Source organism: Salvelinus fontinalis, chromosome 2, assembly GCF_029448725.1.
Source record: "Salvelinus fontinalis isolate EN_2023a chromosome 2, ASM2944872v1, whole genome shotgun sequence".
In the NCBI taxonomy this organism is placed as follows: Eukaryota; Metazoa; Chordata; class Actinopteri; order Salmoniformes; family Salmonidae; genus Salvelinus; species Salvelinus fontinalis.
The window spans coordinates 24,414,070-24,475,017 of NC_074666.1; the positions used below are offsets into that span (position 1 = coordinate 24,414,070).

A 60,948-nucleotide genomic window follows, 5' to 3' on the forward strand; every position below is an offset into this window, starting at 1 on the left:
GTTACTCAGTCAGTAAGGGGTCATAGTTACTCAGTCAGTAAAGGGTCATAGTTACTCAGTCAGTAAAGGGTCATAGTTACTCAGTCAGTAAGGGGTCATAGTTACTCAGTCAGTAAGGGGTCATAGTTACTCAGTCAGTAAAGGGTCATAGTTAGTCAGTAAAGGGTCATAGTTACTCAGTCAGTAAGGGGTCATAGTTACTCAGTCAGTAAGGCGTCATAGTTACTCAGTAAAGGGTCATAGTTACTCAGTAAAGGGTCGTAGTTACTCAGTCAGTAAAGGGTTGTAGTTACTCAGTCAGTAAGGGGTCATAGTTACTCAGTCAGTAAAGGGTCATAGTTACTCAGTCAGTAAAGGGTTGTAGTTACTCAGTCAGTAAGGGGTCATAGTTATTCAGTCAGTAAGGGGTCATAGTTACTCAGTCAGTAAGGGTTCATAGTTACTCAGTCAGTAAGGGGTCATAGTTACTCAGTCAGTAAAGGGTCATAGTTACTCAGTCAGTAAGGGGTCATAGTTACACAGTCAGTAAAGGGTCATAGTTACTCAGTCAGTAAGAGGTCATAGTTACTCAGTCAGTAAAGGGTCATAGTTACTCAGTCAGTAAAGGGTCATAGTTACTCAGTCAGTAAGGGGTTGTAGTTACTCAGTCAGTAAGGCGTCATAGTTACTCAGTCAGTAAAGGGGTCATAGTTACTCAGTCAGTAAGGGGTCATAGTTACTCAGTCAGTAAGGGGTCATAGTTACTCAGTCAGTAAGGGGTCATAGTTACTCAGTCAGTAAGGGGTCATAGTTACTCAGTCAGTAAGGGGTCATAGTTACTCAGTCAGTAAGGGGTCATAGTTACTCAGTCGTCATAGTTACTCAGTCAGTAAGCGGTCATAGTTACTCAGTCAGTAAGGGGTCATAGTTACTCAGTCAGTAAGGGGTCATAGTTACTCAGTCAGTAAAGGGTCATAGTTACTCAGTCAGTAAAGGGTCATAGTTACTCAGTCAGTAAGGGGTCATAGTTACTCAGTCAGTAAGGGGTCATAGTTACTCAGTCGTCATAGTTACTCAGTCAGTAAGGGGTCATAGTTACACAGTCAGTAAGGGGTCATAGTTACTCAGTCAGTAAAGGGTCATAGTTACTCAGTCAGTAAGGGGTCATAGTTACACAGTCAGTAAAGGGTCATAGTTACTCAGTCAGTAAGAGGTCATAGTTACTCAGTCAGTAAAGGGTCATAGTTACTCAGTCAGTAAAGGGTCATAGTTACTCAGTCAGTAAGGGGTTGTAGTTACTCAGTCAGTAAGGCGTCATAGTTACTCAGTCAGTAAAGGGGTCATAGTTACTCAGTCAGTAAGGGGTCATAGTTACTCAGTCAGTAAGGGGTCATAGTTACTCAGTCAGTAAGGGGTCATAGTTACTCAGTCAGTAAGGGGTCATAGTTACTCAGTCAGTAAGGGGTCATAGTTACTCAGTCAGTAAGGGGTCATAGTTACTCAGTCGTCATAGTTACTCAGTCAGTAAGCGGTCATAGTTACTCAGTCAGTAAGGGGTCATAGTTACTCAGTCAGTAAGGGGTCATAGTTACTCAGTCAGTAAAGGGTCATAGTTACTCAGTCAGTAAAGGGTCATAGTTACTCAGTCAGTAAGGGGTCATAGTTACTCAGTCAGTAAGGGGTCATAGTTACTCAGTCAGTAAAGGGTCATAGTTAGTCAGTAAAGGGTCATAGTTACTCAGTCAGTAAGGGGTCATAGTTACTCAGTCAGTAAGGCGTCATAGTTACTCAGTAAAGGGTCATAGTTACTCAGTAAAGGGTCGTAGTTACTCAGTCAGTAAAGGGTTGTAGTTACTCAGTCAGTAAGGGGTCATAGTTACTCAGTCAGTAAAGGGTCATAGTTACTCAGTCAGTAAAGGGTTGTAGTTACTCAGTCAGTAAGGGGTCATAGTTATTCAGTCAGTAAGGGGTCATAGTTACTCAGTCAGTAAGGGTTCATAGTTACTCAGTCAGTAAGGGGTCATAGTTACTCAGTCAGTAAAGGGTCATAGTTACTCAGTCAGTAAAGGGTCGTAGTTACTCAGTCAGTAAGGGGTCGTAGTTACTCAGTCAGTAAAGGGTCATAGTTACTCAGTCAGTAAGGGGTCGTAGTTACTCAGTCAGTAAGGGGTCATAGTTACTCAGTCAGTAAGGGGTCATAGTTACTCAGTCAGTAAGGGGTCATAGTTACTCAGTCAGTAAGGGGTCATTGTTACTCAGTCAGTAAAGGGTCATATTGTCTCTTTTCCCCACTTTATTCCGCATTTCCAAGCTGTGATTCTCTTTTGCTATCCTCCTTTTCTCATTTTGTTTGTATATTTTCATCTGCATGGGCGTGAGTCTGTGTTTGTCTGGTGAAGTCTCTAAATCAATGTAGGACAGTTGACTCTCAGCTAAAGTCAGGTTGGCCTTGGCTGTGTGGGTGTGTAATAGATGTTGTGTATATTTATTTTTTTATTTCACCTTTATTTATCCAGGTAGGCCAGTTGAGAACAAGTTCTCATTTACAACTGTGACCTGGCCAAGATAAAGCAAAGCAGTGCGACACAAACAACACGTAGAGTCAACACGGATTAACAAACGTACGACACAAGAGAAAAATCAACATACAGGTTTTTTAACCTTTATTTAACTAGGCAAGTCAGTTAAGAACAAATTCAATTTTCAATGACAGCTTAGGAACAGTGGGTTAAGTGCCTTGTTCAGGAGCAGAATAACAGATTTTTACCTTGGGGATTTGATCTTGCAAACTTTCAGGTACAAGTCCAATGCTCTAACCACTAGGCTACCTGCCATGTGTACAAACGTAGTAAGATTAGGGAGGTAAGGCAATAAATAGGCCATAGTGGCGAAATAATTACAATTTAGCATGAACACTGGAGTGATAGATGTGCAGAAGATGAATGTGCAAGTAGAGATACAGGGGTGCAAAGGAGCAAAAAATAAATAACAATATTGGGATGCTGTAGTTGGGTGGGCTAGTTACAGATGGGCTATGTACAGGTGCAGTGATTGGTAAGCTGCTCTAACAGCTGATGCTTAAAGTTAGTGAGGGAGATTTCAGCTTCAGTGATTTTTGCAATTCGTTCTAGTCATTGGCAGCAGAGAACTGGAAGGAAAGGCGAACAAATGAGCAGTTGGCTTTGGGGGTGAATAGTGAAATATACCTGCTGGAGCGCGTGCTACTATGGTGACCAGTGAGCAGAGATAAGGCGGGGCTTTACCTAGCAAAGACTTATAGATCACCTGGAGCCAGTGGGTTTGGCGATGAATATGAAGCGAGGGCCAGCCAACGAGAGCATACAGGTCGCAGTGGTGGGTAGTATATGGGGCTTTGGTGACAAAACGGATGGCACTGTGATAGACTGCATCCAATTTGCTGAGTAGAGTGTTGGAGGCTATTTTGTAAATGACATCGCCGAAGTCAAGGATCGGTAGGAAAGTCAGTTTTACGAGGGTATGTTTGGCAGCATGAGTGAAGGACGCTTTGTTGTGAAATAGGAAGCCGATTCTAGATTTAATTTTGGATTGGAGATGCTTAATGTGAGTCTGGCAGGAGAGTTTACAGTCTAACCAGACACCTAGGTATTTGTAGTTGTCCACATATTCTAAGTCAGAACCGTCCAGAGTAGTGATGCTAGTCGGTCAGGCGGGTGCAGGCAGCGATCGGTTGAAGAGCATGCATTTAGTTTTGCTTGCATTTAAGAGCAGTTGGAGGCCATGGAAGGAGTGTTGCATGGCATTGAAGCTCGTCTGGATGTTTGTTAACACAGTGTCCAAACAAGGGCCAGATGTATATGGAATGGTGTTCTCTGCGTCGAGGTGGATCAGAGAATCACCAGCAGCAAGAGCGACATCATTGATATTGTAGTATCCTTAAAAGGTTCTTAGAGTTACGACTCATGAGACTTAAGTACGGTTTAGTATTTAATTGTAACTTAGAATTACATTCTCTTATGCACCTGGCTTAAACTAGCTGAAGCTTTCTTAATCATAGTTATATAGGCAGACATAGGAAATAGCTACTGATAGCGGGAAGCAAACCCCCGTCTTGAGTCAATACTGCCATCTATTGGTAAACATAAATATACCAGGTTACTACAGATATATACAGAGAAGAGAGTCGGCCCGAGAATTGAACCCTGTGGTACCCCCATAGAAACTGCCAGAGGTCCGGACAACATGCCCTCCGATTTGACACACTGAACTCTGTCTGCAAAGTAGTTGGTGAACCAGGCGAGGCAGTCATTAAAAAACCAAGGCTATTGAGTCTGCCGATAAGAATACGGTGATTGACAGAGTCAAAAGCCTTGGCCAGGTCGATGAAGACGGCTGCACAGTAATGTCTTTTATCGATGGCGGTTATGATATCGTTTAGTACCTTGAGCGTGGCTGAGGTGCACCCGTGACCGGCTCGCAAGCCGGATTGCACAGCGGAGAAGGTACGGTGGGATTTGAAATGGTAGGACTTCACCAGACAATAGCATGCCTGGAACTGAAACAGGGTCAGTGGCCACATTCCCTCTTTATGACATCCTGAGGTCAGTAGGAGCATGGTGCCTGCCTGTCCCTGATCCAAGACACAGGGAAGATGTTCTATTAAATACATAGCTGCATCTATATTTAAGCATCATTCAGTTATGGCTGAATAAAGCTCTCTGATGGACCCATCTGTTCCAACAGGAATGGAGAGATGAGTAACAGAGCCCAGTGAAAGAATGGAGAGGGAGAAGGAGCTATAATGGTTCCTTGTTCACAGAAGGGATAGAGAGAATATTTTTTTTGCTAAGTACCGTATTTTAATTATTGAATAGATATTATTTAAACTTCTCTGATAGTATTTTTTGTCTGTGACTGTCTATGTGCAGGTGTTCGTGAGTGTGTCTGACCCTGTGCCTGGTAGATGAGAGGCAGGGCCAGTTCTAGCCTTTTGGGGGCCTTAAGTGAGATTTGGTTGGGGGGCCCCCCACAATGGGGAAAAACATTTTAGTGGCCCTCCTCTTGACCGCGTAGAGAAAATGTTACGGAGAGAACATTTTGCAATTAGATTTTATTTATTTATTTTATTTAACCGTTATTTAACCAGGTAGGCAAATTGAGAACACGTTCTCATTTACAATTGCGACCTGGCCAAGATAAAGCAAAGCAGTTCGACACATACAACAACACATAGTTACACATGGAGTAAAAACAAACATATAGTCAATAATACAGTGAAAAAAATAAAAAAATAAGTCTACAGTATATACAATGTGAGCAAGTGAGGTGAGATAAGGGAGGTGAAGGCAAACAGATATATGTATAAATAAATAAAAATATAAAAAGGCCATGGAGGCGAAGTGAGTACAACACAGCAAGTAAAATAAAAACTAAAAAAAACACTGGAATGGTTGGTTTGCATTGGAAGAAAGTGCAAAGTAGAGACAGAAATAATGGGGTGCAAAGGAGAAAAATAAATTAATAAATAAATACAGTAGGTAAAGAGGTAGTTGTTTGGGCTAAATTGTAGATGGGTTATGTACAGGTGCAGTAATCTATGAGCTGCTCTGACAGCTGGTGCTTAAAGCTAGTGAGGGAGATAGGTGTTTCCAGTTTCAGAGATTTTTGTAGTTCGTTCCAGTCATTGGCAGCAGAGAACTGGAAGGAGAGGCGTCCAAAGGAAGAATTGGTTTTGGGGGTGACTAGAGAGATATACCTGCTGGAGCGCGTGCTACGGGTAGGTGCTGCTATGGTGACCAGCGAGCTGAGATAAGATGATATCTGTGGAAGAATGGAAGAAAGATTAACAAAATCAATGGGGTCACCTGGAGGTTAGGGCCCTTGGGCACGTGCCCTGCGTGCCCTGCCGGTATTTGGCCATGATTCCTACAAGTTTAGATAGCTGGCTAACTACCAATCTAAAAATTGACATGGCTAATTGTCAGCTAATTCAGTGACTGACATAGCAAGAGAAAAACTGCTGATGCACAACCAAATTTTGAAATTGCCCCTGATGTATTCTATGATTCTTGCTCTTAATAGTAGACTGCTTATGTTGCTTAGGCCTGGGAGCTGACCCTGCTGGAAGGTCACTGAGGTGTGACATTGTGTCAGTGTGATTTGGAAGATGTCGCTGCCTCTCTGAGATAAACATGATTTACTCCGACAGGGGGAGCGCTACACTCCGTTCTGCTTTGTACCTGGGTTCCGTTGGACACCCTGGGGGGATGAGGCGGGGTGGGTCCCAGGTGTCAGGTGCATGCATAAAGCCCATGATGTGGAATTAAATGGTAAAACTCTGAAAATGTTGAATCGGATAACTCACATCCCTGGCCGGGCAGTGAGAGAGACGGCTGATTGAAAATCACTGAGACAAACAGACAGAGAGAATTGTGTTGACTCTATCATATTCAACAAAAACGTTTTCACAGACGTAAAATAAAACCTGTTTTATTGAGTCAGTCATATACTGTAAGCTGCTCAAGTGTCTGCAGAGGAGGCAATATGCCTGAAATGGTTTGTAGCCCTCTCTGAATACAGACCAGACCCAGAACCAGGCAATGCTGGAGGCTATTGTCTAGCTATTGTATCAGTAAATAACAAGATAATTGGTTCTTATTACTAAAAGACAGGTCAGATTTGAATCAGACAGACAGCTACCCACCTCCCCCCACCCTCTGTCCCCCAAACAGACACACACAAACACGCTCCTTCCCTCAGCCCCTGCCCCATCGCTAACCCCCCAATCAATACTGTAATGAGCCAGGGGGCTGTGTGGACCTATCGGGGAAGGGCTGCATTCCACTGTCCTCTGATTGGAGGAGGGTGTGTTATGTCTCCAGGTAGAACAAGTTACCCCTGAAGGAGTCATAATCTACATTTTACCCCTCTGTCTGTAAGATAGCCTCCATTAAAGGAAGTCAATAGAAAGGATGCTGTGCTAATATGGAGGACAACACCTACCAGTTAACATTCATCCCCGTTTCCCGAAATAAAACATTATAATAATCATAACGATCTTCTTCAAATATAATCTTGTAACTATTGTACAAGATATTTTAGCATGTTTTTAATATTGATAGGAGCACAGTAACCTTTCAGATAGCACAGCCTCTCTCCTCAGCTATCCCTGAGTATAGTTCTGATGTTCTGAGGGTGATCTCACCTCAAACCCAGACAACTGTCAGTCTCTGTCTCCTGCTCGTTAGTGGCGGAGACTGTAATCGTGTACATATGCCAGTGATGAGAGATTTCACAGTAGCATGTAAAACACACTGCGTGGAATCACAGGGCCATGCTTATTAACACTGAGACTTACCAGGGTGCCAGATAATCTTAGCAAGCTGTCACTCGCCTGTCAGCATGACACCTCAATTACACCATGGGCTGATCCTGAGAACACACCGTACATCACCATCAGAACCCTCAACACCTCACAGACACATCTCCAGATAAGCAACATATCTTAATTTTATTTATTTAACCTTTATTTAAGTTGGCAAGTCAGTTGAGAACAAATTCTTATGTACAATGACAGCCTACCAAAAGGCAAAAGGCCTCCTGCGGGGACATGGCCCTGGAATTACATTTTTTACATAAAGAGAAAATAAATATAGGACAAAACACACATCACAACAAGAGAGACAACACAACACTACATGAAGAGAGACCTAAGACAACAACATAGCAAGCCAGCAACACATGACAACACAGCATGGTAGCAACACAACATGATAGCAGCACAAAACATGGTACAAACATTTTTGGGGCACCGCCAACAGCACAAAGGGCAAGAAGGTAGAAACAACATCACACAAAGCAGCCACAACTGTCAGTAAGAGTACTTTGTTGATACAGTAGTTGATCTGGTCCTGGATATGTCTGCATATGTGTCTGTCTGTCTGTATTTAGTATTTACTAATTGTGTCTCTTTTTGTCTGCATGTGTGTTTAACAAGAATGTGTCTACTTATCTGTTTTCTGTTTCTCACGTGTTCTGTCCCCTCATTCCTCCCTCCTTCCATCCCTCATCCCTCCCTACCCCCTTATCTCTAGCTCTAGGAATCCAGCTCTGTCAACACTATATGCATGTGCGTATTTGGGGCATTCTCATGTCTCTCTGATGCCCTGGTTGATGTTATTGATCTGACAGACACTGGCATGGGTCACAGTGCTGCCTGGACTAGAGTCTCCCCTCAGCCCTCCAGGCAGTGAGTCTCCATGCCTCACTGGAAATGTGTGTCTGTATGTTTACTACACTGTACTGTGTCTGCATGCACGTATGTGAGAGCCTAGGGCAGTGATCATGTCTTCCCCTGCATCACTCTGTCTGCCCTGGCTGAGTCCCTACCAGACAGCCCACCCTGATGAGTGGAGATGGATCTGGAGCTTTAAAGACGTGGAGATAAACAGGATTGGAGCCTGGGACAAACAACAGCTCATTTCTCCTGGGACTGAATGATTATCTAGTAAATTACTGACTACTCATCCTCTTACTGACCCCCACCCCGCCAACCTACATCTGTTCAGTTCAGAGAAAACACTGCACAACCTATATATAACAAACTCACAAATTGCTCATGCACATTGACCTAAAACACAGCTCACAGAATTGACTACTGCAAAATTACTAGAGAAACAAACAACAAAATGCTCACAATATAAACAACACTACATAAGATAGAATAGTGAAAAAATATATCAAAAATTGAAAAAGAAACAGCATAATTTACTCTAAAGCTTAAGGACGTGTGGTCTGCATTGTTAATGGGAGATGACCTTAACCTGCGTTACAATCTGCTCATTGAACCCCTAGAAATAAAACAGCCTGTTTGTAATTAATTGTAATTAATTGTAATTATTCGATTTATTGCCTACCTCATGCCTTTTGCACACATTGTATATAGATTCTCTTTTTTCTACCATGTTATTGACTTGTTTATTGTTTACTCCATGTGTAACTCTGTGTTGTTGTCTGTTCACACTGCTATGCTTTATCTTGGCCAGGTCACAGTTGCAAATGAGAACTTGTTCTCAACTAGCCTACCTGGTTAAATAAAGGTGAACTAAAATAAAAAAATAAAAAATGTATTACTTCAAAGGATTTTATTAATCTTGAGGCTTAACCCCAATAAAATATCTCTGGTTGATTGAGATGCAGAGGGAAGGCATGGTGGACATATTGTGTTTCAACGTGGTTCCATCAAAGAGCAAAACAAAATGTACGTTTGTAAAATACCAACACTATTTGCACAGTGAATTAGCAGAAACCCCCTTCCCCCATTTACCCTGCAAATGGTTTAATAGGCCATCAGAAAGCATGACATCTCCTCACTGTGTCTGTTGCTATAGTTACCTGGCTCTGACTACCGGTAGTCTAGCCTCCTCCCCAGCCCACTGTGCTTCAGGGCGTGTGCTTGTGTTCACGTCCATGACTATGAATACAAACACAATGAGTGATTCATGGCTCTCAATGTGAGTTGTATGTGTCTGTGTGTCTGTGTGTTCATGTAAGTGTGAATGTATGCTTGTGTGTGGAGTCCACTGATTCAAATAAAATGACGGAATCATGGGACAAAGACAGCGGGGAGAAGACAGAGGCAGAGTGGACCTAGACAGTAGAGCAGGGTCATGAAGAAAGGTGAAGAAGCCAAGTGAGGCAGTAATCTTCATGTGTGAGACGTTGCACTGTTTTGATGTATTCGTTCCTGGGGAACAGGGAAAAGAATGCTAGACAGCAGGGTTAAAGAAGAGGGAGAGACGGGGAGAAAGAAAACCCAATTCACTGTCACGGATGGAATTTGACAATCTTTGTTCATTTAGGTGAAGAGGGAGGTGGTAGGTGATCAGGATGATAGTGGAGGGTTCTTAAGATACATGGAGGCATGTTGTTTCACAGGTGGAGCTTACACAACAGGTCAACCCTTCTTTCCTCCCTCTCTCCTCCGTAGCTGTATCGTTCAGAACAAAGGCAGCACACAGTCTAGGTCATTGATAACAAATCCAAATGTAGGTTGAGGAATGATGGGGTTGCCGTAGCAACAGTGGAGAGGGAGTGGGGGGATGCAGATGTTGGATGTTGGATGAACTACATCTTTCCCACTCCTTTCTGCAGAACCACCATGCTTCATAAATATTAGAGGGGGATGAAGACTCAGACCAGGGAGAAGGAGAAAGGGGGAGGAAATGAAGAGAGAGAATGGTAGAGGAGAGGTAGTAACGGATACGTATAAAGGAATGACACAGTGAGCAGGAGGAGGTGGTAACGATAGAAAAGGGTTAAATAGAGGTATAGAGAGTGGGAGGCTGGTTGGTTTACTTAGGCCAAGAGAGCTGGTGGTACTGGTAGGCAACAGCAGAGTGATTCTTTTCTCAGATCTCTCAATGCCTAATAATGATTTCAGCTTCTCTCTGCTAGGCATTCTAGTGTGAAGCAGAGCTGATGTAACACTGACACAATTATTACACTTTCTGTGTACACTCACACAAACACAGCCTCAGTGTAGGATTTTGTTGGTCTGTGTTTAAATTCTCACCCGGATTCTGCAGGATGATCAATCCTCCTATCCTCAGCTGGTGGGAGACCTAAGTCGACAGCCCTCTGTTTCCATGACAACTGCATCTGCAGTGGGGTTTTTCACATCCTTGCAGGGAAGGCTGTGCTTCTGTGTTTACTGTGTGACTGGGGCTAGAATGGAAGTGTGTGGGGGGGGGGGGGGGGGGGGGGTCATACACGCCCTTCACCAGATGGAGTCCTTTATTCCAGCAGAATAACTCTCCCACCCCATTCACCATAATTGACTTCCGAACTGCCTCGCAGAACAAGGAGCCACAGCAACGCTGTGTGTGTCAGCAAACACTGCTTCTATTCCAGCGCCAGGAGTTTACACAAGCCCATGCCCCAGTCTGTCTAATGAGATAGACCTCAGGCGTTCTAGGTGTCAACCTGTGTTTGTGCATTACGATGCTTTTTGTCCCATGCTTTCACGGACGTCTCCTTCTAATATTATAGTCATTGAGACTGGATGCAAAACAACAGTATATGACGCTTGATATATAACGTATATACCATTGAATAATTGTTTGGTGAAAGTGGAGGTATATAAATGCGTTGTCTATTAAGACAGAAATAAAACTAGTCCATAGTTTGTTGGGGACAGATGGAGATTGTATTGTGGATATGGCAGGACTGTCCTCAGGAGCGTGGTCATTCTAAATTAATGACCACACCAAGTGTTATTGGTCAGCTGGCCTTTCCTCACCATAATGACCAGAGGAAACAGAATAGTTTGCCATTTCTAAGGAGGGTGACCAATGGCACGAGACTGTGGTCTGAACAGGACATCTGCCCTGTGAAATTGTTAAGGGTGTTGCCGGGTTGGGGAAGACATTACTAAGCTGTTGCCAAGGACACCAGGCAATGACCAATGAAGTCACACGACTTTGTTGACAAAAAAAGTGTAAGTCTGCCTGGTAACAGACAGATTACTGGGCACACTCCTAAATGAGGGGTGGAAGAGGGGGGAGCCCCATGATTGAAAGGAAGGGTAAAATGAAGGGCATTGGGAGTGGCACTTCCTCTCAATGTTTGTCAGTGACTGATGTAACCACCACATGGAAACTCTTTAGAAGCAAGCACCAGAATATCCACGAGGGGGTTGTTCAGTGAGGAATTAGACTACACATACTAAATTACAGTTGTTGTGGAGATGGGTGGAGGGTGTTGTAGTGTGCACTATAGACAACCCCCCATCTAAACCACTCAACAGAAAGATGTCTTTCATTATCCATACATTTTATCAGAGCATCAGCATATCTGATTGGCCGATTAATGGCCCTGACAGTGTGTAAATGGAAGGCTTAGCACTGCAGCAGCTGCTGGCTGTGATAATTATCTGTCTGCCCTGATCCTTTAATGCAGTCCCAGTATCAGTCTCAGTCTTACTCTCTGTAAGGTGCTTAGGAAGAGCAGTGAATGGGATTTGCCCTGGGAGAGGGTGACCTCCCAGCAGCAGCACCAGTAGTCCGCATTCAGGCCTTAACACACTCCCCTCCATCTCCTCACTGACCACTCATGTTAAAGCTGCTTAAGGGATGTACTCTTGAATGCTGCTGCTGAAAGACCTGCTGGAAACAGGAACAACTTAGGGATAGTTCAACTTCTTTGTTTAATTTACTTAGACATATGTAGAGTACTGCAATCAAAATAATTGCTACAGTGTTTTTTCACATCCTAGTTATTATCATACCAAAGCCTTGCAATGATTAACTTTTCTCTTTTGTACTTTCCCTTGATATTTTTAACAGTCACTACAGTATCTTCAATATACTTATGCAACTTTCCATCTGTCTCTCTCTTGTTAACTCAACCATATCATTACCACGTCATTTCACTCATAAGCCCTTTGTAGTCCACAAGAGTAGCTCCTAACTCTCATCTATGCATAGTCACTTTAACCATATCTACATGTATATACTACCTCAATCAGCCTGACTAACCGGTGTCTGTATGTAGCCTCACTACCTTTATAGCCTCACTACTGTTTTTCACTGTCTTTTTACTGTTTTTTTTTTTTTTTTTTTTTTACATACCTATTGTTCACCAAATACCGTTTTTGCACTATTGGTTAGAGCCTGTAAGTAAGCATTTCACTGTAAGGTCTACACCTGTTGTATTCGGCGCACGTGACAAATAAACTTTGATTTGATTAACTTCACCCCACTGTGTTTGTGGGGCTGGTTCACTCAGCCCCTACAACAACAACCCCTCCAGTCCTCTGATGAGGGGAATGTTTCTTCATTGGGTAACACGAGGACCAGGATTTAGGGGCTTCTGGGGAAAGAACACCGTCCTGCTGTTTGACGTTGCTTTCCTGTGGTGTTTATGGTGAGACTGTGGAGGAGGAAGAGAGAGAGAGGAACAGAGATGACTACAAACTCTATTCTATTAGTCTATAACTGTAGTTCAGTTTGGTTCTGAGTTGATAGAGATAGATTTTCCCTCATCTATGGTACATATAGGTGCAAGGAACTTAACATTAGTTTTGCCTACTAAACAGTCTTACATTCATATACATTTTCTCCATTTACCTTACTGTGTTCTTCTCTCCATTTACCTTACTGTGTTCTTCTCTCCATTTACCTTACTGTGTTCTTCTCTCCATTTACCTTACTGTGTTCTTCTCTCCATTTACCTTACTGTGTTCTTCTCTCCATTTACCTTACTGTGTTCTTCTCTCCATTTACCTTACTGTGTTCTTCTCTCCATTTACCTTACTGTGTTCTTCTCTCCATTTACCTTACTGTGTTCTTCTCTCCATTTACCTTACTGTGTTCTTCTCTCCATTTACCTTACTGTGTTCTTCTCTCCATTTACCTTACTGTGTTCTTCTCTCCATTTACCTTACTGTGTTCTTCTCTCCATTTACCTTACTGTGTTCTTCTCTCCATTTACCTTACTGTGTTCTTCTCTCCATTTACCTTACTGTGTTCTTCTCTCCATTTACCTTACTGTGTTCTTCTCTCCATTTACCTTACTGTGTTCTTCTCTCCATTTACCTTACTGTGTTCTTCTCTCCATTAAACCATTCAATCGCTTTACTTTCCATAGAACCTCTGATTTAACATCTGTGCATGTATTTAGGCCTGATGTCAACACAGTCTTTCATGTGCTCTACCCCCTCTCTATTCCCAGCCTCGTGAGCAGCTGAGGAAATTGTGATCTGCATCATCAAATTCCAGTCTTTCTCTCATTACCTTGGCAACCACTGCAGCACTGAAGTAATTCTAGTGTGTCAGGTGGAAGACATTTTGTGTCTGCAGCAGGAGAGTCGGGAACATCTGATTTAAGAAAATGGAGGCATTATTTTCTTCAAGGTATAGAATATTCAAATATCGTTTTTTGGAGGATTTTTGCTAATTTTATGTCGTACAACTGTAATAAAGATGTTGTTGAAATATCACGTGGTATTCATCCTTGTTGTTGTATTAAGATAGATGTGCTCTGCTTACTTCATCAGCCAGATCAAGTGGAATAGTATGGGAATTGATGACTTGCATGAAAGCAATGTTCTGAAATGAATGTTACTGCTTTACTAAAGACAGGGGTCTATTGCATTGTTTTCTAAATAATATTTCACAATAGTTGAAACTAATATAATAATAATAATAATAATAATAATAATAATAATAATAATAAAAATTGCTTTTATAAGACATATTTGTATCTAATTGTGTATCACCAACCTGTGTTAAATAATTGTTAACACCTTCCCCTACCATATATCGTTGGGAGAGTGGGTTCTGTTATGTCACTCCCAGTGACTCAGTGAGTGTGTGCCTGCCACTGCAGCAGTTCCTGTAGCTATATATAGACAGGGCAGTGTTAATGTGGGACCTACAGTGAGATGCCTGCGTCCTCTGTGTCCACTGATGTAGAATTCATTACACAATGAAAGTTTATAGGTTGTGCTGTAAAGGAGGCTGTCATTGTCATAAAATGTGACCTTAAGAAGTCCTTAATCTCACATCTTTATGATGGAATCAAACTACCTGATTGGATTAGCTTGCTGGCTGAACGCCCAAAACAAGGTCACTGTATTTGATCCTAAATCAAGCAACATATTATTGTATATATCAAGGCATTATGTATGTATCTCATATTTTAAAAGCATATGTAAGTTGTTGAAATATGTCATTAGGATATAATTCATTATAATGGCATTATAAAGTGTTCACAGTTTAGGGTATCGCCTTCCCCTGCAGGTCTTCTGAAGACAAAATAACTATAAATGGCTTTGAGTTTATATCCTACTTCCGAACTCTCTGTAGAGCCCTGTTCTGTTCCATGTCTCTCTGACGTTTTTCTGCCTTCACATTCCCCAGTTGACTAAATGTGGGCTGAAAATGGGTCAGGTCTGATTCAGAGCGCTATGGATTTAAAGAGCCCACAGAACTGCTGATCTGGGTGGAACAGTGATTTATGAGCATAGAGGACTGGGATCTATCACTCAGACAGCAGTTCATCCACACATGTGTCATTCTATGCTGTTGATATGTGAGCTGCAGAGACACACTTACTTTGATGGTCTTGCTACATGCTGAGTTTGCAAGGTACCTTATTAACTCTAATGGTATGTGAGAGATTTAGAATGTTATATAGAGGGAAAGACTAGGCGTTTGAGGTTTAGAATGTTATATAGAGGGAAAGACTAGGCGTTTGAGGTTTAGAATGTTATATAGAGGGAAAGACTAAGTGTTTGAGGTTGAGAATGTTATATAGAGGGAAAGACTAGGCGTTTGAGGTTTAGAATGTTATATAGAGGGAAAGACTAGGCGTTTGAGGTTTAGAATGTTATATAGAGGGAAAGACTAGGCGTTTGAGGTTTAGAATGTTATATAGAGGGAAAGACTAGGCGTTTGAGGTTTAGAATGTTATATAGAGGGAAAGACTAAGTGTTTGAGGTTGAGAATGTTATATAGAGGGAAAGACTAGGTGTTTGAGGTTTAGAATGTTATAAAGGGGGAAAGACTAGGCGTTTGAGGTTTAGAATGTTATATAGAGGGAAAGACTAGGCGTTTGAGGTTTAGAATGTTATATAGAGGGAAAGACTAAGTGTTTGAGGTTGAGAATGTTATATAGAGGGAAAGACTAGGCGTTTGAGATTTAGAATGTTATATAGAGGGAAAGACTAGGTGTTTGAGGTTTAGAATGTTATAAAGGGGGAAAGACTAGGCGTTTGAGGTTTAGAATGTTATATAGAGGGAAAGACTAGGTGTTTGAGGTTTAGAATGTTATAAAGGGGGAAACACTAGGCGTTTGAAGTTTAGAATGTTATAAAGAGGGAAAGACTAGGTGTTGAGGTCTAGAATGTTATATAGAGGGAAAGACTAAGTGTTTGAGGTTGAGAATGTTATAAAGGGGGAAAGACTAGGCGTTTGAGGTTTAGAATGTTATAAAGGGGGAAAGACTAGGCGTTTGAGGTTTAGAATGTTATGAAGGGGGAGAGACTAGGCATTTGAAGTTTAGAATGTTATAAAGGGGGAAAAACTAGGCGTTTGAGGTTGAGAATGTTATATAGAGGGAAAGACTAAGTGTTTGAGGTTGAGAATGTTATATAGAGGGAAAGACTAGGCGTTTGAGATTTAGAATGTTATATAGAGGGAAAGACTAGGTGTTTGAGGTTTAGAATGTTATAAAGGGGGAAAGACTAGGCGTTTGAGGTTTAGAATGTTATATAGAGGGAAAGACTAGGTGTTTGAGGTTTAGAATGTTATAAAGGGGGAAACACTAGGCGTTTGAAGTTTAGAATGTTATAAAGAGGGAAAGACTAGGTGTTGAGGTCTAGAATGTTATATAGAGGGAAAGACTAAGTGTTTGAGGTTGAGAATGTTATAAAGGGGGAAAGACTAGGCGTTTGAGGTTTAGAATGTTATAAAGGGGGAAAGACTAGGCGTTTGAGGTTTAGAATGTTATGAAGGGGGAGAGACTAGGCATTTGAAGTTTAGAATGTTATAAAGGGGGAAAAACTAGGCGTTTGAGGTTGAGAATGTTATATAGAGGGAAAGACTAGGTGTTTGAGGTTTAGAATGTTATAAAGGGGGAAAGACTAGGCGTTTGAGGTTTAGAATGTTATAAAGGGGGAAAGACTAGGCGTTTGAGGTTTAGAATGTTATGAAGGGGGAGAGACTAGGCATTTGAAGTTTAGAATGTTATAAAGGGGGAAAAACTAGGCGTTTGAGGTTGAGAATGTTTTCTTCCTGAAAAATATTCTAACTATTCCAGTACTAGCCAGCTGTGTGGCTGTGGTGAGAGAGTGATGTCTCTCTCTCAGATTGGCTATGTATCTTATTTACATGGGGGTAGAGTATCACAGGACTCTGTATATGAGCCTTAGAGAGGGCCACAGTGCAGAGCCAATCACCCTGGGCCAGCTCGGCATAACGCTAATACAACGTTACAACAATGCTGATACAATATCGAAATAATGCCGGTTCTAAGTTTATAAAACACTGATGTATCACCTTTACACTGTTACATTATTTAAACAAAGTTTTAATGCAGTACAGGATTCTTCCAATAATGATGGAAAGAGGTTACAATCGGGTATAAAATTATTTAAGTTACCACAGAGGTTCAGAATGTTATTAAGAGGGGGGAAACTATGCATTTGAGGTTTAGAATGTTATAAAAGGGGAGAGACGATGTGTTTGTGGTTTAGAATGTTATAAAGGGGGAAGACTAGGCATTTGAGGTTTAGAATGTCATAAAGGGGAAAGACTAGGTGTTTGAGGTTTAGAATGTTATAAAGGGGGAAGACTAGGCATTTGAGGTTTAGAATGTCATAATGGGGCAAGACCAGGTGTTTGAGGTTTAGAATGTTCTAAAGAGGGAAAGACTAGGTGTTTGAGGTTTAGAATGACAGAAAGGGAAAGACTAGGTGTTTGAGGTTTAGAATGTTATAAAGGGGGAAAGACTAGGTGTTGAGGTTTAGAATGTTATAAAGGGGGAAAGACTAGGTGTTTGAGGTTTAGAATGTTATGAAGGGGGAGAGACTAGGCATTTTTATTTATTTATTTATTTTAATTTATTTTTTATTTTTTTATTTTTTATTTGGGGGGGTGGATCAGCTTAATATTGCGGAAAGAATGTTGCTTCCAATGTAATTGTCTGCATCATTTCCAATCCCCCATATTTTTTGGGGTAAATATATATATCCATTCACGTATGCATACATATACACATATATACATACACATACCTACATAGACATACATACTTTTTTTAAAGAGTATACCTTTATTATTATTCCCCGCAAACCCTACCACCAATCCTCCAATTGGAGTAAACTGATAAACATTTCTGTTTTTACCTTCAATTTATACATCTTATACACATTTTACAGACACAGTCTACTTTATAATAGTTCTCTCTTGTTTGTTCTTAGTCCTTCCTCTATTTCTGTTGTCCATCCAGTTTGATTTCCACTTGTAACTGTGCTATTTCACAATAGCTATAGGGGAATAGGGGAAAGACTAGGCGTTTGAGGTTTATAATGTTATAAAGGGGGAAAGACTAGGTGTTGAGGTTTAGAATGTTATAAAGGGGGAAAGACTAGGCGTTTGAGGTTTATAATGTCAATAAGGGGAGAGTCTAGGCATTTGAGGTTTAGAATGTTATAAAGGGGGAAAGACTAGGCATTTGAGGTTTAGAATGTCATAAAGGGGAAAGACTAGGTGTTTGAGGTTTAGAATGTTATAAAGGGGGAAAGACTATTTGTTTGAGGTTTAAAATGTTATATAGAGGGAAAGACTAGGTGTGGTACAGGATTAGGGTCCCGCTCCACTCCATCGTTTGTGGCTGAACTGTGCTGAACAAAGACTGGATTACTTAGAGCCATGGCTCCAGTTCAGTCAACTCCAACAGACAGGCTCCAATAAGGACGCTGCCATTAGCTATGCTAATCCCCTTCCTCTTACCAGCTACCAAAGCATCATTCATCAGTAAAAAAACAAACCAATACTAAAGAGACGGCCACACACAGACATCATATCAGAACAGATTTTTATTTGTAAATGTCAGTGAGCAGAGAATAAACAAAAACCATAAAGAAATAAACAGCGGTATAAATTTTTGCATATAAAATAAGAGTGTAACAGCATTTTAATACGGAAGATAATACAATAGAATAAAGAGGATTAGAAGACACATATTTATATTCATATGAGCAAGGGTGGCATTCCAGTAGCATAAACAATTAATCAAAATCACAAACACAGGACGAAGTGCAGGGAAATGGAATCACACTTTAAAAGACATGTAGGTGTAATGTGTTAAAATGTAAAGTTTGGTGTAACCAAAGAAAGAAAGTGATAGAGGGAAAACACAAAAATATGCACAAAAAATTTCACAAGCCTCTAGCTACGACTGTCTTTTGAAAGTTTTAGTTTTATTTACAGCTTGGACGAGTCCGTTTGCTCAAATCTTAGTCACTACACCACTACATTTAATATTAACCACTTCTTTAAAAAAAAAAATGTTATCAGATTTGTTTCCTGAAAAATATTCTAAACATTCCAGTACTAGCCAGCAGTGTGGCTGTGGTGAGAGAGTGATGTCTCTCTCAGATTGGCTGTGTCTTATTTACATGGGGGAAGAGTGTCAGTGCAGCTGAGGATTTGGCAGGGTTAAGGATGGGCTGAAAACATTCTCTGTGCCCCAGACTGCTTCTAAGAGAGGAGAGGGAGGTGGTCTCTGTCCATGGTCCTGATATTGCCCTGAACGCACAACAAGGCTTCTACAGAGGCTCCTGTAAACTGTCCATTACAGAACGTCCTGCAGTGTCTGGAGTTGTAGTGTACTGAACCTGTGGTCTGGGCTGAAGAAGTGATTAGAGCACATTTACAGGCTGTCATAGCCAAAGAGATACTGTACATGTGGCAAGAGGACAGAGACTGTCCACCCTTTCCCCTCCTTATGCCTTTAACACACTCAAACCTGGGGTCACAGGACTCTGTCTAACCCTAACCGTAACCCACAACCCTGGGGTCGTGGTCACAGGACTCTGTCTATGAGCCTTAGAGAGGGCCACAGTGCAGAGCCAGTCACACTGGGCCAGCTCGGCATAACGCTAATACAACGTTACAACAACGCTGATACAATATCGAAATAATGCTGGTTCTAAGTTTATAAAACACTGATCCATCACCTTTACACTGTTACATTATTTAAACAAAGTTTAGTTTTAATGCAGTACAGGATTCTACCAATAATGATGGAAAAAGGTTACAATCGTGGATAAATGATCTAAGTTACCACAGAATCCTGCTTGGACAAGATTTTAAAAAGCAGCTGGATATACTTTGATGGTCACCATTAAAGGTAACACAAAATCAGAATCTGTTCTTATGCTTACTAGTCATATTACTACAATGAACCTTACATTTCAAAATGTTAATGCCACGGTATGCATTCTCACATGAGATTTGTATTTTTGTGACAAAGTTGAGCTAGCCTCTTTCTTCAAATGTATGTAGGCTTATCTTCAGTGGTTCTTCATCCTTAGGATGAATCATGCAACATGTCTTGTCTACTCCATTCCTTAAAGAGCTAAAGCAAGTTCTCTAAATAAACAAGAAGGTCGTGTAATTCATGTCGTCATAAGAAGCAACTACTTTGCATTTTAGAGAAACATCAAAAGTTTCAATGAAAACAAACATTCAGATGTTTTTTTCTTTAGAATGGTATAATGCAGAGCTAGATCACTACATGAATTCCAGGTACATGAAATCTATCTGAATCCAAAATACAGCTCATGCCCTCTTCTTTTCTCTGCTCTTCCTCCCCCTCCCACCCCACATACACCACAAACCAATAACCTCTGCCTGAAGTGGGCTGTGATGACCATAGGAGTAAAAGTACAGCAATTGCCCACTACCAACATTTTGACATATGCTCACTACATCCACAACGCTGGGACTATCAGATTGAACTATCAGATTAAACTATCAGATTGAATGGCATAAGAAAAATAAAGATCAAGGTTTCTATTGAGGGAGGACGCTCTGCAGTATGGGTGTAAAGGGTCTTGGTGTCCATGGTGATTGGGTTTGGTGTTAGCTTGGCTTACTTCTTGTCCTTCTTGGTGGACTTCTTCTTGCTGGCGGGGGTCTGGGCAGCGTTGGGGACATCGACCTGGGGCATGGCCTGTGGCGGGCCCTGCAGGGCCTGCTGGGGCATCATCTGCTGGGGGTTGGCTGTCAGGGTGGCCGTGCTGCCGGGGATGTAGACGTTCTGGCGGTAATCAGGCACATGCTGCATGGGGAACTGGGCGTTGTAGCGGGGGTCAAGGGTCGCAGTCGCCTCACTCACCTCTGAGAGAGAGACGGGAGGGAGGCAGAGAGTGTTATAGCTGGGTGTGTTGTGCTGCTGTGAAGAGAGAGTGACTCGTTACTCACTGAGAGTCATTGCTGCACTGCATTGCAGCTCCAGCTCAGCACTCTGTTCTGAGCCTGCCAGCCCCTCCCCTCCCCACAACATATAGAACCTCCGCTCTCTCACACAGAGATCAGATGTAAATAACTTCACACAGCACATTCAGATATAATCAAATATAATTTAGAATTGAGGATTAGCTACACTGACTAATCACACGGTAATAGAGAGAGAGGCAGTGCACAGGTTTCTGAGTGACTGCAGCTGGGGAGCATTGAAACAAAGAGCTCTGTGTCCCATAGCCCTCTGTGTTGCTTCATTCATACACAGGGACTGTAGAGAATCACACTGTGCTCTACACATGTGTAATTGGCAGCATTTATCTCAGTTTGTCCTAATGGAGGCAAACACAGGAAGGATGTGTTGTTTCCTTATCAACTGCCACTCTGATCTAACAAAGTTGTATGCACTTAGAATCTAGTGCCTGAGATGTTGCTCTCCAACAGGGCTCTCTCTGTAGTTCTACCCCGTGGCAGAGAGATCTCTATCTCACCATCAGTCCTCAGATGAGAACAGAGATACTTCAGTCTCTCTCTCTCTCTCTCTCTCTCTCTCTCTCTCTCTCTCTCTCTCTCTCTCTCTCTCTCTCTCTCTCTCTCTCTCTCTCTCTCTCTCTCTCTCTCTCTCTCTCTCTCTCCTCTCTCTCTCACTCTCTCTCTCTCTCTCTCTCTCTCTCCTCCTCTCTCTCTCTCTCCTCTCTCTCTCTCTCTCTCTCTCTCTCTCTCTCTCTCTCTCTCTCTCTCTCTCTCTCTCTCTCTCTCTCTCTCTCTCTCTCTCTCTCTCTTTTGGAATTTGAGAGTTTGTTGTGGAGGGCTCTGTCCTAACTTTTCTTGATTTTTCTTCATTCAACGTTCTACAGACTGTTGACATCTAGTGGAAGGCGTAGGAAGTGCAAACAGATCCATATCCCACTGGGATTTCAATAGGCGATGGGTTGGAAATCGACCAGCCTCAGAATTCTCACTTCCTGTTTGGGTTTTTTCTCAGGTTTTTGCCTGCCATATGTTCTATTATACTCACAGACATCATTCAAACAGTTTTAGAAACGTCAGAGTGTTTTATATCCAATAGTAATAATAATATGCATATATTAGCATCTGAGACAGAGTAGGAGGCAGTTCACTCTGGGCACGCTATTCTTCCAAAGTGAAAATGCTGCCCCCTTATCCTAGAGAAGTTAATGTGATGTCTGTTTTTGGGTTTGGGAAAAGTTTTTTTTTGACCAGTGTGAAGATGTTGTAAGCTGGGACGTCGTGTATGGTCAAGGTGGGAGGGGGGCTGAGTAGGCCAGTCTGGATGAGACGGGGCATTAGACAAGGATGCCCTCTATCGGGGCCGTTATATACACTAGCCATTGAGCCTTTTTTGTAGGAGACTGCCGGGAGTGTGCTGGACAGGCATGGGTGTGTTGACAGGCATAGCCGTGTCAGCATATGCAGATGACGTTTCTTTGACGGTCAGGGATGGTCAGGATATGCAGGCACTAGAGACTAGTCTGAAGGTGTACGAGGGAGCTTCATCAGCCAAGGTAAACTGTGGCAAGAGCAAAGCTCTGGTATGTGGGGCATGGGGGGATAGGGCACCTCCTCTTCTTCCAGGGGGTTTGCAGTGGGGTTGTGAAGGGCTTAAAGTGTTGGGGGTGTACCTGGGCTCGGAGAGGTGCGTGAGGAAGAACTGGAAGGGGCTGTCACAGGCAGTGGTGTCAAGACTGGCCAGGTGGAGGTGGCTCCTGTCCCAAGTGTCATATAGAGGGAGGGTGCTGATAATCAACAACCTGGTGGCATCTTCCCTTTGGCATAAACTGGCTGCCGGTAAGGGGGGGTGTTTGAGCGGCCAAAGGGGGAGGAGCCACCAATGTTTCGCCACTGCAGGTGATGGCAGAGACTGGGGACAGGCAAGGGGGTCTGGAGGTCTTGTTAGATTTTAACACTCCGAGCCTGGGGGAGTTTGAGGGTGTGGGAGGTAAAGCCCTCTACAACCTCTGCGTTAAGGTTAGGAACATTAGGAGCCTAACAGGAGTGAAGGCACATCAGTGGCAGGGGCTATGTGGGGCTGAGAGTATGGTGGATTTTAGATGGAGGGGGCTCTACAAATCCCCAGTACCAAAGAGGTCAGGGGACCTCCAGTGGAGGGTTCTTCATGGAGCCTTGGCCACTAACAGCTGGTTGGCACAGATTGAACCAGTAGTTGGGCAGGGGTGTCCTTTCTGTGTTATGAGAGAAATTGTGATTCGTGTGTTTTCTGTGTGCGCCAGGTTAATGCCATTAATGTCTCTGTTGAAATGTCTGTGTGAGAGGTTAGGGGTGTTTTTTACTGTTGGGATGTTTATAATGGGGTACAGGTATTCAAAAAAGGAAAAGGCCAAATGTGTTTTGTTGAATTTTATGTTTGCTCGGGCAAAGTTGGCTATTTGGCTAACAAGGAGGTACAGGGTCAAAGGTGGGGGGATAACAGACCCTTTACTATTGTTTAATGGGATGGTGGTGAGGTTTTAATGACATGAGAATGTTTCATTAAAGAAAGACAAAGTCTCTCTTTCTCTCTCTCTCTCGTATACTGAGGTAACATTGTGAGGTAGCTAAAGACAGAGAAGGCAAGGGGATTTCTGGGAGATGTAGGCAGCAAACTCACCATTGGCAGCAGCCATCAGAGCCTGGATCTGCTCAGCCTCGGTGGGGGGGGTGGGCCAGGGTCCTGTTCCAGCTACGACACCACCTGCCCCCGCAGGATGGGGGCCAGCTCTGGAGGAGAGGAAGGGGAGGAGTTAGTATAACAGATACACACATCTCTCTCATCCACTGTGTCTTGCACTCTCTCATGAACACACACACTCTCATATAATGTGAACCTCTCTCTCTCTCTCGCTCTTTCACAAAGACACAAAACAGAGGACATTCTCTTCCCATCATGATTGTCAGCCTGGCAACACTCAGCCTCCAGCAGCCATTTTCAGTGAGCAGTGCTCCCGGAGCATCACAGAGTACAGACAATATGGAGGCTGGGAGAAGACAGATCAAGACGTGCTATAGATGTTATTAGGTAGCACAGATCCACAATACGCAAGCTGACACACATACACTGAAACACACAGAGTAAGGACAAACTGAGCTGTTTGGATGCTGCCCAGATGCTATGTGTCTTGTACACATGCTGTGTGTTACTGTGTGGGTGGGAGAGTGAGAGACAGAGAGAGAAAGGAAAAAAAGAGGGGGACGATGAGAAAATGTGTGCATGTTTTTATTTTGGAGAGTGGCTGAAGATGATCAGATATTATAAGGTTCTTCTCAATCCCTTAATTTACCATCAAATATGTTCAAATTTGCAATGCAGGATTGGGGAGATACGTTGAATTTTAATTGCTGGGTTCATTACAGCCATAGGGGAGTCAGTAACACACACACCCGCTAGCATAACCACATACACTCACACACAAACAGACAGATAGACAGAGACAGACCGACAGAACCACAGGAACATGTACATTTACACTACGAATAAAAGGACAAACTACACAGTTCAGCGAAGCCTACAAACCCAAAGTATAAAACAAAGACTACGGAACAGTGCTGAGCTAAGCACATCAACAAACACCACAAAGCCTCGACCCATTTCAGCTACACAGCTAGACCGCAAGAGCATGTACAGATTATCACACACTCAAAAGCCAGAAGCCAGGCTTGACTACACACAGCTGCACCAAGCCTACAGCCAGTCAGACAGCATCACGTATAAGACCAGGAGGCCACCTTGCATACTCAGCACAGCCTACTCTGCTCTACCTACTCCACTCTACCTCGCCTTCCCGTACGGTGTCCATCTCTGCTGGGTGATGGTGCTGTACCTGTATGTGCTGAAACACAGACAGGGGAAACAGTTCTGGCTATCACTCCTTCAGCCCCATGCCAATCAGATGGACTCCTTCATTAGCCAACAGGGTTCCTTTTCAGTTTCTAGAAAAGGAACTACAATACAATGGTGTGTCACATTCTGATTTGTGCCGCCACAAAATAGAAATTGCGCAGCGACTAATTACATGTAATTGTCCATATGTTAAGGAATCTACTGTCTCACTTTCTTTGAATGATACAGTATGCAATCAGTGGCTAATAACTCCAAGATACTCAGACGCTAAACATTTGCTCCACCAATAGAGCCACAACCTGTTAATCAAGATGTATCAGATAATCCAAGCATCTTCTACAAAAGCAAATGATGCAGCAAGTCACATCTACCATTACTGTCTGAAATGACAATACAGTGTGAAAGACATTGCTAATCTAAAGCAGGCCTTATACTCACAACACTACCACAACCACAGGACTGCCCCTACCTCTACACTAGCGTACTTTTAACCTCACCCACACAACAGTCATCCGATCTCTATTGATTGATTTCTTCTAGAAGCACACTGACAACTAAACAATCATCACACCATCTATAAATCACCTCTACTCAACTACTACTGAAGGACTCACAATTACTATCACAACTACCATATAACAACCATTAGAAGACCCATTACTCAGTGTTATTGGATCTGTGTGGAGAGTAGTGGGGCACCAATGTGTACTTTCTGTTCAAACAGACAACTGCCTTAGTCTTCACATCTTTCAATGGAATACATATCGTAGGCACAAATCATTAATTCACATTGTGGTAATTAAATTCAATTGTGAATGCGTATAGGAATGAGGGAAGTGTACGTGTGTACGTGTGTACGTGTGTGCGTGTGTGTGTGTGTGTGTGTGTGTGTGTGTGTGTGTGTGTGTGTGTGTGTGTGTGTGTGTGTGTGTGTGTGTGTGTGTGTGTGTGTGTAGGTAGGTGCACGTGTGATGTATATATTCAAAGAAGCTGAACACCTACCCACTGGGTCCAGGTCTCTGTACCTGCTGGTTTAAGCGCCAGTCATTGTTGGGTGGATTTTGCTGGAGAGAGAGGAGAAACTGTTAGAAATGCCACTGATGGCATGTCATCTTCAGTCATCAGCACTGGAAGCCATTTTGTCCTTCAGTGGGCCAAGAAGAGAGCAGATGTCACATGGGGATAGAAGACAAGAGGGAAAGAGACAGTGCTAGAGAGAACGATAGAGAAAGCAGTGTGAGAGAACATGTGAATTATTGAACTGACTATTTTGCCAGTGACGTGCTTGAGCGAGTCCGCTGAGAGGAAGGATCAAACATACTCCTGTTACAAGCAACTTCAAAACAAGCTTCATCATGCTAAATATTTAACCACAGTTCTCCCAACGTATTGACAAAGGAGCTTTCCACTCAAGCTATATCTGCTATAGATTAGGAAATATATCATTCCAAACCCTGGATCATTAGCCAAAGCCAGGCTGAGAGAGAGAGAGAGAGACACTGTATATATACATAATATGACATTTGTAATGTCTTTATTTATTTTCCTTTACTCTTTTGGAACTTTTGTGAGTGTAATGTTTACTGTTAAATGTTATTGTTTATTTCACTTTTGTATATTATCTACTCCACCTGCTTTGGCAATGTTAACATATGTTTCCAATGCCAATAAAGCCCCTTGAATTGAATTGAGAGAGAGAGAGTCAGTCAGTAGGGCTGTAATCTGCAGCTCTGCCCTGCCCCACTGATACTCTAAACCCTGGGCTGGATTACACAGACAGAGCCCTGCCAGGCCTGCAGCCTAGAGAAGCCCTACGGCCAGGCCTGTAATACGCTCATACTCTGGACTACTCTCTATGAATGGGTGATGTGCCATGCAGGAGTTATTACTGTACTTTCATATGAAGCAACAAGGGGTCATGAAGTTCAATAAACAGATATGCTCTGCGATATATGACAAATATAGGTCTGATTAAAAGCAGGTCAAATGTGTGAATAGTATACAGCAAAAAAACGATCCTCTCTATGAAGGTCTATTTCCATCTATTTATGACTGAGGCTTGACTCAGGGAGTTGCCAATTTAAGGGATGAGTCACATAAAGTCAGACAGAGAGAAAGTCAGGCACTCTGTTTGGTGAGGTCATGAGTGGTGGCTACTGGCTATAGGTTCAATGCAACAACCCCAATCTATTAGCTTTACCTCATTCAATAAGCAGTCAAAGGTCAACAGCTGACCTCAATATCCTCATTATTATGACCCGTACTGCCACATACCCCCACATCCTACTCACCATGTCCCTCCCCATGCCTGTCACTGTGCAAATGATCACATGTTGAGTGAGAACACCCTCGGTGTAATAGCATGTCTAGTACAAAGAGCGTTCCCCCGCAGTCATATGAAATATTCAGTCTCCCCCTGGCAGACAAGAGGATACACCACTGCGATTTAAGCACTTAATCACAAACAAAACATTCTTTACTTCCCTGAGAATTCACAAGTGTCTTTAAATCGCTAAGTATTTTCCTGAGAGGTAACCATAAGTGGTTTAAACCCTGTCGCGTTAGGCTAGGCTATGCTAGTCAGCTTTTTTGATGAGGAGGATCCCGGATCCGGGAGGGTGACTCGTTAGAGGTAACATCTAAACACTCACACATATACAGATGCACTCTTACATTTAAGTCCTGACATGGTCTTATCTCAGTAGTTTGAGAGAGCCCTCACATAGGCTTCATTGCTATTGCATTTGTTGAAGAGGGTTACACTCAGAGTGTTCTGGTTCATCATGGGAGTTTTAACGAACACAATGTCCCTGTCACTGCTGCCCCACCCCCTTCCACCTTCATGTAGCGCAGCGACCCGTCCATGTTGAGCTGCAGGTGGAGGTCTTTATGAGAGTGAAGGGCCTGCTTGGGGCCCAGGCCCAACCAAGTCAGGTAGCCTCTGTGTCTCATCCAGCGCATCACCATGCCAATGCTTGTCACCAAACACACAACCGAGACACAGGCCAGATAGCCAATCAGAGCCAGGGTAAGGCCAGAGCCCTGCTGAGCTGGGAGGACGTGTCTGCACCCTTCTCAGACGCAGTGATATTGACTGGCACACTGGTGGAGAGAGCAGGCTTGCCACTGTCCTGCACCAGCACTGAACATAGCATCTTCTTCCTCAAATCTATGGGCCGTGCGCATGGAAGAGCCCTGCGTCTCTCCCAGAGAGGCCGTAGAAGAGCCAGGCCTTGTGGCCACTGTCTGGGTCCCCGCACACCACCCTGTTGACCAGGGGCCTCATTTAAAAAATATATATTAGATTTATACTTGAACTTAGTCGTAAGATCATTTCCGATGGTGTGCTTACGTTGGATTCATAAAAGATACTGAGTATAAAAAACCTTGCTTACGCAGGTTCTAAGAAGCCCATTTGTAACTTATGCACTTGTGATCTATAAATCGCAAATTAACTTCAAGTTGACGGCACCTGAACGTGCCTTACAATCCGCAATTTCCCTTTATAGAATGCTAGCTCAAATGAGGGTTTAGTCAGGAATAGCCATGAATCAAAAGAGAAAAGCAAACTTTTTGGAAGACGAGATCACAGCGATGGTAGAGGAGATTGAAGACAGGCAACACGTATTATTCGGTGGGTTGGCAAACAAAGCCAAACAGGCAGCTTGGGAGTGTGTCACCACTTAAGTGAACGAGGTGGGGCAGCAAGACAGAACTGTGGCTGATGTGAAAAATAAATTGTCTGACCTTAAACTGCAAGGGAAAAAAAGAATAGCCATACATAACCAGCAGGAAACTCACTTACGTCAAGTCTAGACTTTGCGTAGAGATAAGATAATTCCCATGTCAAAGTAAAGTTTTATAAATAAGTACTTATACGTGGTTTTCTACATAAGTCATACTTAAGATCAAAATTGATCCTAAGTCTATTTTATAAATGAGGCCCCAGGTGTCGTAAACCAGCCGAGCGGGGTACAGACAGCTGCAGCACACCGTCTGGGGCGGAGCGGGGTACAGACAGCTGCAGCACACCGTCTGGGGGCGGAGCGGGGTACAGACAGCTGCAGCACACCGTCTGGGGGCGGAGCGGGGTACAGACAGCTGCAGCACACCGTCTGGGGGCGGAGCGGGGGTACAGACAGCTGCAGCACACCGTCTGGGGCGGAGCGGGGTACAGACAGCTGCAGCACACCGTCTGGGGCGGAGCGGGGGTACAGACAGCTGCAGCACACCGTCTGGGGCGGAGCGGGGTACAGACAGCTGCAGCACACCGTCTGGGGGCGGAGCGGGGTACAGACAGCTGCAGCACACCGTCTGGGGCGGAGCGGGGTACAGACAGCTGCAGCACACCGTCTGGGGGCGGAGCGGGGTACAGACAGCTGCAGCACACCGTCTGGGGCGGAGCGGGGTACAGACAGCTGCAGCACACCGTCTGGGGGCGGAGCGGGGTACAGACAGCTGCAGCACACCGTCTGGGGGCGGAGCGGGGTACAGACAGCTGCAGCACACCGTCTGGGGGCGGAGCGGGTAGATCAGGGCAGTGGCGTGGTCATTCTCATCGATTACAAACACATGCATGGTCACATTGGAGCTCTGTACGGTTATCCCCACCTCCTTAACCTGCACCTGCACCTAGAACACATTCACCTGCTCGTGGTCGAGGGCATGAATGGCATGCAGGTCACCGTTCTCAGAGTTTATGTAGACCAAAGAGGACACGGCCGAGCCTTGCACCTCATGATCCAGGATGGAGAAGGAGAGGCGGACGTTCTGGCCGAGGTCCTGGTCGAATGCAGTCACAGTCAGAATGAGAGCACCATGGGCATTGTTCTCTGCAATATCAACCGAGTAGGAGGACTGGGAGAAGAGGGGGGAGTTGTCATTTACAACCGGAAGAGCGACCACAATAGACTGTTGTGCAGAGCGAGGGGGAGAGCCGGAGTCTGTGGCTGTGGCTGTCACGGTGATGGTGTATTCAGACACAGCCTCTCGGTCCAAAGGGCCGTCTGTAACCAGGGCATAGTGCTCCTCAAAGGGGGTGTCAACCTAAATTAAAAATCAGAGGGAATACGGACGTCAACCTCCCCATTTCTACAAGTGATCAAGGCTATAACAGTGTCTGATTATACATCCTCCTGGACCACTTTAGATCCTGCATTTATGATTATCTTTGGGTTGTTGTTGTTCTTGTAATTGATTTTGACTTGAATGTGACAGGAGCCTTCCATGGCAGGGGCCCTGGCATGCACAGTGATGTCATAAATGTCAGCCATTTCATAATCCACCACTCCTTTCACTCGGATTTCACCCGAAAACGGGAGAAATCCGTACTTACCAAAGAGTTAAGATATCTCCCCATTAAGACCAGAATCAGAGCCAGATGCCCTGAGTTTAGTCAAGAATGTGCTTGGGGGAGAGTTTTCCAATAAACTAGCTGTTTTCATTAGCTGGTCAAGTACTGGAGCATTGCCATTGACATCTAGTATATTAATAAGAACAGAAGTAGTCCCTGATTTCTCAGGTTGTCCACCATCTACAGCCGTAAGCAGCAGGTGGAATACTGACTGCAGCAGGTGGAATACTGACTGCTTTTTAATGTCCAGAGGTTTCTCCAGTAATAACTCGGGGGATTTCCTGCCATCACTTTTTGATTCAACTTTCAATATGAACAAGTCGTTTGGACTGAGGATGTATGTGCGTAATGAGTTGATGTCTACATCTAGATCCTGTGTGCTGTCCAAACGAAACCTAGTGCCCGGTGGGGTAGCCTCAGACACTTCAAGATAAATATTTTTTGATGAAAAAACGATGTAATTCCTGAGGGTTTTGAAAAACATGTTGAACAGTAAGAGAACATGGCAAAGTTAATGCACAAAGACGTTCTCTGTCCATAGTTTGTTTGATTACTAAAACTCGCGTTCACGTCAAAATACTTGGCAAAAGATTCAGACACAACTTGTGGGTTCACATGAATTAGTACGCCGAGGCCCAAGTCCTTCGCTATGTCCCGACAAAGGCCCTCCGTTTTAAATCCTCCAATACGGAATAAGAAAGTTAAGCGGAAAGTGATGCGCTGTATAAAGCGGAGAGGAGAGCCAGAGCACCGGCCATCCCAAGGCCTTTCTTCTTGTCTTCAAAACTCAGATTGTTCAACTCCTCATGTCGGGGAAATATCCTATTTTATCCTTGAACAACACAGTAACCAAAAATATCGATCCAAGAGCTTCAATAACTTTCAAATATGATAATTTAGAGAAAATAATTAAGAAAGTAAAACCGATTCCCTACCACGCGCAAAGTTCCTGTAGCTTCTGAAAGGACACTTTTTCAGAGGTGCCTGGGTCTCCAAACAAAGGCAGGACAATATAAGCGGCTCTCATTAGTTGTGCCACATCCGCTACACACGCGCGCAAGTACACACACACGCACACACACACCAAAACGAGTTATGTACGCCGAAATAAAAGATGAATAGGTGTTACGTTCCTGACCGGTTTTCTGTTATTTTGTATGTGTTAGTCGGTCAGGGCGTGAGTTTGGGTGGGCAGTCAATGTTATGTGTCTCTATGTTGGTAAAGGGTGACCTGATATGGTTCTCAATTAGAGGCAGGTGGTTTTCATTTCCTCTGATTGAGAGCCATATTAAGGTAGGGGTTTTCACATTGATTGTTGTGGGTGGTTGTCTCCTGTGTCTGTGTTTGTCGCGCCACACGGGACTGTCTCGGTTTGTTTGTACGTTCGTTCTTTTGTGTAGTCATTTTCCTGTTCGTGAGTTCTTCGTTGTATGTAAGTTCGCATGTCCAGGTCTGTCTACGTCGTTTGTTATTTTGTTAGTTATTCAAGTATAGTTCGTTTTTGTCTTGTTAAATAAATTTCATTATGTCCTATGACAACGCTGCATTTTGGTCGAATCCTTGCTCCTCCTCTTCGGATGAAGAGGAGGAGGAAATCCATTACAATAGGTCCAAATAAAAATGAAAGGATGAGGGAGGTAATAACAATAGACAATACAACTTCATCTTCGTTTTCTCTTGGTCTTACGGGAGAAAAAATGTGCAAAAGCTTTGATAAATCTGGTAAAACTTTTTGCCACAAAGAGACAAATTATATGAGTCCTCACAACTAGAAACCTTAACAATAGAGATATTATTATATAATTGCCACGAAAGTAACAATTTTCGTCAATTGAGTCATTCAATAAATATTTGAAATTGACACAAACATATCCGCAACGTAACCTACCACATTCATCATCTAATAAATAAATAACATTGCACTGTCCTAATTCCTATGAAAAAATTGAGGGTTGAGTACTGACTGGATGTCTAGCACTTCGTTCAGTCTATGCTCACCTGTTGACTCTCGAACGTCCACGTACTGTCGGGTAAAGATGCGTCAAGCACGTTTATCATTTCCTTAAAGTCAGTAGTGCTGCTGGGTTTAACGAGGGTGAAATCACTGAACTCTGACATTGGAGAGAGACACGACCTAAATGATTGGCTCTGAGACAACAGGTCCCCTCCCAGGACCTCCACATACTTAATAGGGCCGTCAGTGTTGAGCTGGATCTGCAGGTTTCTGTTGGGATTCTTGTATCCGTCAGAGTCAGTTCGTCTGATACAGCAACTCGAGCTGCTCCTACTGTTTCTAACGCACTTCACCACTAAGATGAGAAAAGTTAACAAAGACAAGACGGACACTGAGGCCAGAGAGATGATCAAATAAAAGGTGATTTTACTGTTTCTCCTGCTGGGTTCTGCAGTTTTCTGGCGGTAGTCCGATATGGGTTCGCGTAGCCCATCCTCTAACAGTATATTGACTGTGACTGTGGTGGACTGGACCGGCTCCCCATTGTCCTTTATCTCTATAAGCAGCCTCTGAGAGGAGTCATCCTGCTCTGAAACAGCACGTGTTGTCCTCACCTCTCCCGTGTAAAGACTAACACTGAACAGAGATGAGTCTGTGGCCTCCGTCAGCCAATAGGAAATCAAGGCGTTGTGGCCCGAGTCTGCGTCCACTGCCGATATCTTAGTGGCGAGGTGGCCTGCTTTAGCGGACCGGGGAATCTTCTGATGGGAGACAGAGGCCATGACAGCGGAGGGGTAAATAACAGCGGGTGCATTGTCATTCTGGTCCATGATAAAAACATGAACCTTGTTAATGCTGCTCAGAGACGGCGAGCCGTGGTCCTTTGCCTGCACCTGAATCTGAAACACTTTCAGTTTCTCATAGTCAAACGAGTGCATGCTGTAGATGCTGCCGTTATCTGAGTTTATGTAAATATAGGAGGAGACTGACACGTCTTGTACTTTAGAGTCTAATATAGAATAGGAGATTTTAGCATTATCTCCAAAATCTATGTCCAATGCAGACACGGAACAGATAATAGAACCAGGTGTGTTATTCTCATTGAGATACACGGTATACGCATTGCTAGGAAACCTGGGTGGATTATCATTGACATCGAGGATACGTACTGGGATAGTTTTCCTGCTGCTCAGAGGAGAGAAGCCCGAATCAGTAGCTGTTATCTCTATGTTGTACTCTGGGAACGTCTCTCTGTCCAGAACACCATTGGTGACTAATGTGTAATGATTGGGAAAAGAAGGTTCTAATGTAAACGGATAGCCTGGTGGGATTTGTAATGTCACTTTTCCGTTTTCCTCAGAGTCAGGATCCCATGCACTAATCAAAGCCACTACAGTACCCTTGGGTGCGTCCTCACGCACTGGGCTTGGTGTAGAAGTGAGGGTAATTTGGGGAGGGTTGTCATTGACGTCTATGATATCAATCTGGACGCTGCACTGTCCCTCCATTTCAGGCATGCCTTTATCTTTAGCAATAATCTCGATTCTGTGTGAGGGAGTGTTTTCGTAATCCAGCATACCATTTAAATACATCTCCCCCGTTTTTGGATTGATGTCAAATAAAGTCTTTATGGACTGTGCAGTATGATCACCGAAAGAATATTCAATCTCACCATTTGGGCCATCGTCCAAATCCTTTGCCTCAACCGTTAAGAAAGATGTGCCTTGTTGACTATTTTCCTTTAGAGACACTTCATATGACGATTTTTCGAATACGGGGTTGTTATCATTTATATCAAGGACAACAACGGTTATCTGCGAGGTCCCAGATCTGGCTGGAGAGCCACCATCCAAGGCTGTCAACAACAGTTGGTATGCTGCCTTATTTTCTCGGTCCAGTGCGTTCTCCAATACTAGTTCAGGCACTTTTCTTCCATCACCAATATCCTTTACTTTCAAGCTGAAATGTTGGTTTTTGCTGAGAGTGTAAGATTTTAAAGAATTATCGCCAACGTCAGGATCCTGCGCGCTCTCCAAAGAAAAGCGCATACCAGGGGCGGTAGATTCTGCGATTTTCAATGTCCGCTCTGTTGATTGAAATTGTGGAGCATTGTCGTTTATATCCTTAATTTCAACTTCCACTCTGTGGAGCTTTAGAGGATTCTCAACGATGACTTCTAATGGCAAGAGACAACTGACGCTTTGTCCGCACAGACTTTCTCTGTCAATTCTATCGCTCACAACCAGGTCGCCCTTAACCAAATTCACACTGAAATACTGCTTACCAGCCACGGAGGCTATCCTCAACTTACGATCAGAAATCTCAGTCACATCCAAATGTAGATCTTTAGCTATATTTCCAACCACGGATCCCAAGCTAAATTCCTCTGGAACAGTGTAACGAATCTGTGCTCCTGTTGTATTCCAAGACAAAAAGAAACTGAATAGCCATAGCACTTGTCCTCTCCAATCGCTCAGGCGCGAACTCTCTTTCAATTTGAATTTCCTCATATTGCTGTACCCCGAAAAAAATAACGTGTGAAAAACATGTAAAGAATAAAATATTCCATGGAAATTGTTATTGATCACATCTCCTTTTTAGCCAGGTATCTAATTCCACTGTGAATGAATGGGTGAGCACAGCTCCGTCTCTCCCAGCTCTATGCATTGTAAGGACTGCGCTGCTGACGATGGGGGAGGGAGTAGATCTTTTTGTACAGTTAAGCATGCTATTGGGGCAGAGCACAGCAACGTTGAAACCAATTAAAAACCGAGTGTCTGTTAAAGTCATAGCCATCTTTCTGCCATAGGAGTCATCGTTTCAAACGTGTTAACACACCAGAGCATTCATGAAGAAATTGAGATGGTATTCATGAGGGAATGCAAAATGACTGCTTCCCTTGACAGCTATGATTTTGAAATAATGACAATGAGGATAATCATCGCAATAGCCCTTTATCTGAAGGTCAAAGTAAATAATTTAAAGCTAATTGAAAGTGGACCTATGTCTAGCAGACGTGTGGTATAAACAGCAGAAACAATACAGCAACCGAAGTGTTTCCTGGCCTGTAGAGAGCGGTTGTCGCTGTCCATGGTGATGAAATGTAAAAACCGCTCTCTGCTGGCAATGAGGTAAACAAATAACCCCATTCCTGAAAGCATATACATGCTCATTTCTTACTGCTCATTTATGTCACAGATATAATTTATATCACAGATATCATTTTACATTTGAGTATCATTTAATTTGAGTATAACACTTCTCACTTGCGTTCATAAAAATCATAATTATACTTAATTTCCGTGAACCTGGAAACTTGTGAAGTTTTTTAAATTCCGAGTTTTACATGGCCTGTCTGTTTTGATAACGTTCAAGTGAAGAAATATGCTAAATATTTTTTTTTAGTTTCGATTAAGGAAATAGCATGTAGGCCTCGTTGAAAACATAATATGCGGTTAAAGAAGGGAAGAGACAAAGTACGAAGTGAAAAAAGCTTGGATAAAATTATTTTAACTTAAAATTGTGCTTCACATTTAAGATGAGCAAAAATAACATTTAAGTCATTCCATTCCTATACTCACATTATTTTTCACTGATATTACGTCAATGAAGTAAATGCTTTTACTATGGGCTCACCTGTTGGCTCTCGAACGTCCACGCACTGTCAGGTAAAGATGCGTCAAGCACGTTTATCATTTCCTTAAAGTCAATAGTGCTGCTGGGTTTAACGAGGGTGAAATCACTGAACTCTGACATTGGAGAGAGACACGACCTGAACGACTGGCTCTGAGACAACAGGTCCCCTCCCAGGACCTCCACATACTTAATAGGGCCATCAGTGTTGAGCTGGATCTGCAGGTTTCTGTTGGGATTCTTGTATCCGTCAGAGTCAGCTCGTCTGATACAGCAACTCGAGCTGCTCCTACTGTTTCTAACGCACTTCACCACTAAGATGAGAAAAGTCAAAAAAGACAAGACGGACACTGAGGCCAGAGAGATGATCAAATAAACGATGATTTTACTGTTTCTCCTGCTGGGCTCTGCTTTTTTCTGGCGGTATTCCGAGATGGGTTCGTGTAGCCCGTCTTCTAACATTATATTGACTGTGACTGTGGTGGACTGGACCGGCTCCCCATTGTCCTTTATCTCTATAAGCAGCCTCTGAGAGGAGTCATCCTGCTCTGAAACAGCACGTTTACATCTCACCTCACCTGTGTAAAGACTAACACTGAACAGAGATGAGTCTGTGGCCTCCGTCAGCCTATAGGAAATCAAGGCGTTGTGGCCCGAGTCTGCGTCCACTGCCGATATCTTAGTGGCGAGGTGGCCTGCTTTAGCGGACCGGGGAATCTTCTGATGGGAGACAGAGGCCATGACAGCGGAGGGGTAAATAACAGCCGGGGCATTGTCGTTCTGGTCCAGGATAAAAACATGAACCGTGACGTTGCTGCTCAGAGACGGAGAGCCGTGGTCCTTTGCCTGCACCTGAATCTGAAACACCTTCAGTTTCTCATAGTCAAACGAGTGCATGCTGTAGATGCTGCCGTTATCTGAGTTTATGTAAATATAGGAGGAGACTGACACGTCTTGTACTTTAGAGTCTAATATAGAATAGGAGATCTTGGCATTTTCTCCAATATCTGGATCTGTAGCGGACACTGAACACATTATTGATCCAGCAGCATTGTTCTCTCTGACATAAACAGTGTAAGATGTTTGGGAAAACATTGGAGAATTGTCATTGACGTCAAGAACACGGACATGAATCATCTTTTTGGATGAAAGAGGAGGTGATCCAGCATCGGCTGCCATTATCTCAATGGTGTAATCCGGATATGATTCTCGATCCAAAATGGATTCGGTAACTAAAGCATAATTATTGGACACTGATTGTTTTAATTTAAAAGGTACGCCTGGTGGTAAACTTAGAGTGACTATCCCATTATGTCCAAAGTCTATGTCCTTGGCGCTTAGCAGAGCCACAACAGTTCCAATAGGTGCGTCCTCCCTAACCGGGGTAGGTTCAGATTTCAAAATAACATCAGGAACATTGTCGTTCACATCCACGACATCTACCTCAACAGTGCACAGTCCCTGCATAGTTAGCGGGCCATTGTCTGTAGCAAGAACATCAAATTTCAAATAGCGTCCCGTTTCAAAATCTAATTCACCCGTAATGGCGAGCTCTCCCGTTTGTGAGTCAATAGAAAACAGATTCTGAAGTGATTCAGGATTATGTGGTTCAAATGAATACGTTATTTCGCCATTGCCACCTTCGTCAAGATCTACAGCTTTGACAGTCAAAACTACAGTACCGATAAGGGTGTTTTCCAGCAATTTCAAGCCATATAAAGATTTTTCAAAAACAGGTGCATTATCGTTTTGGTCCAACACCCGAACAGTGATTTTTGTTGTGCCTGACCGGGCTGGAGTTCCACAATCTATTGCTGTCAGAATTAGACTGTGTGCTGGTATGTGTTCTCTGTCCAACATTTTTTCCAAAGCCAACTCGGGGACTTTGGTTCCATCCTTGCTAATTTTTACTTTTAAAACAAAATGGTCGTTTTTACTTAGCGTGTAGGAACATATGGAATTTGAGCCCACGTCGGGGTCTTGTGCAGATTCTAAACGAAATTTTACACCTGTCAATGTAGACTCGGCAATATTTAGAATATTTTGATTGTTTTGAAAAACTGGAAAATTGTCATTTATATCCTGTAACTCAATTTCAACACGATGGAGCTGTAGTGGGTTTTGTACTATAGCCTCTAAAGGCAACATACAGCTGACGCTTTGTCCACACAGATTCTCTCTGTCTATTCTCTCACTGACAACGAGCTCGCCTTTTCCCAAATCCACGCTGAAATACTGCTTACCACCCTCCGAGGCTATCCTCAGTTTTCGTTCAGATATCTCAGAGATTCCCAAACCCAGATCCATCGCTATGTTCCCAACAACGGATCCCACATTTAGTTCCTCGGGAATGGTATACCGTGTCTGCGCCTCTATTGTATTCCACAAGAGAAATAACATCCAAAGCGTCCGCAAAGGAATCAACATTATTCCGATAGGAATCCACATTTTTTCACAAAATGTAGACTGGGTAAACAAGGTGGTTTGCTATACATTGCCAGAAAAAGTTGGATTAGAAATTATCCAGGTATCATTTTGGTTAACATCTCAAAATGGTTTGTCATCACCGTCCTACTGATATTGCAGCTCCCTCTCCCCCAGCTCATCTGTGCATTGTTAGGTTTATGGTTCTGTGGCTCGGGGAGGGACTAGATCTATTTGCACAGTTCAGCACATGATTGGTGCACAGCGCTCCAATGGATTATGGTTGTGATCAGCAGCACTGCTCCCTAAAAAACAGTGCAGACCATGAAGCAAGAGTGAGAGGGGCTGTATCAATATCCCTCCTAATTGTCATGAGTAGATTTAACAGCCACATGTTAAATGATTCATGGTTAGATCTATTGCATTAGCTAGTACTGTTATTGTCATTCTGCTTTCCACGTCATAGCGTCATAATGTAACAGTGACGCGCATGACTTCGGGGGTATTTAAAGTATTTAAAATAATGAATATCACACAATGCCAGAGCGGCAAAATATCACAATGTAACAAACACAACTTCAGAGGCAGTCTAGAACGTCATAATGGATATGACACAAAGCTACTTTTGAAGACAAAGACACATCCTGACCTCAAAGCCAGTCAAGGTGGTAAACAATCTGTTTCAACAAATGTGAGCACCAAATTCATGGTGTGGAACGAAACAAATATAATACATATACGAGTCGTTTTGAAAGCTGGAAATTAAATCTATTTCGATGAAATCCAGAATATATTTAAAACGTTGGCAATGTTATGCGAGGTTGCCAATTTAAAACGCCATTGTTAGAATAATGGTGGATTTCCCATTTCCAGCCCAAAGCGGTGGACAGCGCTACACACAAGAATGCGGCAGGCGCATTTCTGATAAGAGACAGTACAATAAACCTCTAAACACAATACACAACGTTATTATTAAAATTAGATCGAATCAAGAGAAGAAATATTTTATTCGAATTACTTTTTTATTCTCACCTGTTGACTCTCGAATGTCCACGCACTGTCAGGTAAAGATGGGTCAAGCACGTTTATCATTTCCTTAAAGTCAGTAGTGCTGCTGGGTTTAACGAGGGTGAAATCACTGAACTCTGACATTGGAGAGAGACACGACCTGAACGACTGGCTCTGAGACAACAGGTCCCCTCCCAGGACCTCCACATACTTAATAGGGCCGTCAGTGTTGAGCTGGATCTGAAGGTTTCTGTTGGGATTCTTGTATCCGTCAGAGTCAGCTCGTCTGATACAGCAACTCGAGCTGCTCCTACTGTTTCTAACGCACTTCACCACTAAGATGAGAAAAGTCAAAAAAGACAAGACGGACACTGAGGCCAGAGAGATGATCAAATAAAAGGTGATTTTACTGTTTCTCCTGCTGGGCTCTGCTGTTTTCTGGCGGTATTCCGAGATGGGTTCATGTATCCTGTCCTCGAACAGTATATTGACTGTGACTGTGGTGGACTGGACCGGCTCCCCATTGTCCTTTATCTCTATAAGCAGCCTCTGAGAGGAGTCATCCTGCTCTGAAACAGCGCGTTTTGTCCTCACCTCTCCCGTGTAAAGACTAACACTGAACAGAGACGAGTCTGTGGCCTCCGTCAGCCTATAGGAAATCAAGGCGTTGTGGCCCGAGTCTGCGTCCACTGCCGATATCTTAGTGGCGAGGTGGCCTGCTTTAGCGGACCGGGGAATCTTCTGATGGGAGACAGAGCCCATGACAGCGGAGGGGTAAATAACAGCCGGGGCATTGTCGTTCTGGTCCAGGATAAAAACATGAACCGTGGCATTGCTGCTCAGAGACGGAGAGCCGTGATCCTTTGCCTGCACCTGAATCTGAAACACTTTCAGTTTCTCATAGTCAAACGAGTGCATGCTGTAGATGCTGCCGTTATCTGAGTTTATGTAAATATAGGAGGAGACTGACACGTCTTGTACTTTAGAGTCTAATAGAGAATAGGAGATCTTAGCATTTTCTCCAATATCTGGATCTGTAGCGGACACTGAACACATTATTGATCTGGCAGCATTGTTCTCTCTGACATAAACAGTGTAAGACAGCTGAGAGAAAATTGGAGGGTTGTCATTAACGTCTAAAACTCGTACAATAACTTCCTTTTGTGAAGTGAGGGGAGGAGAGCCCAAATCAGAGGCGACAATTTTTAGCTTATATTCAGAAAGTTCCTCTCTGTCGAGTTTAGAGTCTGTAACTATTGCATAATTGTCAGCAAACGACGTTTTCAGTTTAAATGGATATGTACCTAATAAACTCACATGGACCTTCCCATTATCCACTGAATCTACATCTTTCGCGCCTATCAAAGCAACAACTGTTCCTAAAGGAGCATCTTCTTTCACAGGGTTAGGTAAAGAGGTAAGGACTATTTCAGGTGCGTTATCGTTCACATCTAATATATCTATCTGAACAGAGCAGTGCCCTTCCAAAGAGGCCACGGCTTTGTCTGTTGCGCGGATATTAAATTCATAAGTGTGACTCTCTTCATAATCCAGACTGCCAGTCACAGTGATCTGTCCAGTCTCAGAGTCAATAGAAAACATTTCATGTATGAAGTCTGGCGTCTGCTCAGCAAAAGAGTATTGTACCACTCCATTAGCACCATCGTCAGCATCAGCGGCTTTAACGATTATCACCACTGTACTTTCCGGTGAATTTTCTCGCAAAGAAGATTCATACAGCGATTTCTCAAAGATTGGGGCATTGTCATTGATATCTACAACTTGAACAGTGACCTCCGTAGTCCCTGAACGGGCAGGGCTACCACCATCTATAGCTGTCAGCACAAGCTGATGAACAGCCTGTTTCTCTCTATCTAGTGCTTTTTGTAAAACTAACTCTGGTATTTTCGTCCCATCTCTACTTGTCTTAACATTTAAAACAAACAAGTCATTTTGATTTAATTTATATGAGCTGAGGGAATTGGAGCCCACATCAGGATCTTTTGCACCTGTAAGTGGAAATCGTGCCCCAGTCGCTGTAGATTCTGCAATATTAAGAACACGTTCGATAGAAAGAAAGACTGGGCCATTATCATTGATATCCTGGACTTCCACCTCAACTCGGTAAAGCTGGAGGGGCTCCTCAATAACAACCTGCAGTGGCAACAGACAACTGGTGCTTTGTCCGCACAGACTCTCTCTGTCTATCCTCTGAATGACAACCAACTCGCCTTTTCCCAAATCCACACTGAAATACTGCTTATCAGCCTCGGAGGCTAACCTTAATTTTCGCACAAACATCTCAAATGCTTCCAAACCAAGATCCTTTGCTATATTACCAACTATAGATCCTTCTTTCAATTCCTCTGGAATAGTGTAGCGGATCTGCGCTTCTATTGTATTCCACAGCAGAAAAAACAACCAGAACGCCCCTTTAGGCAGAATATGTATCCTTACAATCCCCATTTCCAAAGAAGATGTACATTTGATGCAAACGAAGTTCTTGGATTGCAATACATCGCAATATTAAACAATTAGATCATGAACATTCCAGTATCATTCAAGAACAAAATATTGCTAAAATATTCCCATCCACTGATACGATGTGAGCGTAGCTCCGTCTCTCCCAGCTCTGTGCATTGCATGGGTTACTGTGCTGTGAGCTGGGGGAGGGAGTAGATCTCTTTATACAAAGCTGCATGGTATTGGTGCTCAGAGCTCCAATAGATTTTGACTGGGACCAGTGCTGCATTAAAGCAGCAGTACAGGCCCAGGCTAAGGTAAATGACAAAAACCATGTACTATGCTCCACAATCAAAAAAATAAAAAATAAACTGTTTTTCCTAGGACGCTAATAAAAAAATGGAAGGCACAAATAGAAGTAAAATGAAACAAAATCGTTCTGTTAGATCTACTACTTTAAAAACAAAACATTCAAGCATAACATTTGGTCCCCAATATTTTGTGACGTATCCTATTGATTCAATAATGGTGTTTATCTTCATATTAAAACTGTAAATAAAGATAAACAATTCTCCAATGGTTTGTTTCTGTCACGCCCTGGCCTTAGTATTCTTTGTTTTTTTTTTATTATTTTAGTTAGGTCAGGGTGTGACATGGGGAATGTTTGTGTTTTATCGGTTTTGGGTGGTTATATGGTAAAGGGGGTGTTGGGTGTAGTGTATGGGTTTGTGTTGAGTGTATGTGTCTAGCTGTGTCTATGTTGGTGTAGTTGTCTAGGAGAGTCTATAGTTGCCTGAATGGGTTCCCAATTAGAGACAGCTGATTTCTGTTGTCTCTGATTGGGAGCCATATTTAAGGTAACCATGGGCTTTCGTTTGATGTGGGTAATTGTCTATGTTATACGTTTGTAGCATGTATGTGCACTACGTTATTAGCTTCACGGTCGTTTTTTTGTTAGTTTTTGTAAGAGTGTTTTGTTTTCGGTTCTCCTTCTTCTTAATAAAAAAGAAGATGGCTTATTTTCCTAATGCTGCGTTTTGGTCCGTCAATTCCCCACACGATCGTGACAGTTTCCAAACACAAAACAACCGAGGTGTTTTACTAGTTGAGGTTTTAATGTTGCAATGGAAAGGGGGGGGGGGGGGTGTATACAATGATGAAGTGGACAAATTTTCACTCAGAGGTCAGAAGCAAACCAGACAGCAACAAAACAATCACATCCCCAGTTTACAATTGGCTCATTCATCCCCTTCCTCTCCCCTGTAACTATTCCCCAGGTCGTTGCTGCAAATGAGAACGTGTTCTCAGTCAACTTACCTGGTAAAATAACGGTAAAATAAAAAATAAATAAATAAAATCTCAGCCCGTCAGCAGAACTATTGACTTCCGTTTCAGGACCTTGGACAGCACCAAGTCAGAGCTGCTACATGCTGACAGACCGCGCGCATGTTGATTTTGTCTCCCCACACCAGACGCGATCAGGACACGCAGGTTGAAATATCAAAACAAACTCTGAACCAACTATTTTAATTTTGGGACAGGTAGAAAAACATTAAACATTTATGGCAATTTAATTAGCTAGCTTGTGGTTGCTCAAATTTTATAACAGTTTTTTTATAGGGCAGGGCAGCTCTAACCAACATCTCCAATATCATCTCATTGATTGACTCCAGGTTAGCTGAAACCTGACTCCAATTAGCTTTTGGAAAAGTCATTAGCCTAGAGGTTCACATACTTATTCAATATAGACAAGTAAAATATAATAATTAGTGTGTCACTAGTTTAAGCACACTGTGTTTGTCTATTGTTGTGACTAAGATGAAGATCAGATCAATGTGATGACTATGCAGAAATCCAGGTAATTCCGAAGTGTTCACATACTTTTTTATTGCCACTGTATTTTGTAACAATATGTGTAATTGTTTTTTTTAACTCATGTTTTGATGAATCTAAAACAGTTTGAATGAGGTGTTTGAGCTAAAGTTCATAGTGCGCTATGTGTAAAGTGCTAATCCCAAACTATCACCTCAACCTTATGCAGTTGTGAAGATCTGAAATGATTTGTAGTCAGGTGCAAGCTATCGGGATGTAACTTTGCCTCAGGAGGCAAGGTGTAGTTCTAGCCAGAATGCTTACAGATGACATAATGATGAGCTCTCCAAAAGTGCCCAAGGAGTAGGGTTTAAGGGGCAATTTGAGTTTGAAAAAATTATAAAATGATAACATTTATTTTATTCAAAATAAAGTTTTTGAAGTTGAACACTTGTTTCTTTTTGCATATTCTTTTGTATAGAAATAATAATTTGGAGTAAATTATCCCAAGTATGTTGAGGAAACTATTTGCATCAGCTTTTTAAGTATAGTTGTGAGTATATATTTGAGTAGTAGGAACCCAATTTAAATACATTTTACTAACCTGAGTACGAGAAGTAACTGAGCAAAAACATTTGTAGATAAAACATAGAATATCATTTATGATACTGATAAAATTCCGCAAATTAAATTTACAATATTAGTTTGTAACTGATTACAATAAGTATATCAAACTTAAAACATTAGTTCTGGGACTTGAAGGACTTAAGCAGGTCAAACAAAAACAGAACTGTTCTGAACCTGATCAAATTCAAATTGAAAGGAATTTGTGAGATCCAGTTAGTTGTTTGCACTTAATATATTTTGAGTTTGTAATTGTAACGTTCGTCGTTGGGAGAAAGTGAGGAGGACCAAGGTGCAGCTGTTACACCCCTGAAAAAGGGTAGAAAGAATCACGAGAGCGTGATACGGAATGTTTACTCATGGAACGTTTAGTGCAATCATTTTACAAAAGTAACACATTTTACAGAATAACAGATCTACAGGAAATAGAGTTTTGTAGGGTACAAGGCTTATTCAAATCATAACAGTATACACTGTACATCACTGAAACAAATACTATTTTCAATATAACTGTCAAGCAAAGCTTTAACTCAGTAAACCAAAACACAATTTATCAACAGGCAATAAAGTGTTTGAAAAACCATTACACAAATATCACCGCAAAATATCTTATTAACAATGCACAGGTTCATTCACAATCGACATAAAATGGCAGCTACGTAGCAGTACCTAGCAGTGCGTAGCTAGCTGCAACCGAGCACGGCTCATATTACTCTGCAAACTTAACTTCCTCAATATGTTACTAAAACAAACCTTAAACACTCTTGACATGTTAGCAAGTTATTACATTTAAATTACTCTTTTTAATCATCAATAACGTACCTGAAAAAGGGTAGAAAGAATCACGAGAGCGTGATACGGAATGTTTACTCATGGAACGTTTAGTGCAATGAGAAAAAAGACCGCGAATTCTCCGTGAACTTGAGTGGAGACCAGAGCAATCGATCTCAGGCTCATAGATTAAGAGCATTTAGTAGATCACAGATTAACACTTTTATCCACGACAACATAAAGTAATCAACATAACGTTTACACATTCCTCTCACAATTCGTACCCTTTGTATGCTTGACGGATTTTAACAGAATTATATAAATGTTATCAATCTATCAACTAATACTGAATGCATGATCTTCTTAACCTTAAATGTTTTAAGATCCTCACATACTATGAATTTACTAATACTTTTTAATGTATAACAGGCTATTAGTATTTCCTTTAACCTGTCACACAGCGTGGTAAGTATTCATTATCTCTTTTAATGAAAACGAATACTCGAACAAAAACAACAAACCACGAGAACGGGAAGAAACAGTCCTGAACGGTGAAAATACAAAACACAGAACAGAAAATAATCACCCACGAAACACAGGTGGAAAAAGGCTACCTAAGTATGATTCTCAGTCAGAGACAACTAACGACACCTGCCTCGGATTGAGTACCATACCAGGCCAAACGCAAAACACAACATAGAAAAACAAACATAGACAACCCACCCAACTCACGCCCTGACCATACTAAAACAAAGACATAACAAAAAAACTAAGGTCAGAACGTGACAGTTACTGTGCTGTGAGCTGGGAGAGGGAATAGATCTCTTTGTACAAAGCTGCATGGTATTGGTGCTCAGTGCTCCAATAGATTATGACTTGGACCAGTGCTGCATTAAAGCAGCAATACAGGCCCAGGCTAAGGTAAATGACAACAACCATGTACTATGCTCCACAATCAGAAATAAAAACTGGTTTAGGCTACATAACACTCTAATTAAAAAATAATGAAAACCACATTACTCTGGACATTGAAATTGAAGTACAATGCAGCAATATATTTTCTGTAAGAGCTACTGTTTCTTAAACAAAACATTTAGGCTGCGTTCGTAAATTCACTCTGGCTATCTACTCCAATTTCTGAGCACTCTCGTCTGAGTGTGCCAGATTGCAGAATAACTGATGAATTTACGAACGCTCAACACCCATCTAATATGGCCGGTGTCAGTAAACGTCGGTAAAAAGCGTAATTCAGTTGTTGCCAGCAGCACAGTTACAGTCACAAACGCTTTTGGTAAAAATGAAAACAGCATAACCAGCTCTTCTAGGGCAAGTCAAATAGTCAGAGTAAGAATTTCTCTCATTTGTGTCTGGAAGCACCTAGCAAGCTAGCCAACGTTAGTCAATTAGTTTGGGTGCTTGACTGCCGTTGTGAGGTCAGAACGCTCGGATCAACCCTACTCCTCGGTTAGAGCGTCTAGTGTGTGTGCTCTGGACGCTCCGAGAGGGAAACGCTCTAAATTTATGAACTGACAAGCTGACAACGCTCTGAATTTACGAACGCCCAGAGCGCACTCTGGCACTCCAGATTGAATTTGCTAACATACCCTTAAAGTAACAATGGGTCCCCAATATTTTGTGACGTGTCCTGTTAATGCAATAATTACGTTTTTTTCCGATCAAACCCATAGAAAAGCAATTCATCTTTAGAAGAAAATAAAAAACTTGTCTACCCCGACCTTATTAGAAATTAACAATTTGATTCAATGCAATTCCCCCTCCTGCAAATCAAAAACGTACTTATCTGTTTAGCTTTTTGGTTTCTGGATATACCAATTATACTCTTGAGCATTTAAAAAAAAAAATCAGTGCACTTGCTTTCACCTTAAAATGCAATGTTGTAATGTAATAGGCCTACCCTGAACCCAAGTTAGATATTTGTCTATTAAAAACAGTAGGCATAACCACGCCCAGCGAGTCAGAATTGTAGCGTGATTGCAGAACCTTGGACAGCGCGGTCAGGCTGGCTATGCAACATGTGGTCTCATAAAGTTAAGACGTTTGTAAAAACAACCACAACAAATAAAGTTATTATCAACATATGAAAACTTATTCAACTAAAGCATACAATATTTGCTCAAGTGTAGTCATTGACATATGAATAATACATTAGAACGATGGGATAAACCACAAAAAAATGACGAAAAGAATTGGAACACTAGACAATTATATAACCCTAATATAAGCAGGAATTGTGCTCACCTGTTGGCTCTCGAAAGTCCACGCACTGTCAGGTAAAGATGCATCAAGCACGTTTATCATTTCCTTAAAGTCAGTAGTGCTGCTGGGTTTAACGAGGGTGAAATCACTGAACTCTGACATTGGAGAGAGACACGACCTGAACGACTGGCTCTGAGACAACAGGTCCCCTCCCAGGACCTCCACATACTTAATAGGGCCGTCAGTGTTGAGCTGGATCTGCAGGTTTCTGTTGGGATTCTTGTATCCGTCAGAGTCAGCCCGTCTGATACAGCAACTCGAGCTGCTCCTACTGTTTCGAACGCACTTCACCACTAAGATGAGAAAAGTTAACAAAGACAAGACGGACACTGAGGCCAGAGAGATGATCAAATAAAAGGTGATTTTACTGTTTCTCCTGCTGGGTTCTGCAGTTTTCTGGCGGTAGTCCGATATGGGTTCGCGTAGCCCGTCCTCGAACAGTATATTGACTGTGACTGTGGTGGACTGGGCCGGCTCCCCATTGTCCTTTATCTCTATAAGCAGCCTCTGAGAGGAGTCATCCTGCTCTGAAACAGCGCGTTTTGTCCTCACCTCACCTGTGTAAAGACTAACACTGAACAGAGACGAGTCTGTGGCCTCCGTCAGCCTATAGGAAATCAAGGCGTTGTGGCCCGAGTCTGCGTCCACTGCCGATATCTTAGTGGCGAGGTGGCCTGCTTTAGCGGACCGGGGAATCTTCTGATGGGAGACAGAGCCCATGACAGCGGAGGGGTAAATAACAGCCGGGGCATTGTCGTTCTGGTCCAGGATAAAAACATGAACCGTGACGTTGCTGCTCAGAGACGGAGAGCCGTGGTCTTTTCCCTGCACCTGAATCTGAAACACTTTCAGTTTCTCATAGTCAAACGAGTGCATGCTGTAGATGCTGCCGTTATCTGAGTTTATATAAATATAGGAGGAGACATACACGTCTTGTACTTTAGAGTCTAATATAGAATAGGAAATCTTGGCATTTTCACCCATGTCTGTATCAGAGGCGGACACAGAGCGCAGGATAGATCCCGGGGTGCCATTTTCTTTAACATAAACAGTATACGAGGGCTGGGAAAACACTGGAGGGTTATCATTTACATCTAAGATTTCCACAGTCACGGTTTTTTTTGTAGATAAAGGTGGGTACCCTGAATCAACTGCGGTTATGACAACATCATACTCCGGGAACGTCTCTCGGTCTAATGGGCCGTTGGTCACCAGTGCGTAATGGTTGGAGACGGAGGGCTTCAGGGTGAACGGTGAGCCCGGTGTCATATTTAACTTTACTTTGCCATTCTCACCACCATCTAAGTCTTTAGCGCTAATCAATGCAATAACCACTCCAGGGGATGAATTCTCTGGTATTGGACTGGTGAGTGAGGTTATAATAATTTCAGGGGCATTATCATTAACATCAGCAATCTTTATCTTTATACTGCATTGTCCCTCCATTTGTGGATTGCCTTTATCTTTTGCCATTATGTCGAATTTATGCAAATGTATTTGTTCATAATCAAGCTGCCCTTTGATAGTTACATCTCCAGTATTTGAATCAACATCAAGTAATGACATTATTGTATCGGGGGTTTGGTCTGCAAAGAAATACTCGATCACTCCATTTAGTCCTTCGTCAGAATCAGTTGCTTTGACGTTTAGAACCGTGGTGCCAACTGGTTTATTCTCAGCGACAGATACTTCATAAAATGGTATTTTAAATTGGGGTGCGTTATCGTTAATATCTAACACTATGACCGTTATTTCAGAGGTGCCAGATTGTGCAGGATTCCCTCCGTCTACAGCGGTGAGCACGAGCTTATGAACTGCCTTCTTCTCTCTGTCTAATGAAGTCTTTAGCACAAGCTCTGGTATTTTTGTGCCATCTTGGGTCTTCACATTTAACAAGAAATTATCGTTATCACTGACACTATAGGACCGTAAGGAGTTTGAGGCTACGTCAGGGTCATGTGCGCTTTCCATTGTGAACTTCGCACCTGCAGTGATAGACTCAGCTATTTTCAAAACCCTGTCATTTGTAAGGAAACTCGGAGAATGATCATTTATATCCTGTATGTCGATTTCAATGCGATGCAGCTGTAAGGGATGTTCAACTATAACCTCCAATGGAAACAGACAAGGGACGCTCTCTCCACATAACTCCTCTCTGTCTATCCTCTCATTGACAACCAGTTCACCCTTTTCCAAATCCACACTGAAATACTGCTTACCAGCATCAGAGGCTATCCTTAGTTTACGGTCATAAAACTCAGATATTCCCAAACCAAAGTCCTTAGCTATATTCCCAACAACAGAGCCCACGTTCAATTCCTCAGGTATGGTGTATCGAATCTGTGCCTCTATTGTATTCCACAGGAGAACATATTGATAAATCCAGAACACTTGCCACCTCAAAAGGCCACGAATACTCATTGTCCTTTGTTCCATTGAGTCAGTCTCCTGTTCGCAGGAAATACCATCGCACAATATTGGAATAAAAATTCTTCAACGTAAACATTTCCACGAATTTCAAACAGAACGTGTTTTGTTTCCAGTCAGTGCATGAGTAGCTCCCAAATCAGAGCATTGTAGGCTAAGGGATGAGATGCTGAGGCTGAGGGGAGGGAGTAGATCCCTTTGTATGGCTCGACACGGTATTGGTGGAAAGAACACTCTGCTACAGACCAATCACTGATTCACTTGATCTTAAAGGCACACTATGTTTACACTGGAGAAGAACGCTTAAACCACAGAAACAGATGAGCAGCACAATGTTTTCACTCACAATAAAATATGTTACTTTGATTCACAAGTAATAAAAGTGCTACTTTACTAAACAGATGTGGTAATTCTATACATTCTCAATGAATTAATAAATAATGAATGCAAATATAGGCGTATATTTTGTTTATTATTATTAACAGTATTATTTTTAATATTATTATTATAGCAGAGCTGTATCCTTTTAAACCCTCCGTTTACTGTACTCTTTCTGCCGTCGTGTGACAATGAGAGTGAAGCACAGCCTAGTGGTGTTCTCATAGCGCGTCATAAGGAGCAGGAAGCCATCTCATCCCCTCACACACGTCTAATCCCAGTAGCCTGCTCAATCTGAACGGGAGGGGGAGTAACGGGCTGGGAATAAAAGGATCGTGAGAGGAAAGTGAAAAGGAGGATAGAGGTTTCACGCCTACATACACGCACACATGCACGCACACGAACACACACACGATTTAGTAGTGTGTATTTACATAGCGGTAGTACATACACTGAGTGTACAAAATATTAAGAAAACATACACTTTCCATGACATAAACTGACCAGCTGAATCCAGGTGAAACCTATGATTCCTTATTGATGTCACCTGTTAAGGGACTCTGGTGAATACATACAGGCTCAGATTTCTGACTTCCTGTTTTGATTTCAACTCAGGATTTTGCCTGCCAATATGAGTTCTGTTAATCTCACAGACATAATTCAAACAGTTTTAGAAACTTTAGAGTGTTTTCTATCCAATACTAATAATAATATGCAAATATTAGGAACTATGACTGAGGAGCAGGCCGTTTGATATGGGCACCTTTCATCCAAGCTACTCAATACTGCCCCTTCAGCCATAAGAAGTTAAATCCACTTCAATCAGTGTAGATGAAGGGAGGAGACAGGTTAAATAAGGGTTTTTAAGCCTTGAGACAGTTAAGACATGGATTGTGCATGTGCCATTCAGAGGGTGAATAAGCAAAAAAAAGATTGAAGTGCTTTTGAACGGGGTCTGGTAGTAGGTGCCAGGCGCAACGGTTTGAGTGTGTCAAGAAGTGCAGCTCTGCTCTGTTATTCACGCTCAACAGTTTCCCGTATGCATCAAGAATGGTCCACCACCCAAAAGACATCCAGCCAAATTGACACAACTGTGGGAAGCATTGGAGTCAGCATGGTCCAGCATTCCTGTGGAATGGGGGGGTGCAACTCAATATTAGGAAGGTGTTCCTAATGTTTTGTACACTCAGTGTATTTCATTATTTTGCTAATTTGCCTATCTAACTGATTGAGGAAGTATTTAGCAAAGATAGTTTAAATCTGTGTCTTTAGGCTATATAGATTTGTCCTATATGTCACACCCTGACCTTAGTTATCTTTGTTTTCTTTATTATTTTGGTTAGGTCAGGGTGTGACGAGGGTGGTATGTGTGTTTTGTCTGGTCTAGGGTTTTTGTATGTCTAGGTTGTGTGTGTATTCTAGGCATACATAGGTCTATGGTGGCCTGGATTGGTTCCCAATCAGAGGCAGCTGTTTATCGTTGTCTCTGATTGGGGATCTTATTTAGGTTGCCATTTTCCAGTTTGGTTCGTGGGTGATTGTCTATGTTGATGTTGCATGTCTGCACTCGTTATCATTAGCGTCATGTTCGTTTGTTATTTTGTAAAGTTTGTAATAGTTTGTTTCAGTGTTCTTTAGTTGTCATTAAATAAGATATATTCACATCACGCTGCGCTTTTGTCTCCTCACTACAACGATCACGACACTATATGTGTCTTTAGGCTATATAGATTTGTCCTATCTGTGTCTTTAAACTATGTGTCTAACCACCACAATATCAATTCGTCCACACTGATTTTTACCGACAATAGGCTACGACCAGTGGACATAGATGATCTAAATCTCCCTGGAAACTGCGGGACCTCGGATTACAGCGTTAGATGAAAATAAGGTTTTAATTATGAATCATGCTCATAAACCATATCACGGTGTCATGTAATATGGGCCAGGCCGACAAAACATAAATATAAACGTATTTCATCACGATGATCAGTGGCAGAATAGGACCCACTTCTGCAGCACCACATTATTCAACCCATGAAAATAGTTGCGCTGAGGCAGAAAGGAGACCCAAACGCGCTGCACAGACCGAGCGGAGCATTTCAGCACCACGCGGGTGGACAGCGCCACACAGGCGGACAGCACACGCTGGTGCATGCGGCAGACAATAGGCAGCACGAGATTTGCATAAACAATGCGCGCCTGTTTCCTCTCACTGGAATGGAAAACTGCTTGGTAGCATTTCCTGAGGAAGAATACTAAATGAAATGGCCCCAAACCGCTATGTTCAAGGAACTGCGTATATATGTCTCCAGTTCATGCCACTATTTGTCACGTGACCAGATACTACTTTATCATTCATGACTGGGGCCTCAATAGCTGAATACATAAACAAGATGTAAAGCCCCTTCTACGGTACATAAAAAGAATGATTGAATGGTCCTTTACCCAAAGGAAGATGTGATTGATACAGGTACCGACACATTCATTACATATATTTTAGTTTCTCTCATACACTGCTCATGGGAATGTTCTCTCTTCCTTTCTCAGTAATGAGATAATTCAATGTCAACCAATAATAAGATGTTCAAAATCTGTAGGACTGTCTATGATATATGTATGGTGAACAGTGCTGATCTTTCCCTTTACAACTCATACTTGTGTGTTAAACATGATCCTTTTGCAGGTTATATTGGTCTAAGCACGTGAATGTGTGTGTGTGTGTGTGTGTGTGTGTGTGTGAGAGAGAGAGAGAGAGAGAGAGAGAGAGAGAGAGAGAGAGAGAGAGAGAGAGAGAGAGAGAGAGGAGAGAGAGAGAGAGAGAGAGAGAGAGGAGAGAGAGAGAGAGAGAGAGAGAGAGAGAGAGAGAGAGAGAGAGAGAGAGAGAGAGAGAGAGAGAGAGAGAGAGAGAGAGAGAGAGAGAGAGAGAGAGAGAGAGAGAGAGAGAGAGAGAGAGAGAGAGAGAGAGAGAGAGAGAGAGAGAGATAAAAGTTTGCTCTTACCTTGTTTGCAGAAACACAGATGGAGCACATGCAGCGACAACATGAAAAAGAGAAATGAATAAAATCAGATTCATTAGGTCAGGACAGTGACTGTACCCACGGCACACAGAGACATACTTACCAAAACAGAAGAAGAGTTCAGACATAGACCCATCTGACACATTATCCACCACAGTCACTTAGTATGATTTAGTATGATATGATATTAGCATCAAATATCACACTCTGCATGTGTAGTGTGGGTTCCATGTGTGGAACGACCATAGTATTATACTAGTGTTATCTTCACGTTCCCCTTCTGCTTCATGAGTAGAGCCCTGAGGTTTCCTGGTCAGGTCCCTTTGTCAGGGAAAATTCAGGGGCCTATAATCATGAGGTCGGTGCATGAATGCCATTCAGGGAAACACAAGCATGTTTACCATAACCAAAGAAACATGTTTGCTATTACCAAACACAAAATATACTGTATCTTATAATATGTCAGTAATTATGCATGTTATTTGTATTGTTTTACTGTGTTTGGCCCTTACAATAGCTAACAGAACATAGTTAAATATGCAAGGGTGTGGATATCTCTGTAATCCACTAGTGAACAGAGGAGAGTATGTTTTTGTAATAAATATCACAATCTTCACAAACACCTGCACCAGGAACAACACCATCTTCACTGAGGGTAATATACCCGCAGACAAAAAGAAAGAGAGTTTCAGACACACATTTTCCCCTCCTGCTGAACCTGCCCTGCCCCACTGCAGCTTAGGGCTGGTGAAGACTGAAACATGGCCCATGGCAGGGGTCGCTTCCCAGTGCCTTTCCACCAAACACCCCACAGACATTTAGCTGCACCCCCCCCCCCCCCCCCCCCCCCCCAACTACTTAAGTAATGGTGCAGTCTTCACCATGACTCAGCCAGTCGTCATGGCAACACATCCCACCTCTCCTCGTGAAAATGAATGTGTTGTAGGGAAAGGGTGGGGTGGACGACTGCAAGCTGTCTGAGAACCACACACAGAGAAACACATTCAATTCGAAGGATTGCGCCAAAGGGAAAGGCTACAGTGCAAATTAAGTGTTGATGGTCTGTGTACAGTGTAAGTTCATACTTAAAGATGAGCATAGCACACTTTGATTGCATTATAACTCTCTGTTATTACATAAAGCTCAGGAAAATCCTAAGCTATAAGAGTAAAGCCAGAGGTCTACTGTCAAACACAGTCTCTGTAAGGACAGGGTTTACTGTGGACAAGTGTTCTATAAAAACACATCTAGTCTATAGCTCACTGTATTAAGCTGTGGTGTTGAACCAAGCTACAGGGCTATGGGGAGTAGAAATGGATACTGATGTGACATAGTGAAAAGCTTTTTGTTACAGGGAGAGAGATGGAGAAAGACAAAAGAGAGAAACAGATTGAGAGGGAGAAAGAGAGAGTGAGAGGAGGGGAAGAGAGCGAGATATACTTTCTAAATGAATAGACCCTGTGACTCTGTGTATGTGAGCGTGTACAGTACAGTACATCTCATCTGAAGACAATACTTTGATTGAACTGAAGAGGAACAGAAGCTAGTGCTGCAGTGAAACCTGCGTCCCACAGCCGTCCTCCTACTTCTGCATGATGAACAACAACAACAACCCTCTGCCTCCACACAGTGTGTTCAGCACCACTAACATACAGCCCAGTCACTGGCTGGTAAACAGACAAATGCACACACACTGAGGACCCCCAGGTCCGATACGGGAAAGTGAGTGCTTGTGATGATGTGAAGGTCTGAGAGAAGGAAAGAGACATAAACAAGACTAAGATTGTATGTAATTACAGGTGTATGGTTGTATAAGTGCATTGGAATATTAAATAAGTGCAACAGTGTAATGGGGTTAGGACAGATTGGTTGATGGATAGTTACAGAGGAAACAAAATGGAACACAACGTAGCTGTTTCCTCACTCACAAACTACACACAAGTCCAACTGGGTCAGTATTGGATTGTGAAGCAGTTAAACAGGCCAGAGCATATGAGAACATAGTCAGGACAAACAGAGTACAGCCCACTTCCTGTCATCATGGTGTGTTGTGTAACTGTAGGAGTATGCTGGCGGCTGGCCTGAGTGGCATGTCACACAAGAAGTTAGGGGTAGACTAAATGACAGAAGAGATGTGGCTCTGCTTGTCAACTCTCTCTCTCTCTATGTCTGTTTGTCTCTCTATCTCTGTCGCTATCTCTGTCTCTATCTATGTCTCTATATATGTCTGTCTCTCTCTGTCTCTCTCTCTGTCTCTATGTATGTCTCTCTCTATCTCTGTCTCTATCTCTAGCTCTATCTATGTCTGTCTCTTTCTTTCTCTATCTCTGTCTCTATGTATGTCTCTATCTATCTCTGTCTCTATCTATGTCTGTCTCTCTCTGTCTCTCTGTCTCTATGTATGTCTCTCTATCTCTGTCTCTATCTCTGTCTCTATCTATGTCTGTCTCTTTCTCTATCTCTGTCTCTATCTATGTCTGTCTCTTTCTCTATCTCTGTCTCTATCTCTGTCTGTCTCTCTCTCTATCTCTTTCTTTCTCTATCCCTCTCTTTCTCTGTCTCTGTCTGACTCTCTCTATCTCTATCTCTGTCTCTGTCTGTCTGACTCTCTCTATCTCTGTCTCTGTCTGTCTGACTCTCTCTATCTCTGTCTCTGTCTGTCTGACTCTCTCTATCTCTGTTTGTCTGACTCTCTCTATCTCTGTTTGTCTGACTCTCTCTATCTCTGTCTCTGTCTGTCTGATTCTCTATCTCTGTCTGTCTCTGTCTGTCTGACTCTCTATCTCTGTCTCTGTCTCTGTCTGTCTGACTCTCTCTATCTCTATCTCTATCTGTCTGTCTGTCTGTCTGTCTGTCTGTCTGTCTGTCTGTCTGTCTGTCTCTCTGTCTCTCTGTCTCTCTGTCTCTCTGTCTCTCTGTCTCTCTGTCTCTCTGTCTCTCTGTCTGTCTCTGTCACTCTTTCTTTGTGAAGCATGTGCATGCACTTGCACATGCGCTTGCGCAAACACACACTACTAGTCAGAAATAGCACAAGACTATCATGCATATTATTTACAAGTCCTCCACCATATAACCAACATTTCTTCTGTCAGGAATCTGCAGCACTTGTTGTTTGCAGAGTGTTACCATGACAACCTGCATGTCCTTAAGGTGAATCTCCCTGGGATGCTGGAGAGGAGAGTCAGTTACTGCATCACACACCTCTCTCTGAAAATCTAAGCATATAACATACTTGAAGTCACCTGAATACAACAACCAATACAGAATGTCTAAATCTGCTGTTCTCGTTAACCCAACAGCAAACATTCAGGGACAGGGACCCTAACATGAACATAACCACAAACACTCAACCACACAAACATAAAACATGTCCTAAGTTTTTCTAACACATCTAATACCTCAGTATCTATGCAGGATTCTGTGGTTAAACAGGAGGCAAAGATGTGACGCTGTTGCTGGCGGATATCAGGCAGATGAGAAATCTCTCTAACTGTCACTAACATGCTCGAATCTAAAAACCCTTACAACCTGTCAGCCATTACTACTGTGACTGACAAGTAGTGACCTAGGTTACAGACAGACAGACAGACAGACAGACAGACAGGCAGGCAGACAGACACATTGGTTACAGACAGACAGACAGACAGACAGACAGACAGACAGACAGACAGACAGACAGACAGACAGACAGACAGACAGACAGACAGACACATTGGTTACAGACAGAAAGATGGACAGACGGACAGACAGACATGCATACTCATTCTGAATACAGAGCAGATGCAGTGTTCATACAGGCATGAGTGTAACACTGCTGTGGAATGAAGGCCAGAGTCTGATAGAAGAGACTTATAAGCCCATTACTGCAGTACAGCAGCACAGATTATTAGAGTAGTGTGTGAGTGGGAAAGTGAGTCAGTGTGCCCAAGCGCTATGGTCTTTTACAGAGAGAGAGAGAGATGGAAGAGAAGAGAAAGAGGGGCAGGAGAGAGAGAGAAAGAGAGAGAGAGAGAGCAAGGAGAAGGCTCCTCAGAACAATGACTTGATAGTACTAGCAGTGAGTCAGTCAGGTCAGTCGATCAGTCAGGTCAGTCGATCAGTCAGGTCAGTCGATCAGTCAAGTCAGTCGATCAGTCAGTCAGTCAGTCAGTCAGTCAGTCAGTCAGTCAGTCAGTCAGAAGAGACCTAAGGAAACTGATACAGTGAGTTTATAACATGCTCCTTTAACTACACACCTGCAGGGTAAATGAGAAGGGAAAAGAGTAATGAACTGAGGATCATAGTCACGGTGTTGCAGTGCATTTCACAATTTTTTTTGAACAGAATCATGACATCACAGGCTGCCTGAAGATGAGCCATCTGGCCTCACTAATACCTCTACATTTAAAATTTTAAATGTTTAGTTATTTACAGACACTCTTATCCAGAACAACTTACAGGAGCAATTAGGGTTAAGTGCCTTGCTCAAGGGCACAATGGCAGATTTTTCATCTAGTTGGTTTGGGGATTCGAACCAACAACCTTTCTGTTACTGGCACAACGCTCTTAACCACTAGGCTACCTGCTGCCCAAATGCGCTTAAGTTACTGATAGGCCAGCTGAGACGAACACAGAAACAGATAACACTCTAGTCAGCACCATGTAGTCCCTTCACTGATATATAGTAGGAGAACCCTTTACACATTATAAAGGTAAATGCCTACGAAGATGCATTGTGCGTATGTTCACCCCTTCATATAGATAGACAGAAATTACACCGATTGGAAGAGGGTCAAAGTATGCCTGCCTGTAGTCCAGCCACCAATACAACATACCACAGTTTGGACCATGCTACTAACATCTTTCAGTTGTAAATGTTAACTTAATCAAAGGCAAGAGAATAGGGTGAATGTATGTAGTTTAGAAACATCACCCGGCTCAATCATTCAGATATGCTGTACACACAGCAACATCAGAATAGGGAACAGAATGGAGGGGGGGTCTCACCTCTCCATCAACATCAGAATAGGGAACAGAATGGAGGGGGGGTCTCACCTCTCCATCAACATCAGAATAGGGAACAGAATGGAGGGGGGGTCTCACCTCTCCATCAACATCAGAATAGGGAACAGAATGGAGGGGGGGTCTCACCTCTCCATCAACATCAGAATAGGGAACAGAATGGAGGGGGGGTCTCACCTCTCCATCAACATCAGAATAGGGAACAGAATGGAGGGGGGGTCTCACCTCTCCATCAACATCAGCATCCTCCTGCTCTCTATTTTCTCTCTGCATTGTCCCCATGCAACTCACATCCACCAGTGTGTTCTGGCTATAAGGCCTCGCAAACTTCACATTACTCATCCTAGAGTCAGTGGTTCCACACACCTCATAGTTGTATACACGCTGTAGGGTTCCCAGGGTTCCGTCTGGGTAAACGGGAGGGTAAAATGGGATAACTGGGAGGTTTGCTGCAGATTTATAGAATAATCGATTCTGTCTCCATCTGAAGATTTTTACTGTGACAATGGCAATGATGGAGAATATGAACAGAACCGAGACCACAGCCAAGGCCAACACCAGATAAAAAGTCAGGTTGATGTCATATTCCCTATCCACTGTGAAGTCAGTGAAATCTGAGAGCACTTCAGGGAAGCTGTCCGCCACCACCACGTTCACATTGACTGTAGCTGATCGAGAGGGCTGCCCGTTGTCCGCCACTACAACAGTGAGTTTTTGTTTCACAGCATCTTTATCAGTGACCTGGCGTATGGTTCTTATTTCTCCGTTCTGTAGGCCTACTTCAAACAACGCCCTGTCTGACGCTTTCTGCAGTTTATATGAGAGCCAGGCATTCTGTCCTGAGTCCACATCAACAGCCACCACTTTAGTGACAAGATATCCCACATCTGCTGAACGAGGCACAATTTCAGCCACCAGAGAGCCACTCGTCTGTACTGGGTAGAGAACCTGAGGCACATTGTCGTTCTCATCTTTTATGAATATGTTTATAGTCACATTGCCACTCAATGGGGGTGAGCCTCCATCTTGTGCTTTGACATTGATTTTGAAAGATTTGATTTGCTCATAATCGAAGGGCTTCACCGCGTAAAGCACCCCACTGTCGGAATTTACTGTCAAATATGCGGAGAGTGGAGCCCCGTTTAAACTTCCATCCTCAAGGAAATATGATACCCTAGCATTTGGTCCCCGGTCTGCATCTGTAGCCCTCACAGAAAAGAAAGACCGGGAAGGGACATTGTTTTCAAACACATAGGCATCATAGCTTTCTTGTTGGAATTGGGGTGAATGGTCGTTCACATCCGATATCTTTAAACTCAGCGTTTTTTTACTTGAGAGCGGCGGACTGCCTCCATCTACTGCCGTGATTGTTATATTATACTCTGCTGTCTGCTCTCTGTCCAATACTGATTCTGTCACCAGATTGTAGTAATTTGATAAAGATGATTCCATCTTGAAAGGAAGGTTGTTATGAATGGAACATGTTACCTTTGCATTTTCCGCGGAATCAAAATCCTGGATGTTAATCATGGCTATAATAGTGCCAGGGACTGAGTCCTCGGGTAGGGCACTATAAAATGACATGACGGTTATTTTCGGGATGTTATCGTTAATATCAATAACATCAATAACGATGCCACATGAGTCTGTTAAGCCACCATGATCTTTGGCTTTTACCTTTATTTGGAATTGTTTGTTCTTTTCATAATCTATATCTCCTACTACTCTTACCTCGCCTGATATCGGGTCGATTGTGAATAGCTCTTGAATACTTTTGGTGGCATGCTCAAAATAATACTCTATAATGACGCTAGATCCATCGTCTGCATCTGTCGCACTTACTGTGGTAATCAATGTGCCTTTCGCTGCATTTTCTGGAACAAATGCTTTATATGTAGCTTGGCTAAATGCCGGGGCATTATCATTAACATCGAGAACGACGATGTGAATTTGAACTGTTCCAGACCGCTGAGGGTCTCCACCATCGACAGCAGTTAAAGTCAAATAGTGATGCTTTGTCTTTTCTCTGTCCAGAGGTTTTTGAAGTACCATCTCTATGTGTTTACTGTCATCTATGCGACCTTGAATATTAAGGTTAAAATGGTCTGTGGGGTTTAATATGTATTTCTGAAGTGCATTTTCCCCCACGTCTTGGTCTACCGCGCTTTCGATAGAGAAACGCGCACCAGGTACGGCCAACTCGCTGATTTCCAATCCAATGTCTCTCTTCGGAAAGACGGGGCTATTATCGTTGATATCTAGTACTTCAACTGTAACTCGAAACAGTTCCATTGGATTCTCTAATATCACATCGAAACTGAAGCTGCATGCGGGCATCTCCGCACATAGCTGTTCCCGGTCCATTCTCTCTTTCACTAACAATTGTCCTTTCTCTCGGTCCAGCCCTACGTACTCACTGTCGCCCGCGCTGAAAATCCGTGCTCTCCCGGCTACAAGCCGTTGCGGCTCCAGTCCCAGATCTTTTGCTATATCTCCAACGAAGGATCCCAAGGTCATCTCCTCCGGGATGGAGTAGCGGACCTGCCCGGCCACAGGGTAAACTGAGAACGCGCAAACCACGAACACGCACAACGGCCACTCCATGAGTCTGTTCTTTCTCATTGCCATTTCACGACAAAAATCTAAAGCCAAATCACAATATTAAGGCTGAAAATAAATCCTAGAATGTATTTGACAAGAATCCAGTCAATGTGGCGTCCATTAACAGAACAAAGAGCCTTTGGACACCTAATGTACTATCCAGACAAGGGTCCTTATTCTCTCATCTGGAGCTCCAGGTTACTGTGCTTCTGTGTGTTTCTAAACGCATTATTATGGGAGAAACCACAGTGTGATTGTGTTTTATATTACATGCGATCCACAGCGGCACTTAGGGTTCAAACAAAGTATTGCAATACTAAAGAAATTAAGGTTTTGGCACGTAAATGTATCA

At 42.8% G+C, this 60,948-nt stretch overlaps 2 protein-coding genes across 10 annotated transcripts; both read right to left on the reverse strand.

Annotated features, from left to right (window-relative positions):
* Positions 1-18,541: 18,541 nt before the first annotated feature.
* On the reverse strand, positions 18,542-60,406 carry LOC129815149 (protocadherin gamma-C5-like). 9 transcript variants are annotated; one of them, XM_055868656.1, is made up of 5 exons: positions 58,362-60,406; positions 25,852-25,913; positions 24,782-24,838; positions 23,620-23,729; positions 18,542-20,867 (listed from the first exon to the last, which is right to left on the reverse strand). In XM_055868656.1, the coding sequence occupies exons 1-5, from the start codon at positions 60,357-60,359 to the stop codon at positions 20,620-20,622; spliced, it is 2,475 nt and encodes an 824-aa protein (XP_055724631.1). In that variant the 5' UTR covers positions 60,360-60,406; the 3' UTR covers positions 18,542-20,619. The 9 variants fall into 9 exon arrangements, with proteins under 9 accessions (XP_055724631.1, XP_055724573.1, XP_055724583.1 ...); XM_055868598.1 differs by lacking the exon at positions 58,362-60,406 and adding an exon at positions 47,152-52,693; XM_055868608.1 differs by lacking the exon at positions 58,362-60,406 and adding an exon at positions 39,247-42,803.
* Positions 35,754-38,535, reverse strand: LOC129815177 (protocadherin gamma-C5-like). Its single transcript, XM_055868674.1, has one exon. It carries the CDS (start codon positions 38,236-38,238, stop codon positions 35,782-35,784), a length of 2,457 nt encoding a protein of 818 aa, XP_055724649.1. The 5' UTR covers positions 38,239-38,535; the 3' UTR covers positions 35,754-35,781.
* Positions 60,407-60,948: the final 542 nt, after the last annotated feature.

Excerpts from the sequence above, each read along its gene's own strand:
- LOC129815149 (XM_055868588.1), bottom strand. The coding sequence starts at position 34,667 with ATGAGGAAATTCAAATTGAAAGAGAGTTCGCGCCTGAGCGATTGGAGA. Across the intron at positions 24,839-25,851 it reads CAGAGACCTGGACCCAGTGG|CACATACAGGTACAGCACCA; the intron begins GTAGGTGTTCAG and ends TCTGTGTTTCAG. Across the intron at positions 23,730-24,781 it reads ACACCGTACGGGAAGGCGAG|AGCTGGCCCCCATCCTGCGG; the intron begins GTAGAGTGGAGT and ends CCTCTCCTCCAG.
- LOC129815177 (XM_055868674.1), bottom strand. The coding sequence starts at position 38,238 with ATGTGGATTCCTATCGGAATAATGTTGATTCCTTTGCGGACGCTTTGG.